Source organism: Prionailurus bengalensis, chromosome B4 (genome assembly GCF_016509475.1).
Source record: "Prionailurus bengalensis isolate Pbe53 chromosome B4, Fcat_Pben_1.1_paternal_pri, whole genome shotgun sequence".
NCBI lineage: Eukaryota > Metazoa > Chordata > Mammalia > Carnivora > Felidae > Prionailurus > Prionailurus bengalensis.
Genome location: NC_057358.1, coordinates 78,619,032 through 78,688,335, shown reverse-complemented (window position 1 = coordinate 78,688,335; position 69,304 = coordinate 78,619,032). Strand labels below are relative to the sequence as shown.

The 69,304-nt window shown below is 51.7% G+C and overlaps 4 protein-coding genes across 4 annotated transcripts; all 4 read left to right on the top strand.

Moving 5' to 3' along the window:
* Positions 1-10,681: 10,681 nt before the first annotated feature.
* LOC122473426 (keratin, type II cytoskeletal 75) lies at positions 10,682-21,292 on the top strand. Its single transcript, XM_043563989.1, has 9 exons — positions 10,682-11,278; positions 11,793-12,007; positions 13,131-13,191; positions 13,547-13,642; positions 14,489-14,653; positions 16,540-16,665; positions 16,808-17,028; positions 18,377-18,411; positions 20,584-21,292. Exons 1-9 carry the CDS (start codon positions 10,781-10,783, stop codon positions 20,820-20,822), a joined length of 1,656 nt encoding a protein of 551 aa, XP_043419924.1. The 5' UTR covers positions 10,682-10,780; the 3' UTR covers positions 20,823-21,292.
* Positions 21,293-22,796: 1,504 nt separating this feature from the next.
* On the top strand, positions 22,797-36,271 carry LOC122473439 (keratin, type II cytoskeletal 5-like). Its single transcript, XM_043564005.1, is given in 10 exon segments — positions 22,797-23,088; positions 23,091-23,425; positions 25,231-25,439; positions 28,160-28,220; positions 29,294-29,389; positions 31,422-31,586; positions 32,360-32,485; positions 33,165-33,385; positions 33,955-33,989; positions 35,270-36,271. Coding segments are annotated over 10 exon segments (1,593 nt in total). The 5' UTR covers positions 22,797-22,946; the 3' UTR covers positions 35,473-36,271.
* A 2,864-nt stretch (positions 36,272-39,135) lies between these two features.
* KRT82 (keratin 82) lies at positions 39,136-51,091 on the top strand. Its single transcript, XM_043563996.1, has 9 exons — positions 39,136-39,577; positions 41,555-41,763; positions 44,052-44,112; positions 44,794-44,889; positions 45,247-45,411; positions 47,174-47,299; positions 48,833-49,053; positions 49,276-49,307; positions 49,856-51,091. Exons 1-9 carry the CDS (start codon positions 39,173-39,175, stop codon positions 50,095-50,097), a joined length of 1,557 nt encoding a protein of 518 aa, XP_043419931.1. The 5' UTR covers positions 39,136-39,172; the 3' UTR covers positions 50,098-51,091.
* Positions 51,092-59,391: 8,300 nt separating this feature from the next.
* Positions 59,392-67,496, top strand: KRT84 (keratin 84). Its single transcript, XM_043564000.1, has 10 exons — positions 59,392-59,618; positions 59,754-59,968; positions 61,149-61,357; positions 61,962-62,022; positions 62,507-62,602; positions 63,525-63,689; positions 63,858-63,983; positions 64,089-64,309; positions 64,764-64,795; positions 66,450-67,496. The coding sequence occupies exons 1-10, from the start codon at positions 59,417-59,419 to the stop codon at positions 66,791-66,793; spliced, it is 1,671 nt and encodes a 556-aa protein (XP_043419935.1). The 5' UTR covers positions 59,392-59,416; the 3' UTR covers positions 66,794-67,496.
* Positions 67,497-69,304: the final 1,808 nt, after the last annotated feature.

Below are 69,304 nucleotides of genomic sequence, written 5' to 3'. Positions count from 1 at the left end.
CCATGGCAGAGACCCATCCCCCTGGGTCATGAATCAAATGGCAGTCTAGCCTTATTTCATGGTTGTCCACAGGTGGGCAATGGTCTGGCTGCTGAACATGTTGTTAGGCAGAAGTTTTGTAACTGGGGGAGGCTTCTGAATATCAGTTACCTCCCTACCACTCTATTATGCAGCTCTAGAGTTTGAGGACAAGGACATGGTGGAAGAAAAGCTTAGCAACTGCCATGCTACAGTTCCTGCAAAATCCCAAAAGCTGACAGGGAAACTTCCCAATGAGCCAGGCTCAGACTCTGGTTCTCCCTCCCCACGTGAGAAGTTCCAGGACAGCAGTTACCTACAGGCCTCCTTCACACCCTTGAGTAAAGACCAGATGAGTCCCCGGTTCTATAGAGGCCAACTATATGCTAGCAGGCATTGTTATTCCAGTCGCCTATGAGTGGGCCACGCAGACAAAATACGCAATATACAGTTAAATTTTAATTTCATGTAAACCAAATAAAAAATTTAGTATAGGGTGGCTGAGTCGATTGAACTTCTGACTCTTGATTTCAGCTCAGGTCATGATCTCATGGTTTGTGAGACTGAGCCCTGCATCGGGCCCTGTGCTGACAGCATGGAGCCTGCTTGGGATTCTCTCTCCCCTCTCTCTCTCTCTGCCCCTCTCCTGCTCATGTGTTCGCTCACGCTCTATCTCAAAATAAATAAAATAAACGTTAAAAAATGTTATAATTATGTCTCAAATATTACATGGAACATACTTATGCTAAAAAATTGTTTGTCATTTATTTAAAATTCAAATTGAACTGCACATCATGTGTTTTTATTTGCTAAATCTGGCAACCTTACCTGTGAAGTAGATCTGTCATTATTATTGAACTATAGACAAGGGCACTCACTAGTGGATGGGTTGCTGTTCTGAATTTCTACTGTAAAAGGGGAGACAGTAGGCGAGAACCAAACTTAAGGCCTTTCCCTCCACCCTACCCTCTCCTTGCCACCTCAGGCTTGGGCTCCAGGCTGCAACTACCCACCTGCCCCTATAATCAGCTCAAGTAACTTCGGACCCTCCCTGGGCTTTCTCACAGTTTTTGCAATTGTCATTGGTAGTTCTTAGTATCCATGCCTTCCATGTGTTTCTATAATTTCTTAGATTGATCCTGAGGGAGAGAGACAAACCAGGACCAGCTGGTTGGCCATCTTAGCAGGAACTTGAGTCATGAATTGTTTTTAAAGGACACTGCGTTTATTTATTATGTATATGATTTATTAAAATATGTTAACACGAAGGGCACCTGGGTGGCCCCAGTTGGTTAAGCATCCGACACTTGATTTTAGCTTAGGTCACGATCTCATGGTTCATGAGATCGAGCTCCGCATCGGGCTCTGTGCTGACAGCACAGAGCCTGCTTCGGATTCTCTTTCCTCCTCTCTCTGCCTCTCCCCCCACTCTCTGCCTCTCCCCCCACTCTCTCTCTGTCTCTCAAAATAAATAAAACACATTAAAAAAAGATGTTAATGTGGAAAAAAGGATGAAAGCAAGTAAGTTAAAATAATAATAGTGATCGATTCTAAAAAGTGGGAATTTGGTAGTTGCTCTTTTCCTTTTTGTACTTTTCTGCTACGTGAAGATAAACATCCTCATTCCCACTCACGCATAAAAGTGAAAAATACCATTTTTATTAGATGCTGAATTCATACATTTTCTCTTCTGGTCATTGGTCTCTTTGTATGACCACACCACTGTAATTACTAATGCTTCCTATTCCATGATGCTTTCTAACCCAGCAATTTCTACTCTTTGTGTATTGTTTGCTTTTAATGTTTTCTGGTTATTCTTGAGCATTTTGTTGTATTGTAACTGTTACTGTCAGGTAGCCCTAGGTACCTCCGAGTTTTTGTTATGAATGAGAACCCTTTCTTTTCTGTCATATTTTCTAATTACTGAAAGGCAGGGCATGAGAATTACTGATTGCTGTACCCACTTACATCACTAAACTTTATCCTGGTTATAGTGATGAGGTTAAATGAGTAAGAAGTAGAACCAACATCCAAGGACCAACCTGCCCCCTTTCAGAACCTGTCTCTTCGCTGGTGTTAGGAAGGTACGTGCAGTCTTGCCCAGGACTCCAGCTCCATCAGTTCCCCCTCTGGCCACAGGGCCAAGTGCAGGAAAGGAGGAACCGACCTGGCATTCCCCCACCACTGCAGCCCTTCCTTGCTTTGCTCGCCCTCTGGTGGGGGTGCCACTACCCTGGGGTGCTGCCTCACCTAGTTGGGGCATCTGTCCCCATCTACCATATGATGACATCAGCTAGTGACATACTCACACGCTGAGGGTAAACACCAAGCAGTGCTGCCCTTGAGCTTGAGAATCCCAGCCCACACTGGAAGGAAGAGGAATGACTGCTTTTGCCCAAGCTGGCAAGCTTACTGGTCTCTCCTCCCCCAGCTCTGGACTCCATCCAAGCTTTATTTTGCCTTGCCTTTTCCTGAGAGCCCTTACGAGTCTCTAAAGCATTATGCCCTCTACTCAGACTTTTCATTCATTCTTTAGTGATGAGGGAGTGATGAGTGGAATGTGACTGTCTTTAGCCAGTGCTACCCTTGCCTCAGAAAGTGTCTTCCAAACCGTATATATGTCCCATGTGACTCAGCAACCCAGCAAAGTTACCCAGCAATACAGTTTAAGATGATCTGTGGCATAGCTGGGTTGTAGACACTGCAAATAATTTTTTAAAAGGCGGATACACTATTAAGTTCATGTTGGATTCAATGGAATTGTGTGCTTACCTTTCAAAAAAGCCCCTCTTACTCATAAGAGAGAGAACACCTCCCCACACACACACACACGTGCACACATGCACACATACACACACACAAACCAGAAGGCAAGGACAATGTGTGCAAAGTATGAAGGTGTGTGAGCCATGGCAGATCCACTTTGGAGAGGCCAAGTGGAGGTCAGTTCCTTCAAGGGGGAATTTTTAAAGATGTAGGAAAATCATATTTTAAAACTAAATCCTTAAATACCATGATGTCTAAAGAACCTTATCAGGGTACAGAGTATAGGTACTTATCTTATAGAAACATAAAATGCTTCGAAAACTAAACAAAACAAACAAAATTCCATTTGTTGCAGAATCACACCTTCTAAATCATTCCAGAAAGAATCTACAGAAACCTCACCCCTTCTCTGGAGAGAGGATTTCCCTGTTTACCATCAAAGCACAGAGGCCCTTTGATTCTGAGTTGAATTCTTCTCACTGAGGTTTAAGTGTATTCACTGGTGGCTCCAACAACAACCAAGAAACTGACTGGTCTCCTACCCTAATGTCCTTCCCTGCTCCCCACACCTCCCATTTCCCAATTCCCTGCTCATATTCATTAGACTCTGGGCTCACTCCAAGTTGGTCAACTCTTGCTTAATAAACCAATCCTCACGGGGGAAGGGGAGGAGGGAATGAAAAGCACTTTGACACATTCCTTTAAAGGAGTTAGTGTCTCTCATTGGCCCCATGGGAGCATATCCAGAATACCTACTGGAGGAAATCACTTGGAGGCCGCTGAGACAACTGCCTGTGAGGTCACACCCCTTTTCAGTCCTTTTCCAGGAAGGGAGGTGACAGCAGTGTCCTGGCTGCATCACACACGGTGCTGGCCCGTTCAGTGGAACCTGCTTCATCCCATTGGATTCCAGAAATCTGCCTGGTTTTGCACCCGAGAAGCCCCTCTGCAAAGCTACGTATCAATCCATTGCTCTTTGAGTGCACACAAAGAGAGCCAGCTAATTCAGAGTCCTCCGCTGAGTGGCTCCTCAAAGAGATTAATTCTTTTGTAATAATGAGTCATTAATTGGGCCTAAATTTTCACCCCCTGTCTCTGGGCTTTTGAATGTTTACCCCTCTTAAAACAGAGCACAGAGAGATACCCACTCTCCAGTTTACCTTGAGTCAATCACTCCCAGCTTAATGGCTCTCAGTTTCCCGACATCATCATCATTGTCACTGTCCTCATCATCGGTGTGTGCTCACGTGGGGCCCACAGGTCAGCTGGGTGTCAGGCAGCCCAGCATGACACATGTCATGAGGCAGGGACTCCTAGGCCACAGATGGGTGCACCATGGGCCCAGCCCTCCAGAGGATGGTGGAAAACACAGTCCCATATCCAGAAGCTCCTGCCCATGGAAAGTCCCAGGTAAATGATGCATCAGAGATGTCTCAGACAGGAACACAGCTTTACAGACAAGGTGGGTGTGTGTTCAACAGATAAATGCAATCCCACCTTAAGTATCCATGGATGGATTCACTCTGTGATTTATCCATGAGAAATGTTAAACCAAGCCAGTTCCCCCAGCCTCTCCCTTCGTGCTCAGGCTGTATCCTCATGTGTGTGTGCCAGAAACGTGGCCTTTGGAGCCAACAGGGAGAGTAAGGCACATGTGAAACCCTCAAGGCCCATCCTGCGATCATTCAGGACACTCACTGTCTGGACTGCATTTTTTTAAATATAATTTAATGTCAACTTGGCTAACATACAAAGTGTACACTATACTCTTGGTTTTGGGGGTAGATTCCCGTGATTCATCACTTACATACAACACCCAGTGCTCATCCCAACAAGTGCTCTCCTCAATGCCCATCAGCCATTTTCCCCTCTCCCCTACCCCCCATCAACCCTCAGTTTATTCTCAGTTTTTAAGAGTCTCCTATGGTTTGCTTCCCTCCCTCTCTGTCTGTAACTATTTTTCCCATCCCCTTCCCCCACGGACTGCATATTTTAAGTTCTGTTATATGGCATCTAAGACGACTTTCACTGTGCCATATGTGTCCATCTTACCTTTCTCACAGCCTGAATTAAAATATTGTCTCCTGGTTTTGCAAGTTATCCCAAGAGGTCAAAATTTTATTAAAAAAATATAAACAGAATGAAGATATTGTCTCCTGGTTTTGCAAGTTATCCCAAGAGGCTAAAATTTTATTTAAAAAATATAAACAGATTGAAGATATTGTCTCCTGGTTTTGCAAGTTATTCCAAGAGGCTAAAACTTTATAAAAAAATATAAAAAGAATGATCTTCCTTGAAGCCCAGCAGGCCCCTGGGGGTGAGAAGCATACAGAACAAGGACTGTATGTTTGGCACATAGGGAGCATTGTGGCCCAAGCTCTGTGCGGGGGGACAGGAGGCAACAGTCCCAGCTCCAGCTTTACTCTCAATTCTTTATGGGACTCTGGGCCTCACTCTCCTCATCCAGAAATAGAGAACCTCTTTAAGGTGCACTTCATGAGCTTTTCTGGAGCTGAAGGTGAAGAGCAAGGGCCTGGGGTCTCAACCCCAGATCACACCTGGCCTCTGAGGAAGACGTGTCCCTACCAGGTGTCTCTGAGCCCCCCATGCACATGCTGCACCTACTCATATGCATATGGTAACCCTCTGTCATAATGGTTTATTTCCCTGAAACAGTGCTGATGATGGCGCCTCCTTCACGGTCCTTTTCCAGGACCTCATACATCGTGGGTCCCCATGAAGATTTGTTGAAAGAATAAATGAGCAAATGAACAGATGCATGTTGTATGAAGTCTCCAGTCAGCAGTGCCTCCCAGGGATCACTCGGGGTAAGAGAATGACACTGGAAAGCAAGAAGAAGGGAAGACCTTCTGTAATGTCCAAGTTTATGAGATACAAAGGTGATGCCAAGCCCGGTATGGCTTCTGGCTGCTACTGCCCAGCAGATTACACACACCCCAGACCTCAATGGGCACCCCCGAGCCCTGGAAGGAGCCAGGGGATGGTGTCAACAGCCTCCCACCATGCACCAGTATCACCCAGACCACCCAGCCTATGTCCACAGGCCAAGGCTGCAAGCCATGTCCATCCGGCCGGGGTCTCTATGTATCGAGTTCTCTGTTCACAGAGGCCCAGGAAGAGCTACAGGGGTATTCCTTTTGTCCCTTACTTTCCTCTCACAATAGTGTCCCTGTTTGGAGGCTCCTCTTCAGCACCAGCCAGAGAGACTTGGTGAAGCACCCTGATCCTGGGAACAAATGAAGCCATTAAAGTGGTCGGAGGCAGCTGGCCAAGACACACCTGAAGCCGTTCTTGTCTAAATCCCTTCACCTGCTTTCTGCAGGGGCCCACGGCGGGGGGGCCCTTGAGACGCTGGCATCACCCCACCCCCTCCCTCCAGGAGGGGCCCCGAGTATGCTTCCCAGGCAACAGGTGCTTTTTGCACTGGCTATGATGTGAGGGAAGCTCCAGGCAAATGTGAGCGTCCAAAGGAATCAGAATTTCAGCCTGGGTACCAAATGGCTGCATGGCTTTTGACAGTTCTTGCCCTGGGTTTCCTTCCTCATCTCTAAGGTTCCTTCAGGCCCCAAATGCCTGACTCTGCCCCTTCATGTCACTTCTCTACCCAGATGCACCCAACTGCCGCCATGTTGCATCTAGACCATTGTTTTGTGAATGTTCTTAAGACATGTGTGTCCAAGTGTCCATGCTTTGCATGTCTGTTGGATGTGCCTGAAGAACTTGATTGTGGAGGGAAGGGGACTGATCCATCTTCTCTCAGCCACAAGCTTGAATGAAAAGAACACCCCATTTTCTTGCTAAAATTGACAGAAGGGGACTTGAGGGCTGCCTGCCCACCAGCACAAGGCTATGCATCTGCCCATCAAACCACAGCCTGGTTATGTTGGCAGAAGGGAGCAGGTCAAACGAGGTTTTGTCCCAAGTGGATGTCCCAAGTCGTGAATCTTGGTGATTTCTTAAGATTGACTGCCACATGCAGTGCCCTTTGGAGAGCAATTATTGCCACTGAATGCAGGAGCAAAGGGAGCCGTGGGGTGGAGGGTCCAACCCCCTTAGAGGCAGGTCAGGTGGTGCCTCTTAGAGGTACCAAACATGAAGGAAGTCAGCTGCCCTGGCATGCATGAATAGCCAAGGTGGGAAAGTGTTCCCGCTTGCTTTGTCTCAGGCACTGCGACAACAGAATTATCTTCTCTCCTCTCAGCCCCTGGGGGCTGTAACTGGCAGAGCCACCTGTGACTGCCCCTGCAGCCTCAGCTCCCCTCTCTGCCTCAGTGTATACTCCAGGAAGAAGCGATTGTGTCTGCTTTGTTCACTGATGTACCTCCCATGCATCTGGCACATAGTAGGTACAGGGAGCATCTGGCACATGGTAGGGACTAATAAATAGTCATTAACTAAAGGTGGGACTCCCCAAGATAGTGGGAGTGGTCCATCCCAGTGTATTGAGCCATGGGGGCTGGGTGGCTTGGGGCCTGGGTCCTCTGATACTGTACGCAGGGACTTGGCTCTGTGCATCAAAACAGTCTGACCTAAGGAATGACTTAATCCTCTCTGTCCCCATGCAGCCTGCCCTTCTCTGACCTTGGCCTGGTTGGAAGCCAAAGCTCCTTGGGGTGCCCCTCTCCCCACTCCTTTGGCCTTGGGAGGCGTGCCTCCATGCCTTCCTCTCCTTCTCTACCCAACTCCACAGCCCAGGTTGCCACCCCAGCCCAGTCTCCTTGAAATTCACCACAGCCAAGGGCCTCCGTGTCACCCAGGGGATGGGAGAGACCACCCTGAGCAGGATGGGCAGGGAATAGGGAAATCAAAGAGTTTGGCCTCCCAACCTGGGGCACCAGAGCACACACCATAGTTCTTGATCCAGCACTCCCCAAAACTTCAAGAAAATTCCTCCAGACAGACCCAGTAACATTGAGTTGGAGAGACCCTGGAGAATCGCAGAACAGAGACAAATATGTAGCTCTTCTCTAAACTAGAGAACCTAGGGGAGCCTGGGTAGTTCAGCGTCCGACTCTTGATTTCGGCTCAGGTCATAGTCTCATGGTCATGAGATCAAGCCCTGTGTCGGGCTCTGTGCTGACAGAGTGGAGCCTGCTTGGGATTCTCTCTACCCACCCCCCTCAAAATAAACTTTAAAAAATAAAAATAAAAAACTAGACAACCTAGCTTGGGTGAACTTCTGCCACATTCCATTTAGGGTGCTAGGAGGCAAGTTGGGGAGAAAGAAAAATACCCTTAACCCTCAGAGGTAAACCAGCCCCCAGATCACCAGAAAACCATAGTGGTGGAAAAATACACTGACCTGCAAGCCAAGCACAGAAGGTCTCGGGAAACAGGCATAAAGGGGTCAGTACTTGGGTACAGTTTATCTGAGAAGCCTTCTTGGGGGTGAGTTTGGGGTGGAATTATAAACGAAGTGAAAATCAAAACAGAAAACTTCCCTTGGCAGAAAGGAAAGAAGAAGGTATTAATAGTCTCAAGTTCTGAGGCTTTAAAGGGGACTGTGACGCAGGCCGTCAGGGAGTCCGGGGTGTCCTAGGTATTCATGTCAATGTTGTTCACTTGGGAAAAATGTCATACTGAAGGTCAAAGGTCATAGACAAGGGAGTGAACCAGGAAGAGAAGTGAAAGACTTATCCATTTCCTTCTATGTCACCAAAGTCAGTGAGCGAGACAGTCCAGCTCTGGAAACAACAGTCCAAGTAGAAAAATTAGAGAGAGGAGGAAGAGAAAGAAGTGGGCAGCCCTGGATGAGAGGCAAACGGAAACAAAACGTGTGGGCAATGCCTGGGAATAGGGCTCCCAGGAGAGGCCATGGGGAAGAAAGGAATGATCCAGGAAGGAAGGCAGATAGGAGTCAGCTCCCACACAGGAAGCATGATGGGAAAAAGCAGTGGTGGGACCCGTTCCCATGGGCATGGGCTAGGCACTCTCTAAGCCCTGACCCTCCACTGGCCTTTGTTCCATGGAGAGCTCTGAAGGGCTTACTCAGCACAGGTCAGGAAACAAATGCCTCTTCTCTGGGAGAAAAATTATCATGCAATGAATACAGAAAACAAAGACAATTATTTTTTCCGCCCCAGATGCGTGCACCACCCGGCTGGGACCTAGGCACACTGGCAACCTGGTGAGAGAGCGCCTATGCTCCTCTTGCCCTGTATCAACAAAAGCTATGATTCATAGGTTCCCTGTGGAAACTGAGACTCTCAAACAATCTCTCGATGGAGGCGAGCCTCCCCCCCACCCCTCCCGCCTCAGCCCCAAGGAGGAAATAGCTCAGAGAACAGAGAACCACCGCTCCAAGTGCCAAGCTGCCATTCCAGGCAGGTGAGAGTCTGCCAAGCCATCATCACATGTGTGTCTCTGGAAGGACACCTGTGTGGGAAGATCATGGAATCTGGATCTGCTTCTCCATAGCTAGGCACCACAGGTTCTGCTCGATTTACCATTCAGGGGCTCAGTTTCAAGCAGACTGAATGCATTTCGGTTCCTCTCTCGCTATGCTATCTCTCAAAACCACTTCAAGTAGTAAGAAGCCAGCCAGATCAAAGAAAATCGAACAGTTTCTCTGTCTGGCTTCCCCCTGCGGTAGAGGCAGGGAAATGAGGCACAGGAAAGGAGGAGATAAGGAGCTGGGAGACTTCCTATTGGTTTAGACTGACGGGGAGGTGCAGTTCAGTCAACAAGATGAACAGGGGAAACAACACAGGTGTCTTGGGCCCCCTCCACGCTGCAACCACTGGAGCTCTTCTGGTGAAGATTGAGTGCCAGGGAGCAGGGGCCAGTCTGGGAGGCTTCTGGAATAAGGCGGCCTCAGACAGAGCTGGGGGGGGCGGGTAGAGCTTTATAAACACTTTTATTGAAAAAGCACCTTTTTATACATTAATGTGCTTCAGTTCTGTCTTCCCAGCAGGACCACGGGCCTGTTACTAAAGAAAAAGAATGTATATTGTGTTCCTTTTGAATCCCCACCAGAATTGCCATGGGATGGGCTCTCCTCTCATCTGTGCTTGATGGTCCCAGAGGGAGAGAAGACTCACCAAGCATTCACTCAGCATTTGCACGCCCCTAGGCCTTGCAGAAGCTGTTTTCGCACATGAATCCTCATCACAGACCCCACTTCACAGATACCAGCACTGAGGCTCGGAGGAGGTTCGTGACTGGCCCAGGGTGCCACAACTAGTAAGTGGCGGGCCGGGATTCAAACCTATCTCGGTCCACCCACAACCTTCCCCAGCAGACAGAGGGTCTGTTCCCCAGAGCACCATAGGGGAACAGACAGGACGTACGTGTGCGTGCACGCACAAGCTTCTGCTCCAGAAGGTCAGGTGTGACCTGCACAACGGAGAGGGCAGCTTCTGAGGAAAAGAAAGGGGCAATCAAAACCGGGTGCTTTCCCAAGAAAGATGTGTGCAGCGGGCCTTTCAGGACCTGGAAGGCCAGCTGCAGGAGGGGGCGCAGGCAGTAATTCCCGAGGAAACGCTCAGGAACAGGATGCCGGGCCAAGGAAGAAGGCCTGGGAAACGGGGAAGGGGAATCGCAGTCACTTGTTTTGACACACAATGTTTGCACAGGAGGGAGTGGGTCCCAGGCCTAAGAAAGCGGTTTAGAAATGAGGTGGTGTTTTTAAAGCCCATTAGGAGATGCATGATTAGGACATGACTGAAAGCAATTAGCGTGCCTCTCATTCGTCTGCTGATCAAGTTGCGACTGGAAAGCAGTTTCCACGTGGGTGAGGGATGCCAGGGGAACCAACCAGTGGCCTTGCCGGTGTTTCCGAGGGGCGCTGAGGGTGAGCTCAGGGTTGGCGAATGCCTGGGGGATGCCATCAGAGGCCTCCATCAGCAGTGCCCGCCCCTCCCCGAGACCCATAAAAGCCCTGGCGGCCCAGGGCGCCCCAGATGCCCGGTCTCTTCCATCCCCCTTCACGCGCACCCGTGTCGGGAGCTGTCGTTGCCAGCCTCGCTCAGCCACCATGTCCAGGCAGTCCAGCATCACCTTCCAGACCGGCAGCCGCAGGGGCTTCAGCACAGCCTCGGCCACCACCCCTGCCACCGGCCGCTCCCGCTTCAGCTCGGTCTCCGTGGCCCGCTCCACGGGAGGCAGCGCGGGGCTGGGAAGAATGAGCAGCGCTGGGGCAGGCTTCGGGAGCCGCAGCCTCTACAACCTGGGGGGCACCAGGCGGGTCTCCATCGGGGGGTGCGGCGGCAGCTTCCGGAGTGGCTTTGGCGGCAGGGCTGGCAGCGGGTTTGGGGTCGCCAGTGGATTTGGCAATGGGGGCGGAGCCGGAGGAGGCTATGGGGCCTCAGGCTTCCCTGTCTGCCCCCCTGGAGGCATCCAAGAGGTCACCGTCAACCAGAGCCTCCTGACTCCCCTCAACCTACAAATCGACCCCTCCATCCAGCGGGTGCGGAAAGAGGAGCGGGAGCAGATCAAGACCCTCAACAACAAGTTCGCCTCCTTCATCGACAAGGTGAGGCGGGGGCTGCATCTGTGCCATTGGGTCCGGGTAGCAGGAACTCTTGGACAGGCCCCCACCAGGACACCCTATGGAAGAGCCGTCCCCTGGACAGGTCCCTTGCGAGTGGGGCCAGATCACCCCACAGGTCCTTGTGGAAATTTCCCTCATCCTCCCTGGGAGCCACCAGGCTGGTTCAGCCAACTCTGAAGGAAGAGTTAACTTGTTCTCCACAGAAAGTTTCCACTGAGCAAACTAACCTAACCCAGAACAAGTGTTGTCCAGACCCTCAACCCAAGAGTAGAGTCTCCCCAAAGAGACCTCTGAGCTGAGCACACCAGTTCTATGGAAGCCCCAGAGAACTGTGGGGGTAGCTTCAAGGGCTCTCTCATTTCCATTTGGAGATGTCAATTATGTAGCTGACAGATGGGTATCAGGTAAAAAGCATATTTTTCTTCTCCCCCTTATTAACTGGAGGGTCTGGCTCTGCCTCCCCAGTTTCTCAAGATTTCCTGCTCCCTCCCTGCAGGTGCGGTTCCTGGAGCAGCAGAACAAGGTCTTGGAGACCAAGTGGGAGCTCCTCCAAGAGCAGGGCTCCAAGACGGTGAGGCAAAACCTGGAGCCCTTCTTCGAGGCCTACATCAATGACCTCCGCCGGCAGCTGGACAGCGTCACCACTGAGAGGGGCAGGCTGGACGCTGAACTGAGGAATATGCAGGATATTGTGGAAGATTTCAAAGTCAGGTAAGTGGGAGATGGGCTCCTGGTCACACACAGTCATGCCAGGGCTCCTATTTATAAAGACCAGCTGGGTGCAAAGGAGCCAATGCCAGTGCCAGCAGGGTGATTTGGAACCTGCAGTCAATATCCCGTGAGATGAAGACAGCATGGTGTGGGATAACAAACGGACTCCCATCTCATGCATCACTATTAACAAGAAGTCTATTTTAATCTGTCCACATGACCTCAAAGGGATGTGTGCATCATCAAACACAACATTGCTACTCTGGAAAGCATAATACTATTTCACAGCCAGCATATTCTTTAGTTCTGCTGGATGTGGGCTCTACTATTGAAATGGTGCATTTCCAGGACAAATGCTTTTGAGTGTAAACAAGGTGATCCTCCTGGGGGAGGCAAAATTTCACTGGCCATCATCCAGGCTGCAGTACTTGAGGTATCCAACAAAAAGGGATGATCCTCCCTAACCCTTTAGCTGGCTTACCCTTGGCTTCTGAGGTGGAGCTACTACTCTACTTACTAAAAGCATACTACTTATACAGCTGCTCTGAGGTTTGGTGAAAATTCATCAGAATATTCCAGAACAGTTTCCTGAACAGACAAATTTTACCTCATAAAATTAATTTTTTTTCTTTCAGAGAGAGAACAAGCAGGGAAGGGGGCAAAGGGAGAGAGGAGAGAGAATCTTAAGCCCGACGCGGGGCTCCATCCCACAACCCTGGGATCGTGATCTGAACTGAAATCAAGAGTCAGATGCTCAACTGACTAAGCCACTCAGGCACCCCTACCCAACAAAATTTTTTTAAATATTGGAATTGTGCATCTCTAAGATGATGGAGTTGCATAAGTACACATTTCTATTCCTATAAGTTTCATGCTCCCCTTCTAGTCTTACAAAAGAAAGAAGAAAAAAAACTTCTGGCAGAAGAAATGATTTCCCCTTTTATAGAAGGAGAAATAGAGGTTAAGTGAATCACCCGAAGTCACACACAGGTCAGTGGAAGAGCTGGAAAGGCTTTGAGGTCTCTGAACTCTTGCTACACCAGAAGCAAGGGAAGATTTCAGCCTGGAAGAATTCAACCGAACACTTGCTCAACATCACGCCTCCTCTTCTCTGTGCTTACAGGTACGAGGATGAAATTAACAAGCGCACCACTGCTGAGAATGAGTTTGTGGCCCTGAAGAAGGTAGGTGGAAAAGTCTCTCAAAGGAGAAGATTCGAAACTGAATCTTGGAGTGTGGGGTGACTCAACCCTTGGGACTCCCAAGAAATGTCCCATAACCCTTGACAGTATCTGGAGAGCTCAAACCTGCCAAAAGGCTCCCTCTGTATTTATGGTCCCACTGACCCTGCTTGGGTTTCTGTGAGCTCAGGGAACTCAAGCTCCCATTCTCTGCAGTCGCCCACCCCAACCCCAAACCCCAGACTCAGAGTTTGCTAAAATCTAACCTGGGAGGGCCAGGGAGGAGTCCGTCCAACTTCTTCTGGACTCACTGCTTGGGGCTGTGGTGTCAGAGAAGGATCTTGTGCTGTTGTTCTAGGACGTGGACTCAGCCTACATGAACAAGGTAGAACTGGAGGCCAAGGTCAATTCTCTGACAGATGAGATCAACTTCTTACGGATGCTCTTTGAGGCGGTAAGAGCCTGAAAATTTTTTGTCCCTCCTAGGTCTGGATCCTGGAAAGAAAAAGATGCTGCAGACAATGTTATCTATATAGGGACTCCACCCAACATCTTGCCCAGATACTCTAAGATGGGGCTGGGGTGATCATGGGGACCTGGGAGAACTGCTTGAAATCTTGCCACCTTAAACCCTACTCCAGCTCCAAGGCTTCAAACCTCCACCCCATAGCATAGCAAGGAGGGAGTGCCAATTCTCGAATCCCAAGTCCCTGGGTAGCATTCCCACAGAATTAAGACCACCTCTCCCTCTCCCCTCCCAAAAAAGTTCAAAAATGCCAACTGCCCCTCAGCTCATTGGTCAGGGTGCTTCTTGCCCTCTGAATATGCCTCATTCTCAGCACTGCCACTGTGAAGGCAGAGACCTGGGTCTTTAAAAGGGGAGAGAGAAGTAGAGAGTGATGAAGTCACATTGTATGGGGGGCAACAGGGTCCTAAACCTCACTCTATCCTAAAGAAACATTTTATGCTGGCATATCAATCAACATGTCATATTCAGCTTAGTATAATTTGGACCAGAGAACACTGAGCCACCCTTCATGCCCAAGGAAAACACACAGGTAGGGGTCTTGGGAAGCTATGCTGGGGGACACACCCCCATCACACTGATCTGTGACCCAGAAGCTTCTCAGCAATTGGCATAGGAGTCCATAAATAGCTGTGAGTGCCCAGGGAAGGGTTGGAAGAACCCCTGCCAGGGATGCCAAAGAAAGGATTCCTGACCTAGATGGGTAGTCAATTGTGTGATTTCAAGATCCCTCCTTTTCATGCCTTGGTGACGCTGAGTTTACTGGCTCTGCAGGAGCTGTCCCAGATGCAGACCCAGGTCAGTGACACATCTGTGGTCCTGTCCATGGACAACAACCGCAGCCTTGACCTGGACAGCATCATCGCTGAGGTCAAGGCTCAGTATGAGGACATTGCCAACCGCAGCCGGGCCGAGGCTGAGTCCTGGTACCAGACCAAGGTGAGTGTGGGCACCTCTGTGATAGGTTCTGGGACTAGTGTTATCAGAAGCCCCAAATAAGCATGTAACTATTAGCCACAAACCTCGGGAAATACATGAGCATTTCTGTTCATTTCAACATGGCAGATGTGTCTGGTGCTATGCAAAGTCAACCTGAAATGCATATGGAAACCCAACCATACACATTAATATGTGGTCAGGCAATGCTGAGTGCTCAGGACAGCCATCGTCCCCACGTCACTTATGATTTCGTTGGGGCTGGGTGAGACTCCGAAACAACCAAGAAATAGTCATAAAGCTATTTCTAAATGGCTTATTCATTCGACACATGTATGTCAAGTAGGGTTACAGAGTTGTAACTAAATAAACTGCAAACAGTTTATTTTTGGTGTGAGAGACCATGAAGTAAATGGAAGGGGGGGCGTCAAGAAAGGGAAAAGACCATGTTAATAAAAAGCCTCCAAGAAGAGGTGGGTCTTCAGTCCATTTGGAAGCATCCATGGACAATAGCTTACCAAGGACGGAGATGGTATTTAAGGCTGAATAAGCAGTCCTGTGGGGCTAGAAGGCAGAAATGGGCACTTAGCCAAGCAAGAGAGGTTGTATCAGGAAGAGGGGTGTGGGGATGACCATGGAGAGCTACTGTCCAAAGTCACAGATGGCCAGAAGAAGGTTTGGCTTTGGAGGGTGTGGTAGACTGGATAGTCCAATCCATGAGATCAGCTCCCTGACAAATCCAGGCCCCTTTCAGACTCAGGAGCTCACTTGCATGTGGCATTCCATCTTTTGCCACGCTCAGTGCACTCCCTTAGCCCCTATCCCTGCAACGTGGTAGGAAGGAAGGAAGAGGGTGTCAGGTGCCACGTGTGCACAGAGTGGAGGCAGAGACAGACAGTGAGTGGAGGTGGGATGCGCTTAAGCTGAAATTCATAGTAGCTGATTTACAGTGAACAATTCTCTTTGGGGGCGGGGCCTGTTGTTCCCTTTAACCGTGTATATCTAGAAACAGAGCAGCTGGGCCACTCAGCGCTTTCAAAGCCAGACAGATCTTCCTTCCAGCAGGGACTCTTCTTCCTTGGTAAAGGTGTGGGCAAGAGACAGGGGGCGTTTGTTTCTCCTAAATGAGTGCATCCTGGATATGCACCACCAGATGGAGAGCTCCCTCAGACGTGGGATTTTGTTACAAAGTCTTCAGAACTGTGCCCCCCCGCCCGGCTCCATCCAACTCGGATTCCCTGCAGCACACCCCTGCTCCCCCAGCACTGACATCTGGAGGGCTACCAAAATTCATGGTCACATTGGTCTGGATGTATGCCCCTTGACTGAAAGCCCCAAGGACAGTGACCAAGTCACCTTCCCACTCCTACAGTTCACCATGCTCCTTCCTGCTGTAGGGTCTTCACACAGGCTATTTCCTCTCTCTGGAATGTTTTCTCCCCAGCCTGTGACTTAGGTCACCCCTTCCCATCTTTCAACACGCAGCCAGAGCACCTCCATCTTTGGAAGGACTTCCCTGGGCCCATCCCCACAACTTCCATATCTGGGTCAGATTCCTTTGTTACACTCCCCTGTTCACTCCCTAAGGGGAACTTATCCCAATTTGGAAATATCAACTCAATAATATGCTAATTTATTTAAGGTCTATCTCCCCCAATAAACTCTAAGCAAGGGTCTGATTATGCTCTCTTTGATATTCCCAGAGCCTAGCACATGCCTGGCAAGTAGATGTGCCTAAGAAGTAGCACCTCAGTGAATGAGCAAGGGAATGTGTGAATGATCAGTGAATGGGTGGGCCTGCTGGTGGCACTGAGAGCCAGGTTGTGCACACAGGGAGTGCCCAGCCCAGGCGTCTGATGCAGTGACTGAGTCTGCTCTAATTCCATCAGTACGAGGAGCTGCAGGTCACAGCGGGCCGGCACGGGGATGATCTCCGCAACACCAAGCAAGAGATCTCGGAGATGAACCGGATGATCCAGAGGCTGAGAGCTGAGATCGACAGCGTCAAGAAGCAGGTGGAGTTTGGGCAGAGCCGAGAGCTCCTTGCACACTCATTTCTCCTGGGTCATTCTGCCATGCTTCCAGGACCCCTGCCCAAAAAGCGCTGCACCTCCAGGGGCTGTCAGTAAAGCTCACGGCTTCCTCCTTTTCTTATAGTGTTCCAGCCTGCAAACGGCCATTGCTGACGCAGAACAGCGTGGAGAGCTGGCCCTCAAGGATGCGCGAGCCAAGCTAGTAGAGCTGGAGGAGGCCCTGCAGAAGGCCAAGCAGGACATGGCCCGGCTGCTGCGGGAGTACCAGGAGCTCATGAACGTGAAGCTGGCCCTGGATGTGGAGATTGCCACCTACCGCAAGCTGCTGGAGGGCGAGGAATGCAGGTGGGGGGCTATGCACCTGCTCTATTCCAGCTGCTGGAGCATTCCTAGGGGCTCGGGTTGCTGTGGCCCCCTTCTCTCCTGGAAAAGGGAGCAAAATGCAGGTGGAACTGGACTATGAGAAAGAAAAAGAAAACAGGCATAATTTCTTTCCAGGCCAGTAAATCATTATTTGAAGTACAACTGCTTTGGGCAACCCGTAGAAATCTAGGATCTGATCAGGTCCTAGGTAATCAAATTCTATCAAAGGAGAATTTGGGTTATGTGGCAGGTCTGGATATGTGGTATGAAAGGCTCTGGGCTGAGAATAAATTGTCCCGGGATCTGGGCGTACAGACCTACCACAAACTAGCCGCATAACCTTAGGGAAGTCAGTATCCCTTCTCTGGTCCTCAGTTTATTCAGTGATGGAATAAAGAGGCCAAACCATCAGAGCCCCAAAGCTTGGTGGGACCTTTGCGCTCTGCCAATTACCAGCTGTGTGACAGAGGGCAGATTACTTTACCATTCCATTCCTCATCTGTAAAGTGACGATAACCATGGTTTCTATCTCGTACGTTACTCAGAGGGTTGAAACAAGGAAATGCACATAAAGTTCTTGGAACAATGCATGGTACATAGTAAGTGTTGAGAAAATCTTAGCAATCACTCAGTTTAGTGGCTGGAGATACGGGCTTTGGACTCAGATGAGTCTGGCTTCAAAACTGGGCAACTTTGTCAGCTTCTCCGTGCTTCCATTTCCCTATCCATCAAACTGAGATCATAATACCTACTTAATGGGGTCACTGAGAGAATTAAACAGCATAATGTAGGTAACAGGTCCTTTCAATGTTCTAAGTATGTGTTTATGAATGAATGCCAGTTCTGTCCTTAGCATGGTAAAGCAAAATTACTCTAGTTGCTACAATAATAGGCTGATTATTGTTATTGTTATGTTTATGACTCAGACTCTTCTCCACACCTATAATCACCTCAGCACTGCCCAGTGCATGACAACAGTCCATTGTTGAGAGAGAAATCTCCTTGTTCCTTAACAAGCCCTGCCTTTCCAACTGACCCTAGTGTATGATTAGCTTTAATTTTCTCCAGGTGTCTACCTAGTTTGAACCAAAAAAATGTGTCTTTGAGATTACAGGGTTTACTCCTAAGAACCTCAAACTCCACATTATTTCATTCATTAGATTATTGTTTTCAATACTACTAGTATTTAAATAATTTCAAACTCCATTACTTCTGCAATAAAAATAATAAAGGGTTCTTGAATGCACTTAATTGCAGAAATGTTGTTTCAAATGCCCACAAGCTGCTGGACGTAATAGTAACCTTCCTTCTCCCCCTTCCTCCCAACCAGGCTGAGTGGTGAGGGTGTTTCTCCAGTTAACATCTGTGAGTATGACATCCTCTCACGTCATTTGGTGTGCATGTGGTTGGGGACAGGTATCGTGTGGGAGGCTGGAGGGCGTGCATGTGGCATTGGAAGGGAGCCCACGAATCAGGTTCATTTGAGGTCTGAGGTCTTAACTTCTTTAAAATGAGAGCCATATTGGGAGTCTTTTTTTTTTTTTTAAGAGAAAGTGTGTGTGAGCATGCAAGGTGGGGAGGGGAGGAGAGAGCAAGACAGAGGGTCCAAAGTGGGCTCCCCACTGACATCAGAGAGCCCAGTGTGGGGCTGAACTCCAGAACCATGAGTTAATGACCTGAGCTGAAACCAAGAGTCAGATACTTAACGGTCTGAGCCACTCAGGCACCCCTGCAATTTTTTTTTAAGAGAGAATCTTTGATGTCCCAAGTTTAACCTCTTTTCAAGTGAAAGACACCACAGAGAGGGTGATAGGAGGTTTGCTGGAATTCTTCTGCATGGGTTTAGAAAACACACAGCTTCCACCCCCACCTCCCGGGATTCCACACCTTTCTTGCTGGGGGTGCAGGTCTAGCTCAGAGATGAGCATTTAGCACAGACGGGATTTATGAAACCCTGGTCTGCCCTTGGCCCTCAAAGGGAGCCTTTGCACTGGGTCCAAGGTCCTTGCTGTAAGGCAGCCCCTTTCCAGAACAGTGTAGAGAGAAGCCCTACCGCTCAGTTATGCTCTGCAGAGCATAAACGACAGAAGGTTACCAAGGTTTTCCAAGGTAGTGAGAGCACATAAGACAGGGTATTTGGGTGCCACTGCTCAGGAACAAGGAAGGGTGTTGGCAAGCTGGAATGGCCCGGCAGTGTGAAGAACACTCATTCACAGAGCTCAGTGCTGGCATCGTGAGGCTAACAGACATGACTTTCACAGTGTATGAGTGAGTTTGGTTTTCATTAATGCGGGATTCACAAAAGCACTGATTATTGTAACTGATGACTCTAAAAGCCAGAGCCCTCTGAACTACCCAGGTGTCCTCCCTCGCTGATACCCTTGGCTAGTGGCTCCAGAGACCCTCAAAGCCAGTTTTGGGGATGAATGGTATAACCTCTAAAGTTTCTTTTCTCTTGAATGCACCTGAAAGTCTCTGTTTGTTATCTAGGGCAGCAACACAGTACCACAAACTGGGTGGCTTAACACAGAAATGTAGGGTCTCACGGTTCTAGAGACTAGCAATTCAAAGCGGAGGCGTCGACAAGGCCTTGCTCCCTCTGACACTTGGAGGGGACTCCTTCCTCACCTCTTCCTAGCTTCCAGAGGTGGCTATCAACTCTTGGTGTTCCTTGCCCTGCATCATTCTGATTGCTGTCTCTGTGATCACCTGGCCCTTTCTCTATGTGTCTGTCTTCACATGGATGCCTTTCCTCTTCTTAGAAGGACACCAGTCATACTGGGGTAGTGCCCTCCTTAATGATTTTCTCTTAACTTGATTCTGTCTGCAAGGTCCCATTTCCATATAAGGTTTCATTCACAGCCATGTGTTAAGATTTCAACACATTTTTTTGGAAGACACAACTCATTCTATAACAGAGTCCATTTTTATTTTAGTTTCCCTTCTGAAGAGCCCCAGATAGGGTACTGAATATTGAAGGTGATTGGGTGGTTATAAAAGTTAGGAAAAGACAGGTTGGGGGTAGAATGGGAGCAGAGTTGGCCAGCCAATGGGTCATCTGTCCCTCAGTCTATCAAGATGACTCCAGCCCCACTCTGGGATTCAGGGTGTGGGGGCTGGGGACACTAAGGGAGGCATGTACATGCCGTTGAGAAGGAAAGGAGACACCAGAGCCAGGCCCACGGAGAGAGACGAGGACAGAGCCACAGGCGAGTGTGATGGGATAGCGGCCTGGAGGACAGAAGTCTCCATTAAGTTCTGGAAGGAAGCGAGGCACCAAGTAGCAGAGGGGAGGCAGGAAGACATTCCAGACTGGGAAGCGCCTGGCATTACAGCCCAGGGAAAACGAGGCTGAGCACAGGACAGAGATCTCAACAAGTGGGCAGGGAATAAAGCAGCCGCCTGACCAGACAACCCTATCCCCACCCCCACCCCCACCCCCACCCCCCACCCACAGACTTAAGGGCACAGGCCCTGACACCCTAGGTGTCTTCTCTCCTGCCCTTGATTCTGACTATGTCTCCTCTCCTCTGGCAGCTGTGGTCACCTCCACTGTTTCCAGCGGCTACGGCGGTGGTAGCAGCACTGGAGGTGGAAGCCTGGGTCTAGGTGGGGGCAGCGGCTACTCCTTCACCACCAGCACCGGGCACAACCTGGGTGCAGGCCTGGGTGGCTCCAGCTTCAGTGCCAGTAGCAGCCGGGGCCTCGGGGGCAGTGGCTCCAGTGTCAAGTTTGTCTCCACCACATCCTCCAGCCGGAAGAGCTACAAGCATTAAGTGCGGCCACCTCGCTTCCTCACCCCTGCCCTGAAGCCTGCCTGCTTGCAGACCTGGCCTGCCTGCACTCGCAGACAGGATACCTGGGTCCTTCTCCTTCTTCTCCCCTTCCACAAGGCCTGCCCGTGCTGCTGGGAAGGAAGCCTGGTGCCCTGGCTAAACCCCATTCCCCAACTTAAGCCAGCCTCTGCCCTCCTGGCAGTCCCCACAGTGCTCCTGTCCCCTCCCTGTGCCACTGCCCGCCCTCCTTCAAGATTCACATTCAGCTTATCGTGCAGAGACCTCCCCTGCTTCAGCTCCTCCTTCTTTCTCCCCACTTTCCAGTTGCAGAGTTAGGGAGTCAGTGTTTTCCAGGCCATCTCAATGCCAGGCTGTCAGCCCCACCTGTCTCATGGTGCTTATGAGCTGCCTGCTGGGAGTGAGACACATTCCCTCCCTGGAATGTGTCTATTAAATGCATGTGGAATGTGTTCGGTGTCCAGCCCTCTGTTTGGAATGGGGATGCAGTCCCCAGTGCACATCAGACCCTCCCCATTTCCCTCAGAACGGAGAATGCTGGACTTGGGAGATGGGAGGGATGGAGGGGGCACCAACTGCTGGCTAGATTCCTTCCTGGTCTTTCTGCCCATTTCCTCTGGCCTCATGCTGGGATGCCTTCCTTGAGAAGCCCAAGCCCCTGGGCAGAAGCTGTGTCCATCCTCCCTACTCTGTATGTCATTCAAGGCGATACCATCCCCTCCCAAAACCAGACTGTTTTCTGAGGACACTGACGTAGGGTGGGCGGCCCAGCCCTCCTCCAGCAAAGGGGCTGATTGTTCCCTGACAGCTTCAAACTTGCAGACCTGAGCAGAGAAATAACAGGCCAGGAGAGGAGTTAAAAGTCAGCCCTGGGGGCAATGCTTTCACCAAGCAGGGGAGCCATTTAGGCCCATAATTGCAGGCAGCAGTGAGACATCCAGGATGTCTAACCCACATTCCTGAGTTTAGTCTGCTGAACCCCTCCCATAAGGCCTGAGCCCGGCATCACCTAGACTAGGGACAGCCCATGTGGGCTCAGAGGAAGTGGGCTCCAGGCTCAGGACCACGCTAAGGACTGGTGGGAGCTAGGAACTGGGACTCTGAACCACAAGCAATGAGGGTGCTGTGCAAGAAGCTAAGTGGCAGAGGGGAGAGGCCATGAACCAAGATAAGAGAAGACGAGTCTAAAACCAGGGGCTAAAATCAGGAAGGGCTGGGAGGGATGGCAGGAAGAAGAGAAATGACTCTGAGGGCAATTGTTAAATGTCCCTGGTCCTCACAGACGAGAGAAGACGAGGGGACAGGAATGTGGCAAGAAATCCTGTGCCTGCCACCCTCAGATAAGCCATCTCTCTTCCACCAGTGTCAGGTGCAAAGATCCAGAGTAACCTGCTGTCAGACCACTGCGCCCTAACATCGGCTCAGCAGGCATGAGCCACGTGACCTCAGCCAAGTTTCTCAATGACTCTCTGCCTCAGTAGCTTCATGAGCAAAACAAGAATAATAACGGCTACCCCTGGTGCTTCATGGTGATTAAATGAGAAGACAGGTGTAAAGCAGCCACCTCTAGCAGCTGCTCAATACACATTGGCAATTATTATTGTCTTCCACACTCACAAGGTTATTATGAGAATCAAGTGACATAACACTGGCAATAACCAACCACATGGCCTGGCACAAATGGAATCCTCAGTAAAGGAGGTTTCTTTTCCTTTCCCGGTGACAGGAAGGGCCTAATCAAGTTCAGAGTCTAAGACCTGGGAATCCAAAGAGAGGAGCAGCTGGGAAAGAGTGGGAGTGTCTGCAGCATGAGCCTGAGAACCTGGGTGGGTGGGGGGCTCAGGACTTGGTCCTGAGCAGGACCTGGACCAGGCCTGGTCCTGCCCTGGGTAGGGTGTTCCCCATGATGATTAGGGGGCAGGAAGATGGGCTGTGACCAGACATGCCATTGAGATGAACTCAACAGAGTGGTCTTTGATGTTCTCCGGCCAAGCCCAGTTCTCGAAAGGCATAAAAGTGAAGGAGAGCCTGGGACAGCTAGACTTGGAAGGCTCCTCGTTCCTTTGATACTTTCGCTCCTCTGCCTCTTTGGCACCAGCTCCCACCATGACCCAACGATCTTCTGTCACCATCAAGTCAGGAGGCACTCGGAACTTCAGTGCTTCCTCGGCCAGCCTCCTCCCAGGCTGCCGGCCCAGCTTCAGCTCTGTCTCCGTCTCCCAGGGTGGAAAGAGCTTTGGGGGTGGCTTTGGGGTGGCTTCGGGACCAGGAGCCTCCACAACTTTGGAGGCAGCAAGAGAATCTCCATCAGTGGAGGCTACCGCTCCAACCGGGCCAGCGGTGGGGGCGCTGGCTATGGGCTGGGTCTCGGAGGCATGGGCTACAGGGTTGGGGGAGCCTTCGGTGGGTATGGATTTGGAGCCGGGATGATGCCTGGCTCTGGGGGCATCCAGGAGGTCACCGTCAACCAAAGCCTCCTGACCCCCCTCCACCTGGAGATAGATCCCTCTCTCCAGCGGGTACGAAAGGAGGAGAGGGAACAGATCAAGACCCTCAACAACAAGTTTGCCTCCTTCATTGACAAGGTGAGAGGCAAGTGGTCCCCACTGGGAAAGTTGCTGGTGCCCAGGGTATGTGTCTTTTCTGTGCTTTTCTGAGGTCTACTGTGACTTGCCCAGGGCCTGTGATCCTGGGGACTGGGGAGACTGCCGGCCAGATGAAGGAGGGAGTGATTTCCCACCCTGTTGTGGTGGGAGCAGAAAAATGTTCATCTCTACACTCTAGAGCTGTCTGACCTACTGCAAGGACATTGTTCTTTTGATGGATAATGAATGTGTACTTGGCTTAAAATTAGACAGCAAAAATGGATCGTTTTGAAGGGAAAAGGACAAAGGAAAGAAAGGTTATGAGTTCAGTTCATGGAAGTGGGCTGGGGTCACTTTATCCTGTGCAGTTAATAGAGGCAGTTCCTCCTGTGGTGGCCTCCCTGGTGATTTGGGTATGTCTGTGACTGGCGAGGGGCCGGCTTTCCCACTTTTCTTCTGGTGAGAGCTAAGCTGTGATGTCAGCCCTGAGTGCACCCTGCTGGATGCCTGGACTCTTAGGGGTTTCCCCAGGTCCAGGGAAAGAAGCTACTTTGTTTTGCACCACCACAGGTTTACATCTGAGCTGGTTGCTTTTGTTTGGGAAGAAGCTGTTCAAGGGTCTGGAAAGAAGAGTGCCAGACTTTTCCAGCCCAGGCTCTACTGCTAGGAGAACGTTCCCTAACTTCTTGGGCCTTGGTTGGGTTGGACAGACAGACTCCAAGGTGACTGTGCATGTCTAACAGGCTATGAAATGCTTCATCATATGGTCCCATATCTAACCAAAGGGACTGTTGAAGCAGTGCTTCTTGAGTTTTATCACCCATGCCAGCCCACTTGGCCTGGGGTTTGCACCAACAGATGTGAGATTTCCAGGAGGCCGGCTCTGAGGGGAACCGTAGGCCCTCCTTTTCTTGGTTTATCTGGAGGATAGTGGAGAAAAGGGGATGTGCTATGGAGGGACTTGAAGTCAGGATTGCCCTCCGGCCTGTGACAAAGGAAGAGAAAGGTGGGAAGGGGAAGTAGGGTGTTTGTTAGAGGCTCTCTGTAGGCACACTGCCATCTTCTCTGTTTGGGAGGCTCCTCTGTTCCTTCATTCTGAGACTGCGTGTCATTCCAGCTGCTCCCAAAGGAAGGACTTTGTTTAGCGAGAAAGTATTCACGTATTCACAGGACTGCCTCCCAGACAAAGGAGCAGATGAGTGCAACTTAAGAAAACCAAATAAGTAGCACAAGACCACAAGGGACCTGGGTGCAGAGGGGGCTTGGCAAGGCCACACAGTTGGCTGTCAACATGGCTGGGATTGTGCCCAGTTCCCCTCAACGCGACGTTAGAGTGACCCATTTCAGCATTCTTGGACTGTATGGGCAACTGAGTTCAGATTCTAGATCCAGATAAATCACGTAAGAAAGGAAGTGGACAGATTACATTTTCTGCCAAGAGCCTCCTGCCCATTTAAGGGGAATCAAAATCCCACCCAGGAACATGGTGGTGGAGTGTTCTTTCCTTCAGCTACCACACATCAGCATGATTTGGTGTTTATGGATGATTTCTAGCCTCTCTGGTCCTGGTCTTACTTCTCCCATCTCCAAACCAAGCCACCACCTGCCTCCCAGGCCATTGCACCAACATTTGGGTGGCTCTTGACATTCCAGTCTCCTTCCAGGATGAGGAAGAGGAGCCTGCTACCTGGACTCCAAGGTCTTTCAGGGCCTCTCTGCACTGTTGGGGGGTCCTGTAGCCCACAGCCCTCTGGGGAGGCTGCACAGGGCAGCCCTCACAGTTTCTCTCCTCTGGCTGGGGACAGGTGCGGTTCCTGGAGCAGCAGAACAAGGTCCTGGAGACCAAATGGAGCCTCCTGCAGGAGCATAAAACCACCAGGGCCAATATCGAGCCCATGTTTGAAGCCTACATCAGCAACCTGAGGCGGCAGCTGGACTGCCTGGGTGGAGAGCGGGCACGGCTAGAGACGGAGCTCAAGAACATGCAGGATGTGGTGGAAGACTTCAAGAACAAGTGAGTGGACCCTCCACCAGCTTCTGGGAGGTCCCTGCCCTGAGGCTCCTGGGAGGCCCTGCTCTCTAGAAGTGTCCAGTCCAGCGGAGAAAGGGGACACAGGCTCAGGGCAGTGAGATGGAATCAGAAAAAGCAAGGGGACCCTGTGGTCAAGATTGTTGAGGCTCTGGGGAGGGGTGGGGCTATAGAGGGTGGTAACTGACATGGTCACAAACAGCAGGATTTGAACAACAATCTGGTAAAGTCTGCAGACAGGAAAGTAAGGCTCTGAGATAGCAACTATTTTATCCAATGTGATACAAGTGGCAACTCATGAGTTAGGACTTAAACCTCTAGAATCTCACCATCACATTTGTTCCACTCAGTCCCACGGCTAACTTGCACAATGTTTGGGCATCCACCCCAACCCTGGCCAAGGCCAGGATCAAAGCAAGAGGAGACCTATCTTCTGCCTCCTCCACGGAACCACACACACACACACACACACACACACACCACTAAACGTGATGGCATGCTCATGCCTGTACATTCAAGCAGCTCCTTATTTTTATTGATTTCATTTATTTCTGATGTTCTTGGTCCAAACAAAATAAGTAATTTCATAAGCAGTTTTGGTTATGCTTTGTGTAATGTAATGAGAGTTCAGGTCTGAACTGAGTTGAAATGGTAGCCACTACCCGCATGTAGCTATTTTAATTTAAATTAATTAAAATTAAATAAAATTTGAATTTAGCTCCTCAGTCACACTAGCCACATCTCAAGTGCTCAGTTGCCACACGTGGCTAACGGGCCCCGTAGCCGATGCAGATATAGAGCATCTCTATCGTCGCAGAAAGTTCTACTGGACGGCACTATAGACTCTAGAGTCAGTGGATTTAGAATCTTGGCTCAACTGCTTACTAACTGAATGACCTCAGACTCTCTGAACCCAGGTTCTTTGTCTGTTAAAGGGTATATTAATAGTGCCCACGTCATAGGAATTGAGAATATTATATCAAAACTTGCATATGAAATACTTGGTAGGGTGACCAGTGCCTGGCACATAGTGAGTGTTAACTATTTTTATTATAGAGATGATTAGGTATGTAATGATGCAGACATAGGCAAGAGAAGCAATTGCAGATGGCTAATTTATAACATGTATGCAAACACGAGGTAACCGTGTTTCAGTCCAAGAAGGCTTCCCGGAGGAGGAGATAGAAAGGTGGAGAAGGAAAGAGACACAGGGGAGAACTACTGGGGCGGGCGGGCTGGGGATCTGTTGAAGAGAATGCTCCCGGCTGATGGACAGCCATGTTCCTGTGGCAGGTATCTAAGAGGCCTATGAAGGGAGAGTGACTGTGAGCTGGAAAACACAGAAGACAAGGACAGTTGCATGGAGTTAGGTGAAGAAAACATGTTCAGGAGCACCTGGGTGGTTCAGTCGGTTGGGCAACTGACCTCGGCTCAGGTCATGATCTCACAGTTTGTGGGTTGGAGCCCCATGTCGGGCTCTGTGCTGACAGCTCAGAACCTGGAGACTGCTTTGGATTCTGTGTCTCCCTCTCTGCCCCTCCCCTGCTCATTCTCTGTCTCTCAAAAATAAATAAATGTTAAAAAATAAAAAAAAAAAGAAAACATGTTCAGATTTAATTAAAAGGCAGCACGAGGAAGCAATAAGGAAAACCACAACAGTTCTCCCAGAGGACTTGGGAGAAGGCATAGTATTGGAAATTCAATGGCAGGAAAGAGCTTCCCTCAGATCCTACTGGACAGCTGAGGCAACATCAAAGTGGGGAGATTCTGGTTATATACATAAGGCAGGATAGTGCTTGGTGGTTTTAAAAAAAATAAGGACAAGTCATTCAAAGATGAGAAAAAGCCTCTGAGAGGTTAAGTGACCTGCCCCTGGTGACTCAGCTGGTAGGTGGAGGAGATAAAGCCCCAACCCCAGCTGCCCAGAGCTGCTAAAAAGGGTGGGGTTCACTGATGCTCAGGAGGGTTGGGAGGAAAAGGATCACCTAGAGCAGAAGCGGACCTTCCTTCCCAGAGGCCAGTGTCCCCTAGGGGGTGGGGCGAGTAGGGCTGCTCTCGAGGGCCAAACTGAAGAATGAGAAACCTGGGCAGCTGCTGGTGGGAGGGACTGCTTCCTCTCCATGGTTCAGTGCAACTAAGAACAGAGCGGCAAGGCCACATGAGGGCAACACAGGCCGCAGGAGCCAGCCAAGGCCTGGGACTGTCTGCCCTGGGTCAGACCATCCTCTCTGTTCTTCTCTTCTGTTTGGCTTGGGGCGATACCAAGGGGGTGAAAAAGGAGGCATGCTGGCCCCTTTATGCAGCCTCAGCCCTCTAAAGATCAGAGCCCTGAGAAATGCAATCTCAGGAGGAATGAGGGGGTGACTTTGCTTCATTGTTGTTTGGGGTTTGAGTTTTGTTTGGGCAGAGGTGGTTGTGTGATTGATTTGGGATGGGAGTGGGGCATGTGTAACAGGGGAGCTATGCTCCAGTAGCACGTTCTCCATGTCCGTTCTGGAGACCCACACTATCTACCCACCTACAGCCCCCACTGTTTGACCTCACTCCCAGAACCCTGCTCCTAACACCAATCCACTTTTTTAAAATTGATTTATAATTAGCATACAATATTATATTAGTTTCAGGTATACAACATGTTAATTCCATATTTTTATATGTTACAAAATGGTCACCGTTGACAACCCACTTCTTGATCCTTCCCACAGGTACGAAGAAGAAATCAACAGGCGCACGGTAGCAGAGAACGAGTTTGTGGTGCTCAAGAAGGTAAGGGGACAGGGTTTCTCCCTCCTGACGCTGAAGCCCAGGTAGCCCCTTCTGGGAGTGACAGCTGCCACTGAAGCCAGTGGCCTTACAAGTTTAATCTGTGCAACTAATTTTTGAAGCAGGTTTTACTTCATTTTTTAATGTTTTTTAAAGAGAGGGAGAGATTGTGTGTGGTGTGCACACTCATGGTTGCATGTGCACGCACGTGCACGTGTGGGTGAGGGAGAGACAGAGAGAAAGGGAAAGAGATCTCAAACAGGCTCCATGCTGTCAGCGCAGAGCCAGATGTAGGGATCAATCCAACCAACTGTGAGATCATGACCCGAGCCAAAATTAAGAGCCAGACCCTTAACCAACTGAGCCACCCAGGGGCCTCAAAGCAGGTCTTACTTTAGAAGTGAGAAAACTCAGGCTCAGGCAGGTTAAGTAAATTGCCCAAGTTTACCCAGATCATCAGCAGTGAGTCAGGATCTGGGACTCCGAAGTCCTAGCTGTAAATCATGACACCAGATCCTCCCCATGTGGAGTCCCTGTGGGGAGAAACAAGCAAAATGGACCCTGTGCTGAGCTGAGTCTCCAGGACATCAAGTCAGCCTCAGGAGGACAGGGGCAGGACAGGGATCAGCTCCATGGAGTTATGGATCTTTCTGCTCAGCGGGGGCAGGCAGAGGGAAGGGATACCAGCCAGAGCGGGGAGAATGGAGCAGCGGTGTGTAAGGTGCAGGGAGCTGCTGAGAGTGTGAGGAAGGGGGGAGGCCACGGAAGGTGTGGGGAGAGGCTGAGAGAGCCCAGAGGCAGCAGAGGCCCAAGGAGCCAGGATGGGGTTGACCTGATCACATGCAGGTGACAAAAGACATCTGTTCATGTGGCACCAGCTGATGAGTGAGTGGGCATTCCCCAAGAGCCCTGGTCCCCACAGAGTATGGGCCCTCCTGCAAGTTCCACTCCATATCCTGGAACAAAGAAACACCCTCATCCCCGGGAGATGAACTTCTCCAGCCTAACTCCCAGTCAGAGAGGCTAGCTGACCCACGAAGGATGGGATTCAGAGTGACAGCATGTTCTGTGCCCAGGACGTGGATGCTGCCTACATGAACAAGGTGGAGTTGGAGGCCAAGGTGGATGCCTTAATGGATGAAATCAACTTCCTGAGAGCTTTCTATGATGCGGTAAGCAGTGCCAGGTGCTCTCCCCACAAGCGTTGGAGGCTGGGGTCCTGGGCTGGGCACAGAGACTGACAACTCCTTCCTTCATCTTCTCTCTGCCCTCCACCCCATCCCTGGGCTGGAATTCATGGAACGGATGCTGCCTTCCCTACTAAGGAACAAAATGAGGTTCCCTAGGGCAGCTGGGGGCTCAGATGAGGTGAGAAATTCCACCTTGACCATTTGGACCAAACATGTCTGTTGGTCAGACAAAAAAATCCCTATCATTGAATTATACGTGATTTCCACAGACATATCTGAGCAGCCAGGCTCACCCAGTCCAGCTCAGACTTATCAGCTACTCTTCCTAGAGAGGCTGTAGGGTGATGCAATTTCACAAACCAGGTCGCAATTAATGAGCCCTTGGGTGCTTCTAGAAGCATACAGCACAACTGCCTGGTTCTTCTGAAGACACATGTTGTCATGCACTGCTGTATGCCAGATACTGTTCTAGGGGCTACAGGGGCAGTGCTGAGCAGACACAACAAGGCGCCTACATTTTTGGAGCTTCTGTTACAGTAAGAGAGACAGGCAGCATGGAGAGGATCGAAAACTATACCATTTAAGGCATAGCAGGGGCAATGGAAAGAAACAACAAGGAACTGTAGCAGGTAGGAGGTGGGTGATAGTTGAAGAGAAACTGAAGAACTGAGGATCAAAGAATGCCAAGAGGAGGCCATGGTGGCTGGAGGAGAGTGAGTGAGGTAGAGTGGTAGAGATGGGGTCAGTGATGTCAAGGCAGGGGTGCAGGGCCTTGTGTGCCTCCAAGTGGGCCTGGTAAGGACCCGTGATATGCCTGTGCATTGCATATGTTTGGTGCCCAACAGAAGTTGGTCATGTTCTGGGAGCAGAAGCATGGGCTCCATGTAGTTGGACAGGCTCAATGACCACCCTGCAGCCCACATGAGGCACAAAGGCATCATTTTTCTCTTTTTTTTACTCACTTCAATGCTGACAGCTGCAAGCATGTGGGCTGAGACCCCCTGAGCTAGGTCAGCTATCAGAAAACTACTTGGGAAAAACAGATTGTGAAACAACAATGAAATAATAATTTCTTAAAGCAGGAAATACATGAGCGGGGAGAATGGAGCAGCGGCGCTGTTGAATAAACAAAGGAAAGGAATAGTTTCACTTAGATTTCTGCTTTGGGCCGATGACTCTCAGGTTTCAAAGTGTGTCAGAATCTTCTAGACATCTTGTTAAAACACCAGTTCTGATTCAGTAAGCCTAGGGTGGGACCCAAAATGTTGCACTTCGAGCAAGTTCCCAGGTGATGCTGCTGCTGCTGCTGCTGCTGCTGGTCTGAGGATCCCATTTTGGGAACCACCACCTTAGATGATCCTGGAAAGTGATCATTAACAAACTGATTGTGGTTTACCTTTTCAAAAATTGTGTTATGTGGATATGAGTTGATTTAATCCTCACGGAAAGCATATGAAGCAATTCTAGGATGAGCCCCTCTGAGACTCAGAGAAGCCATCTAACCTGCTTGGCAGACCTGAGACTCGAATGTGTTGTTCCGGTGCCCTTTCAGCTGTCTCGAGCTGATTTCCATTTCCCATCCCTGAAGGGAGGAAGGAGCCAAGTTGGGAAACAGGATTGAGATGCAGCAGAGTTTCTGGATCCTCCTGACTCAGTGTTCTGTCATGAGAGGATTTCTTTTTCTGGTGTGAAAGGCTGTGTTTTCTCAGAACATGAGACATCCTGGCACTGACAGGTCACAGCAAGGTGCACTCCCTTGATAGTGGGAGTGACTTCTGGAGGATGCTGGCTAGAGTTACTGTGAGGCTGCTCTCTGCCTGCAGATGAGGTGATGATAAGGCTATGGCATAAACTCAGCCATCTTCCTAATGTCCCTCCCATCCCTTCAGGCCTAAACAAGGTGCTGCACCCCAACAGTGCAAGTGAGGTCCTTGATGCCGGGGTCTGTTCCCCTGGCCACCATCTCCCAACACACACACCCTGCTTCAGCTCTTTATTTTGGCCCCCAACACAGGAACTGGCTCAGCTTCAGGCCCAGATCTCAGAAACCTCCGTGGTGCTGTCCATGGACAACAACCGCAAGCTGGACCTGGACAGCATCATCTCTGAGGTCAAGGCCCAGTATGAGGACATCGCCAACCGCAGCCGGGCCGAGGCCGAGTCCTGGTACCAGATCAAGGTGAGGGGTCAAGGCCAAGTCCATGAAATAATCTTAGAGAACTGGGATTTCAAAGGCAAATTAAGTCAACAGCCTTGTCCTCTCAGGTGTCCCAGTCTGATGGGGTCAAAGGGATATGCGTTCAGCCTAGGGCTGTCCCTCCATCGGGAGCACCCCTTGGGCAGCACTGTCAGGACCTGAGGGAACAGCCAGATGCAGGCAGGAGGCGGTCAGTCCTCTTCCAGGGAGGAGGATAGACACACCTCCAATGCCCTGTGGAGGACAGCAAGGGACAGCTGGATGGTACCACCCATCAGTGCCAGCAGGAGCAAGACAGGCAAGGTGAAAACAAGAGCAAGGCCTAGTCTCCTGGATCCAGAGAAGAGAGGTTCAGCTGGCAGTGGCTGAGGGATGGAAGCAAAGGCTGGACATGGGCTACACAATAAGATCTTCCAGGTTAGAGCTGGGTGGGGGTCACAAATGTGAAAAAAGCTTTAAAATCAGAGAGTGACACGTACGCCTGTATGCTGCTGAGCTTCTGAGGATAAGACCCCTGATGTGGAGGGACTTCCAGGCACAGACAGGAAGGGTCCAGCTGTGGGCTGGAGCCCGCGGACATGGAGAGTGAAGGGCAGAGCCAAGAGACCATGCAGATGGAATTAGATGGAAAGTAGCAGTGGGGGCAAAGGGAGGCACCGCCAAGCAGCGCGCTGGACGCCTGTTGGGCCCTGAGAAGCCACGGCCATCCTTTCTCTGGCCTGACGGCCCCTGCCTCTTGACTCCCCTGCCCCCAGTATGAGGAGCTGCAGCGGTCTGCTGGCCGCCACGGGGACGACCTCCGCACCACCAAGATGGAGATCTCCGAGCTGAACCGTGTGATGCAGAGGCTGCGCTCTGAGATTGATAACCTGAAGAAACAGGTAAAGCTGAGCTCCCAGAGGACAGTCTATCCATGTACCTGCCCACCGGCAGACCTGGGCCTGGTCCCAATTCAGCCCATGCACAGAGAAGCCTCCCCAGATACGTGACTGCCCAGGAATGTAACTGTGCAGTCTTCCACCACTCCAGGGACATTGGGCCCCCCTCTAGGGAAGAGTCTGTCCTCTGGGGGCATAAAAGACAAAACTATCCAGAGAAGTGTGGCATTGGAAAGGACCCCCCCCAAATCATTTTATCCATTATAGCTAAGTCTCAGATTATCCAAGGAGGACAGAGATTGCTCTCATTTTTATTTTTTATTTTAATTTTTTAATGTTTATTTATTTTTGAAAGAGAGAGATAGAGCATGAGTGGGGGAGGGGAAGAGAGAGAGAGAGAGAGAGACACAGAATCCAAAGCAGGTTCCAGGCTCTGAGCTGTCAGTACAGAGCCCAACACGGGGCTCGAACTCACAAACCACAAGATCATGATCTGAGCCAAAGTCGGACGCTCAACCGACTGAGCCACCCAGATGCCCCCATTATTTTTAAAGATGATGAGGCTCCCACCTCCTTTGCATGAAATCCATTTCAGGAAATCCTCCCATATTTTTAACCTAAAACGCACATCTTACTGCACTGTCTGTGGGCGAGCTCACAAACCCCTGTGTGCTCCTGGCAGTGTACCACACTCCAGAACGCAATCGCTGATGCCGAGCAGCGCGGGGAGCTGGCCCTCAAGGACGCCAAGCACAAGCTGGCTGAGCTGGAGGATGCCCTTCAAAAGGCCAAGCAGGACATGGCCCGGCAGCTGCGGGAGTACCAGGAGCTCATGAACGTCAAGCTGGCCCTGGACATCGAGATCGCCACCTACCGCAAGCTGCTGGAGGGCGAGGAGTGCAGGTGAGAGGCTCAAACAGATGCCACTAGGGCAACAAACACCACAGACACCAAGAGCCCTACAGTGTCGGCCCCAGACAGAAAGTACAAGGGCAGAAACGAGGCTAAAACGCAGCTGCTCCCCAGAGGCACCCTGCAGTCTCAGCCATTCCTATAGTTCCTTTTGGACCCACGGCAGAGGGTCAAGGAGACAGGTGTCGGGGAGAGGTGGCCCACGACTACCTAGAAGGCCATAAGCAGAGCTGTTCCAGCCCACACCCATGACAAATGACGCCACATAGTCGTTGAACCTCAGGGGCTCTGTGTTTGCCCAGAGATACCTACAATCTGACTGCCCCTTTCTAGTGAACACATGTCCTTCCCCATTTCTCTATGCACTTTCCCTTGGTCTGTCTTCTAGATTTCCCTCACGGATTCATATTAGCTAGATGAACAAAAGGCTTGCTAAGCTTGTATGCCAGGGCCTGGCATACAGAAAGCACTCCGTGCTGACAGCTATAAATGCAAAGAGCCCAGGGCTCATCAGCTTCTCAGCAAATTAAAATCTCTCTCTCTCTTCCCCCCTGCAACAGACTCACAGGGGAAGGTGTCGGACCTGTGAACATCTGTAAGTAAATGTCTTGGGATAATAGAAAAGTGGGAGTCAAAACAGAAAGCAATAGCATCACTACCAGGGATTTGGTGATAGATGTGGGCAGGGATGCCTTTAAGATCCTCTCAAGGGCTCTGTGAAGACCCCTTTCTTCTTTGGCCTTTCCTTTCTGGGGGGTCAAGAGAGACCTGTGGTGATACCTCACCCCCCAGGGCCTGTCCCAGTGTGGTCACGTGTCCACAGGAAGGACTCTACTGTGGTCTCAGAGGACCTGAGCTACAGGACAGGACAGACAACTCGCAGAGTGATGGCTTAGCTAGTTCTGGCAGGAAATCAAACGCACCCAGCTAACAAGAGGCTACCAAGCTGGTTAAATGGAAGGAGGCATATCTAGAATTGAAGCAAATTCACCAAACAAGTAGAGCAGTGACTGACCCGGCTCGGCCTCGGCTCGCAGAGGGGAGAGCAGGAAAAATCATCTCACGGAATAGTCCAGCAGGATGAGGGGACATTCAGGGAGCACTGAGTCCTGGGCACGAGAATTAGAGTCTCCTTGGGCCCCGTGTGGCTCAGACCACCAAGGGAGGCCAGAAAGCCAGGCTGGGGAGAGCTCAAACCCAGCTGATAACAGGGACGGGTTTGCTTCACCTGGAGAAATGGACACACAGAGGGGAGGTCAAAGAGGCATCTTCAAATGTTTGACAGGCGGTGGGGAGCCACATCCCAAGGTAGTGAGCTCCCCATCACTGAACATATTTGAGCAGGTACTACAAACCATTGACTTTCAGTGATGTGGCATAGGTGATTCCAACTGGGGGAGGTTCATCTGGATGGCCTTTGGGTCTGTTCCAGTGGGGAGCTTAGGATCCCACCTAGGAGAGGAGAACTCGTGCTCCATCCAATAGGAGAGGCCCATGGAGAGGAGGAAGGAGCACAGAGCAGGTGTGACCCTGGGCAGGCTGCCTGATGTCTCTGTGCCTCCGTTTTTCCTCTGTGGCACGGAGGCGATGGGAGTAATAGTGTCCTCTCGGGCATGTTGAGATCAACGTGCTCACAGCTGTGAAGGTGCTCTGAAAACTGAGCAGTCCCTCAATTGGAATGCTCAGTGTGGAGCAGTGGGTGACGGGGACAGCGAGTCCGTGCCCACCCTCTCTGACCCCTGCCCCAGGTCCGAGGAGACTCCTGTTCCCTAAGAAAGCACCGCAGGAGGGAGCCCACCTAGGCTGAGAGCCAGGGAGGGGGGTCTTGGGGACCCAGAGGAGAGTGCCAGCGTGCCCTGTGCCTTCTCTCCACAGCCGTGGTCTCCTCCACCGGAGGCACAGGCTACAGTGCAGGTGGCGGTGGCCTCTGTGTGGCCGGAGGCGGCTACAGCAGCAGCCTGGGCTATGGCGGGGGCGGCGGCTTTAGCTCCACCAGTGGCCGCAGCATGAGTGGCAGCAGCTCCAGCATGCGTATCATCTCCAAGACGTCATCCACCAAGAAGAGTTACAGGAGCTAAAGGGCCCCGCCAGCCTCGGCTGCCCCCTCAAGGTCCCCAATGCCCAACCCTAAGGCCTGCCGCTTTGCTGATGCTCCATGCACACAATCAACAGCCAGAGGCGAGGGGAGTGGTCTGTGAGTTCTAAGGTCACCTTGCCCATCCCTCTGTCTCAAGGAGGTACCCCCCTTGCTCCTCATCCCAGAGCCCTCCAAAGTCCCCAGGCATCCAGTCCAACTAACGCTGACTCAACTGCTCTGTGCCAAGACCCAGGCTAGGACTTTGCCCGTCGGTGGCTTCCAGAGCAAGGGTGAAGAAGTAGGGTCTTCCTCTCCCATCCGAGCCGAGTCCACTGCACCCATACTCCTTTATGGGGGAGGGGTGAGCTTGGGATTGACCTTGGTACCCCCAAAGAAGTTGAGTGTAATCTCGGCCAGAGTTCACACGTGTGTGCTCTCTCACTGCACACAGAACCATCTCCTACATGCCCCCCTCACACCAGGGAATGTTGCCAAACTGGCCGGCATATTGTGTCCTCACCTCCTGCCTTCTTGTCCCCACCCAGCCACCAGCCACTTCCCCTGACAACTCCCACCATCAGAATATTGGAATAAGAAATCAACACCACACAAAGCATTACCAACTCAATTATTCATGCTAAAATAGAATAATTTTATCAAGAACCCAAAAGTTCTCCATGGCCTAGGACTATGTTCCATGATCGTTCATAGCCAAACGCCTTCAAATCAGCCTCATTGAAGCCAATATTAGAATTACTGCCCCACACAGAACCGCCCTGCTGCTGAGTGGGAGGGAGGCAGGCTCACGCCAGGCTGTGGGAAGGCAGCGAGGCAGAAGGTGTACCAAGTAAGGGAGTCCAGTTGGCCTGTGTTAGAACTGCCCTGGGAGAATCTCCCTGCAGAATAATCCTCCGGGCTCAGGAGTCTTTCTCCATCCTCTGTGGTAACCATGTCCCTTTTCTGGAAAGTTCTCTTTCCTGCTTACTTTTCTCTTTCCACCTTCTCATCCACCCTCCCTCCTTATTCTCCTCCTCCTCCCCCACCATATGTGATTCCTCTCCCGATCCCTCCTCTCCGCCCCTTTATTTCTTTTCTCCCTCTCCCATTCATCCATTTGGCAATAGATCTCCTGCTCCCTCTCTCCTGACCTTTCTTTCTCTATCTCCCTGTCTCTGAAATATCTACAGTGTGGATTTTCCTGTCCCCAGCCTTGGCTACAACCACAACTCTTAAGGCAATCCACCAAACCCCCTGCCCCACAGGGAAGACCTAAGAGGGCAGACACGGGAGAGGGGCAGTCCTCCCCCTGTGTCTTTCCTCGCTCTCAGAGGATGCTTGCTCGGCCTGTGAAGGAAGCAGAGGTAGGGGAACAGTGGAAGAGGGGAGCCACGTAGGCACAGAGATCTTTCCCTACTTGAGGAACTGTGAGCCTTCCCAATACCTGCCACGTATTCAAGACCAAAATGCATTCCAAAAGCAGGCAGGGACTGGCTGCCAGCTGTAGACATGAAGACAGGAGAGAAAAAAGTCACCCCGCTCTGATCGTCTCAAACCCTTCTGAACTGCCTGCTCCCCATGCCTGCCTATTTCCTAAAATCGCTTCAATAAAGTGTCACCGAGCTCTCTAGGTCTTGGTGGAGTCTGCGTCCTATCTCACATTCTGGGCAACATTGGACCTGGTGTTATCCTGGAGCACTTGCCTTCCACCCACAACAAATCCAGGGAAGCATCCTACTCTCTGTTCCCAAGCTCTGGTCCTGGGCTCCAGGGAACCCAATGCATCATGGCAACATACTCTGGTCTACCTAGGGGTGGAGGGGGAAGGCTCTCCAGCCTGGCTTCTTGGTGTCTCCAGCACTGTCTCCTGGGCCCACCTCTGGGACTCTTACCCGAGGGTGGAATGGGAATCCCCTTTTTCTGACATCATGCAACAAGACCCTCTCCACCCCACCTCTGCCTCCCACCATTGCCCACAGCCCCTTGTTATACCCCTGACATCCCCAAGCCCTGCTTGCCCTCCGCAGCACTCTAGGACCCAAAGTTAAGACTATGAAAAAAGGAACTGTATGAAATGTCACAGTTAAACCAAAACTGTGGGGTCCCAATCTCCTAATTTACAGGTGGAACCAGGAAGTCATAAGCATATTGGCAGGAGCCTCCATTCTTTTTTTAAATGTTTATTTATTGTGAGAGAGAGAGCACATGTGGGGAAGAGACACAGAGAGAAGGAGAGAGAAAATCCCAAGCAGACTCCATGCTGTCAACACAGAGCCCCCATGAGGGGCTTGAACTCACAAACTGAGATCATGACCTGAACCGAAATCAAGAGTGGGACACTTAATTGACTGAGCCACCCAGGTGCCCCAGGAGACCTCCATTCTTAACCAGGCTTCTCTCCACCAGAGCAGCAGAGCATGGTGATGTCAGAAAGAATAGGATCGAATCCCAGCTTACCACAGATAAGCTGTGTGGTTTGGGGTACTTTAATTAAGTCCTTTAATCACTCGGCTCCTTACTTTCGTCATCAGTAAGGCAGAAACTGCTTCACGACGTCATCATACAATTAAATGAGATAATGGATGTAAGGCTTATGGTGGTCCCAGCACACAGGAAGCACCCAATAAGTTGCTATTATTATTATTGGCTTGATTTTGACCTGGAGAACAGCCAGTGAGGGAGGGAAAGACAGCTGGCCCCAGCGGAGGTCTCACTGATGGAACTGACAGAAAGGGAGGAAGGAAGAGAATCGGGGGGCATTTCAAACATCTCCAAAGAGCTGTGACCTGGGTGCTGGGGAGAAAGCCTGTATCCCGCATACACCTGAACAATTCCTGAGGGCAACAAATGTCCCCAGAAATGTCCTCAGGCCAGAGCAGACTCCGTCTACCTCAGGGAGGCCAGGGACGGGGTGAGGAGAAAAGGCAAAAGAGTAGTGACACAATAGTATTGATCTGATGGTTGACCACAATGCGTCCTTGAGGGCCCAGAGATTCTTGGGGAGAGATCCCTTCCTCTCCCCTCCTCAAACACAAAGCATCTCCTCTGGAGTCCCCTGTAGGCTTTTTTTTTTTTTTTTTAACTAAATGAGCCCAAAGACAAGAGTCAATGTCAGGAGCCCTCGTGGCACTGAGTCGGAACCAGTACCCGCCTGGCCTGAGCCTGTTTGTGGAGGCTTCTCCCACCCCAAATCCTCCCTCCCAGAAAGCCTCTAGGATCACCTAGGAGCCCATGATGAGCCTTGCACATCAGCAGAGAAGCAGAAAAGCAGCCTTGGAGAAATAGAGCATCCCCAAACATAGTTAATTTGGCCTCTAGTCCTGGGACAACCGGAGGGTATAATTCATCCCCCACATATACCATGAAGTGACGTAAAGTCCCAACTCTCCCTTTCCTTGAGGCTGAGCCACCCAATATGCCCACCATCTGGCTGGCTGGCCCCTTTCATCACCCCCATAAACGAGGAAAGGGGACACCAGCACTGCCCACTGGCTCCCTCCCTTTGCTCTCTGCTACCCTAATTATCCACCTTGGTACTTAGCTGCTGCCAACAGCCCAAGCTTATAAACCTGTTAATGGTGGTTTGGGCTTTGACCCTGCCCAGCCCTCCATCTCCCACCAAATAAAAGGGCAGAAGCTGGGCTGACTTGGTAACTCGCACCACCCGCTCTCCGGGCCAGCCACCTCTCTGCCTCTGTCCCGCCATGTCGTGCCGCTCCTTCCAGCAGGGCTCCAGGTGTGGCAGCCGGAGCTTCAGCTCGTGCTCAGCTGTCCTTCCCCGGATGGTCACCCACTACGCAGTGAGCCAGGGGCCGTGCCGGCCCGGGGGTGGGGGGGGCCTCCGTGCCCTGGGCTGCCTGGGCTCCCGGAGTCTGTGCAACGTGGGCTTCGGGAGGCCCCGGGTCGCCTCCAGGTGTGGCCTGCCTGGCTTCGGCTACCGCACGGGGGCCGCCTGTGGGCCCTCAGCCTGCATCGCCCCCGTCACCATCAACGAGAGCCTGCTGGTCCCGCTCGAGCTGGAGATCGACCCGGCCGTGCAGAGGGTGAAGAGGGATGAGAAGGAGCAGATCAAGTGCCTGAATAGCCGCTTTGCATCCTTCATCAACAAGGTAATAGGCAGGCCCCACACTCTGGGGCTGTGGGATGCAGAGAGCACCTTGTGTCGGGTCCAGGCAGGCAGGGACAGACCAGTGATGGAGAATCCACAGTTGATTGATTGGCTCTCCTGAACTGTATGACCGCTAATCGTTGAAAGCTGCTTACATCAGGCTCAGCACTAGACATCTCTGCCTGCTCGCTCGTTCTTTTTTCACGATGTCATTTCTCTCTCTGAATATTATCTGGTAACATCACCAAGGCTGCCTGAGGTCAGACTACAAGAGGAACTTCCAAACAATACAGATACTGAAAAGAAAAACCAAGGAGGTAGATGAGGCTTTAACAATAGAGCCACCTTCTGGGGCACGTGGGTGGCCCAGTCGGTTAGCCATCTGACTTCGCCTTAGGGCATGATCTCCCAGTTCATGGGTTCAAGCCCCGTCTTGGGCTCTGTGCTGACAGCTCCGAGCCTGGAGCCTGCTTTGGATTCTGTGTCTCACTCTCTTTCTGTCCCTCCCCTGCTCACACTCTGTGTGTGTGTGTCTCTCTCTCTCTCACACTCTCTCTTAAAAATAAATAAACATAAAATTTACGAAAAATACAAGAGAGCTGTCCTCTGAGTGCCTGAGCTGGCACGAGACCCTTGGGCCTGGATTTACCACCAGCAAAGGCCCAGGGTTGAGGAGAAGACGGAGAAGTCAGAGCTGGGAACACAGGGAGCTAGCTGTCACCAAAGCCTTGTCTCTTTCGTCCTCAAAGCCACAGCTCTAGAAGACTACAGGGAATAATGGTGTGCTGCCTTTGAAAGGCACTGAACTGACCAAGTGGAAGTTCATGCAGCTGCCTCCGTACCTGTCCGCATACCCCAGGGAGGCTCTCGGGATGAAGATACATGCCAGGGGCTGAGCCAGCATTTCTGCTGACCCCAACGTGTAGGGCAAAGAATCCTGGGTCAGCAGTTGGGAGGCCAGGGCCCTGGTGTCGGCCCTACTCCCGCCTGACCCCAAGGCCCCGTGCAAACCTCTCACTTCCCAGCCTCAGGGCCCTTGCTGCCCAGCAGGGAAGGGGGCCATGATGGTGGAGAATCAAAGGTGGTAATACACATAAAAGTGCTCCAAAAAGAAACTTATTTCAGTAAATGGGAACTGTTACACTTACAGTTTTATCTTTAAAGCTCCTTAGGTTCTGGGCTCTGAGCTTCAGCAACATCACTCTACCTTCTGTAGGTCCGGTGACCAGAAGTAGGGCAACATTTCTTCCTCTGCAGGTTTCTTTTGAGGATTGGATGTCGTGTGCCCTCTGCCAACGGCTAATGGGGTGGCAGTGATCAGCTCACCCAGCTCCTACTAATCTTGGTTTCCAAGCCACCGAAAGGGAGAAGCTGGGCCAGCAGATCTCCCCATTGCTGTGACAAGGATACTTTTTGGATGCAGCCACGCAGGGTGCAGCAGAGTCGGGGAAAAGAGCTTAGAGCCCTAGAACGAAGCCTTTAATCTGACCTCCCTGAGTGCCCCTGGGCTGTGACCAAAGAAAGCCTGAACTCCGAAGCATAATGTCACCAGCGGACATTAGTAGGAAGATTTCTGAAGTGCTTCCCATATACAATACCAAGCAGGAAGCTTAGGGCCAGGATGTCTCGGCCAAGGTTACCAGGCTAGTGGGAGATAGGCAGGCAGGGCTGGAAGGGGGAGCTGTCCCAGGCCTCTTGAGACAGTAGCCCTCCCATGACAATATGCAACCCCTGGGTGGAAGGTGGGGGGAGGGGGTCCCATAAGCTCCCCGAGGCAGGGGAGAGATGGAGATATGCTGTGGTGCCAGTCTACACGGGGAGCCTCATCTGGAAATGTTAGCACACTGGCAGCAGTGTGTTGGGAGTAAGAGCACACGCTGATCCCACCGCCCTTCCACCCCACCACCACCGTTTACTGTCTCCCGGCCATGGTCCCCAGGCTCCCTGCTCTCCAGTGACAGCCTGTTCTTGGCGACAGGTGCGATTCCTGGAGCAGAAGAACAAGCTGCTGGAGACCAAGTGGAACTTCATGCAGCAACAGAGGTGCTGCCAGAGCAACATAGAGCCCATCTTCGAGAACTACATCAGTGCCCTGCGGAGGCAGCTGGACTTTGTGGCGGGGGACCGGGCCAGGTTAGAGTCAGAGCTCGGCAGCCTGCAGGACGCGCTGGAAAGCTACAAGAAAAAGTGAGTATGGCCCACTTTCACCCTGCCAGGGGACCTGGAGCAAGCTACATAAACCACCTGGGCCTCAGTTTCCCCATCTACAAGATGAGAAGCCTAAAGCTTAGTTGATTAGGTGGAGGAACAGTGCAGTGGATAAGACAGGCAGGACATTTAGACACGGCAGAAGCTCTGAAATGGTGTTTGCCTTCACCACCCTTCCCGCCACCTTCCCTCAGTTAGGCCCTCCTCACGTCTATGTGATACAAGCTCTTTCTCCTGCCTTCTTCCCGCGTTTCAGGGCTCTGTTCTACCACTCGTCCTGCCTTATCTTCCATCAGTCCCCGTTCAGATCCGGAACTACTTCTTATTCCCCGAACAGGCCCCCAAACCCTCTTCCCTCCAAACTTTTCCTCCCGCTGTCCCTTCCCCCTGATAGGCCCCTCTCGGCATCTCTTCGGACCACATCCAAGCTAACGCAGCCCACAGTTCCTCTCGCTCCCTGACGCTCAGCTCCCGGACTTCCTGCCCAGAGCTGGAAGCCACCACCCATTGGGGCTCCACGTCCCCAGTTCTTGTGGTCAAGGTTATGTAGACCTGCTACACTTGCCCTCCCTGAGGGCAGCTCCTGGCCTGACTCACAGGAGAAGGCAGCTGAGAAGCAGATGTTAATTAAGGGTTTGCAGGCTACTAGGTCCAATGCCCGCAAGAGGCTTGAGGCCCAGATAAACTGCCTCACGGGTCCTAGGTGGGTCTATCCAGGTCCAGGGTCCCATGGGACCACATGTTGGCGGGGGGGGGGGGGGGGTGGGGTTTGAGAGAGACACATTTCCATAGACAAGAGGCAGTGAAAATACGCTCAGAGCAATGGTTCCTAAGGGATGTGGATCAGTGGAACGGAGCCACATGGGGGACACTTGTGCTACAAGTGTCAGTCATATGCTTACTTGGTGCCAGACACTGTGCTGAGCTGGCTCCTTCCCTCACGATACCCCAGTCCGGCACAGACCCCCATGCACCCCCACCCACAGCAACAACAGGGTACAGGGCAGAAAGAGAGAGGAATACCCAGAGAGTGAGAGAGCAGGCAGGGCCCAGGGAAGCTTCCCGGAGAAGGTGCCATTTGCTTGGGGCCTTGATGAAGTTTCATTCCAGTTGGGTCTTCCAAAAGGGGAGTCCAAAGTAGACCCTAGGGAAGGGGAAGGGACAGGAGCAGGTGACAGGAGGGCCAGAGTGTGCCAAGTGACACAGGACAACTCAAGCAGACTGTGACAGGTGGGACATGGCAAGGCCAGCCCTCTCAGCAAGAGCAGTGCCTTTCTCGGTGGGTAAGACACAAGATGGTCAGGAGACATGGTTTGCATCACAGGATGAAGACTTTGGATTGGGAAGGTGGGGAAGCATAGGAGGAGTTAAATGGTGTTAACTCACAGCAGCTCTATGAAGCCGCACAAGTGTTCCTCTCTTGCTGTACATGATGAATGCGAGGCACCAAGAGGCCAAGTCCCTTACCCCAAATCACATGACTAGCACCTGACTGAGCTGGGGCTCACACCCAGGCAGCAGGCTCCAGCTTCCGGTGGCCCTGCTAAGGCCGAGCTCTGCCACCAAAAGGAAGGATGGGCGTCAGGAAGCAATGTGAAGCTTTTAATGGATCAATGTCGCTCATCAGACTGAGTCATTCCAGCCAGACTGAACCTAACCCTGATTCCACTGCCCAGGGGAGCACTGAGTGGGCGAGGAGCTCCCTGGGAACCTAGAGGAAAAGGTCAGGCTGTCTCTCCAGCTCTGGTAAGTGGGTCATTGCTACCTCTGCAAATGAGCTGCAGGTAGAGGCAAGGCTCCGAACTCTCCTGGAGGGGAGGGGCCCCGGGTCGGCTGCGATTTCAGTGACTGTAGCCAACCCTCAGAACAACTCAGAGAGGACAGCAGAACCAGCAGCAGACAGCCCACTCTGCACCACCTTCCCAGAGGAAACAACTCTGGGACGAAGTGGGCTTCCTTAGCAGCAAGATAGAATGCAGGTAGCCTTAAGAAGGACTTCCCAGAAGATGACTGATCATAGGAACAGGCTACTGGGGAGCAGGGAAGGAAGTAAACATGCAAAGTGGCTAAAAAGAGGCTATGATGACAACCATCTGTCCTGAGTGGCTGGAAGAGCCAGAGGTGTCCAGTGACGGGGACTGGACCTGGCAGTTCCTTAGGGGATTAAGCCAGTGAGAGGCAGATCTGTCCCAAAGGCCCCCTCCCTCAGGCTGGATGCCCAGGAGGCTTCCGAACGGCCCCAAGACAGACTAAAACATTTCTTCCAGGTACGAAGAGGAGCTCTCCTTGCGGCCTTGTGCTGAGAACGAGTTTGTCGCCTTGAAGAAGGTGAGGAAGGGCGGCACAGGGAGAGAGAAGGCCCCCGGAGCTGGCCCAGCCGGCCTTGCCACACTTGGCCCCTGACCATGTCCAAACATGCCTGCAGCCCACCCACCCACCCCCAACAGGGTCTCTCATCCCTCAGCCCCTGGGGGCCATCCCCATTGACCCTGGGAAAGAGGAAGGCCAGCCCCCGCCCACTTCTTACAGAAGGGCAGCGATTGACCTGGCCTCCACCTCCCAACTCATGGGGGTCCAACCTGGTTAAGGGTTGTGTCTACACCTGCCCAAGAAGCTGGAGATATGGCGAATGCCAAATCAAATGCAAAACAAGAACTCTGCCTCTAACCACAAAAGATAAAAACAATAGCAATGGTTTTTCAGACAGATGCCTAGGTACTTTATGGCCCATGCCCTGCACGGTGGGCTTTGAGAAGCTGCATTCAGGGCTCCTTCAAAATGCACTCCCTCAAATCCTTCACCCTCAGGGTGCCGGGCCCAGGCATGGGGTTCTGGGACTGGGGCCCCTCCCCCTATCCTTGGCTCTGTCACCTTTTCACTTCCACGTGGGCCTACACATGGATCCCACAATGCCACCAGCTTGCCTGGGAGGTGGCCCAGTCGGTGGAGGGGGTGGCCTTCCCATGTTCCCCCGGCCCCAGGTTATGGCTATCACTGCTCTGGCCGCAGGACGTGGACACAGCCTTCCTGATAAAGGCTGATCTGGAGACCAACGTGGAGGCTCTGCTCCAGGAGATCGACTTCCTGAAAGGCCTGTATGAAGAGGTACCCGCAGCCCCGCTGCCCGCAGGTGCTCAGTCAGGGCCAGTTCCGTGGGCAGGACAGAGTAGGGGAGCTCCAGCAGGGACGGCCCCGGGCTAGCTGACTCCAAAGTAAGATGGGGAGAAATCAAGCAGACAGCTTGTGAGACCCCCAGAAGACACAGGGCTCAGACCTTGGCTCTTGGGTCTACGTAACTAGAAGGGGGACAAGGAACAGGTCGGTGATAGAAGGCTTGGGACAGCCTTTCAAAGGGCTGTGCAAATCTGCTATGGGAGGATCAGAGTTGCTTCCACCTTTCCCCCGCCCCCACCTTTATCCTCAAAACGCTCACACACTCCCATCTGGGGACCCCACCCCCAGGAGATCTACCTGCTGCAGTCTCAGATCTCAGAGACCTCCGTCACCGTGAAGATGGACAACAGCCGGGAGCTGGATGTGGATGGCATCGTGGCCGAGATCAAGGCCCAGTATGATGACATCGCCAGCCGCAGCAAAGCCGAAGCCGAGGCCTGGTACCAGAGCCGGGTGAGGCCCGGGCAGGGCGAGGCCGGGGGGTGGGGCTGGGGGACCCCAGACCCCCTCTCCCCCAGGAAGTGAGTGAGGAGATAATGAAGGCAGAGGGAACCCCATAAACCCAGTTCCTGTTGTTCCTGCCAGGCCCCAGGCCAGGGCCCTGCAGAACGCGTGGGAGGGGACCCCACAGACAGCCCAGGCCTGTCATCAGGTGTCAGCGCACCCCAGCTTTACCCACCCACGGACCTACTGCAATGTTCCTCTAAGCAGCATTCAAGAAACGCTAATTGGCAATGACTGCAAAGAGGGGCTGTGGGCACTAATGGCAGGGCAGGAGCCATCATTAAGGCAGCCCCAGACTTAGGGAATTAGGGGCTGGCTGGGAGGGAAGGGGATGCTCCCAAGGGCAACTTGACTTCACAAATATTTTCATGTCTGTCTCACCTGCCCTGTCTGAGAAAGGCACCACACACTCATTCACTCATTTATTCATCCAGTAACTTCATTGCCACGCACTGTTCTAGATGCTGGATTCCAGCAGAAAACAGAATAGACAGCAATCCCTGCCTTCATGTCACATTCATCCCAGAGGCAGGGGCGGGGTGGCAGGTGCAGACAAGAAATGAGGTGAATAAGTACAGTGGATGTATGTTAGATGGTGACGTGTGCCATGGCGTTACTGAGGCATGTGGCACCAGGATGATGCTAAGAGTCACACCATCCCTGTCCTCAAAGAGGTTACAGAAATAGACCATCCATAGGTGACACGGGGGCTCTATGTTGCCATCAGGGACACAAGCTCCTTCTAGCTTTTTATGCTGCCACCCTTAACATGGCTTTAATCCTCATGGTTGCCTCATGTCCCAAGAAGGCTGCTGTAGTGCTAACTTCACATGTTCATTCCAAGGAGGAAAAAGCACACAGGGCAAAAGAAGCATGCTGAATGAGTCATCTCCCACTTTAAACAGCTTTCCTGGAAGTATTACCCATAGAATTCATTATGAAAGGGCCAAGAAATATTCTCTTATCTGGGCTCACTGCCACCCCAAACAAAAGGAGAGTTCTTCCTGAAGAAGAGGAGAGTGGATATTTTTTAGACAGCTGCGGGCTTTGTCACAACAGCCAAACAACAAAAGAGCCAAAGGAGAGTGATATGTGCTTATCACTTGTTTTGCCTTCTCTATGCAAAATGCTCCCATCCATTATGTGCAGACAATCTAAAGTTGGCTGCTTTTTTAATCTATAGATGTAGTTGATAAGACATTATTCAGAAATTGAACTCAGAGTTGCATAGGTTTAAAAAAAAAATGTTAAGCCAAAGTAGGAAGTAATATTGCATTTCGTCTTCAATTGTTTTGAAGGAGAATAGACAAAGGTACTCACCCTGGTGGTCTGTCCTCACTCCCAGATGTGTTAGGCATCCCAGGCTGAGCACAGAAACCCCTTCTCAGGTCCAGAGGGAAATCTAATAGGGAAGGAGCCCTCAGCAGACCCCCAGGGCGGGGGGAAGATGAGCCACAGAACAGCTAAAGAGAGAAAAGGAGAGCTTGGAGAAGCATTTAATAAGGCTGAAGGTCCAGGGCTGGGGAAGGAAATAAGGAGAAGCCCAGAAAAGGGCCAGAAATGGAAAAAGGAATGGGGGAGAGAGCAAGCATAAGAATCCAGAGAGCCCTGAGCTAGGAAACCACTGGAGAGACTCAGGACAGTGAGAAGGGGGGCTGTGAGGCGCTACAGGGTGGGCGTTGTGGCGTTCTGACCTCCCCGGTCCCGGCAGTATGAGGAGCTGCGGCTGACAGCGGGGACCCACTGTGACAATCTCCGCAACCGTAAGAACGAGATCCTGGAAATGAACAAGCTGATCCAGCGGCTTCAGCAAGAAACTGAGACCGTGAAAGCCCAGGTGAGGCCAGAAAGATCTTGTTTCGAGAACCCCATTAGAGGCTGCCCTGCCGGCTGGTCGGTTGGGGGGGGGGGTCCGCTCTCCCTGGGAGCATCTCAAAGAGGCCATGAACTTGTGCTGCCCTCGCTTAAGAGGGAACAAGCCCTTTCCACGAAAGCTGACCGACAGCAGGAACAGCCTCGGGAAAGAGCGAGATCCCAGCATAGGCTAGGCAGCCTTCGGTCACAGATGAAATAGCAAGGGTGCTTCACTAGATGGGGGCTTAGAAGAGATGCTCGCCATGGCCCCTCCCTACCCAAAGGCTCCAGTCCTAGGATCCTACAATTCATGACTCCCAGGAGTCCATACACGTGGCCCCACTCCATTCTCCTAGGCTGGTGAAGACCAGCCAGACACTCCAAATCTATTAGCCTCTAAGAATTTTCTCGGATCTCCTTGAGGTGTTATAGATGGAACTGGCCTCAGTTCTCTGGAGTTCAGCTGTCACAATCCTAAGACGAAACGCACAGCAGCTATGAATCTGGCACATCACCATGACTGAGAAGGAAACCTCCCTCCTCCTCCTGTGTGTCCCTTTTACTGTCACATTACTCCCACATGCATGAAGTTGCTCTCACAGCCAATTCAGCCACCCCAGCTGGTGCCCAACAGTTCCATTCAACTCTGACACTACCTACCTGGAGAGAGGGTCAGATCCCACAGGGTTAGGGCTCAGTCCCACACAGCTGCCCTTGTTTCAGATGCCAATCGTGGGTCCAGGTGGTCCCCTGTGCTTCTGATCCATCAGCTGTAACTCGGAGGTTCCCATGACCCCCTCTTCAGGTTCCATGCATTTGCTAGAGTGGCTCACAGAACTCAAGAAAACAGCTTGCTTATGTTTAGCAGTTGGTATAAAAGGATATGATAAAGAATACAGATGAGCATCCAGAGGGAAGAGACACACAGGGCAAGGGAGGGAGGCGGGAAGGATCCAGAGCTTCCGTGCCCCTCTCTGGGCACGTGATGCTCCCTATACCTCCTCATGTACACCAACCTGGAAGCTGCGTGAACCCCATACTTCGGGGACTTTTATGGAAGCCTCCTCTCGTAAGCATGATCCATTATTAACTGCATTTCCAGCCCCTCTCCCTTCTCCAGTGAAGGCAGGGGGGAGTGGGGCTGGAAATTCTAAGCGTCTAATCATGGCTTGGTCTTTCTGGTGACCAACCCCCTATCTAGGAGCCATCCAGGACCCACCCAGAGTCACCTCATTAGAACAAAAGACATTGCTCTCATCCAGGAATTCCAAGGGACTCGGGAATTCTGTGTCAGAACCAAGGGTCAAAGACCAAGTATTAGAACAAAAGATGTTCCTAATGCTCTTATCACGTGGGAAATTGCGAGGATTTAGGAGTTTTGCACCAGGAACTGGGGCAGAGACCAATACACATATGTTTTATTATCTCACAATGGCCATGTTCTCCCTGTCCTTCTGAGAGTCAGCCTCAGGCTCCAGGGGCCCCCAGTAATGCCTTTCTGTGCCCGTTCCCCCAGCGCTGCAAGCTGGAGGCCGCGGTGACCCAGGCAGAGCAGCAGGGCGAGGCGGCCCTCAGTGACGCCAAGTGCAAGCTGGCAGGGCTGGAGGAGGCCTTGCAGAAGGCCAAGCAGGATATGGCCTGCCTGCTCAAGGAGTACCAGGAGGTGATGAACTCCAAGCTGGGCCTGGACATCGAGATCGCCACCTACAGGCGGCTGCTGGAGGGAGAGGAGCACAGGTTAGTCAAGGCGAAGCACCGAGGACGACGTGTTCCCTGCCCTCTGGTCGCTGGGCCTACGATTGCGCGTCCTGCTAGTCAGGGAACATCCGAGACAGTGCATAATCCACAGGCCCTCCTCCTTAACATTGTCCACAGTGGGGGCAGGAGAAGGGTGCCCCACATTCATTGACCTTGTTCTCTGTGATGCAGTGACCTTGTGCCTTCTTCTTTCCACTCCAGGCTGTGTGAAGGCATTGGGCCGGTGAATATCTGTGAGTAGACCAGCACTCCCGTGGGGCTCTGGGGTTGTAGGGGCTGATCAACCCAACAAGGACAGACCACTGTCCTGCCCAGACTTCAGCATGCCTCCCCCACCCCCAAGGAAGGGCTCTGTCTGCCAGGAGCTCCTGGGCGGACGGAGAAGCTCTACTTCAGGGCTGTCCAAGTCTTCGGGAGTCAGAAGTAGGAGCTGATATGCAGCAGGGCCTCGGTGCTTTGGGGCCCAGACTCTGCCAGGAACCATCATGACAAGGAGACGCCTCTATGGAGGAAATAGTTCTGAAGCAGGCTCAGACAAGTAGAAACTGACAGCATGAAGTGGAGGCCAAGGTTTTGGGAAACGAGGAGAGGCAGAAGGGGGGGCAGAAGGGGAAGAGGCAGAAGGCTAAGCACTTTTTATGGCTAGAGTGGGAAGTCAGTGGCTGGCACGGGGGTGTCCTTATTGGTGAGTGGCAGCAGGTGGGGGGCGTGGCCTGGTCTAAGGCAACGCCCTTCCAGCCGCCCAGTGTAGGACCCTGAGCATCCCTCTCTGTTCCCACAGCCGTGAGCAGCTCCAAAGGTGCAGTCCTCTACGAGCCGTGTGTGGTCAACACACCCGTGCTGAGGACCGAATACTGCCCGGGGGGCACCAGTGTCTTCAAGAGCAGTGGGGGCTGCAGCGTCGTGGGCACCGGTGAACTCTACATCCCCTGCGAGCCCCAGGGGCTACTGGGCTGTGTGATCGGGAGGAGTTCTGGCATGAAGCTGGGGGCTGGGTGTGGCTCCTCCCGCCACAAGTGTTAGCATTGCCCCAGAAGCTGCAAGCCCAGTGACAGGGCGCTAGCCCCCAGCCTGGATGTTGTCCACCGATCAGCTGAAGACAAGGATATTCCTAAACCCTTTCCTGTATTGACCACACGTTTCCCTCCTGTTTTCACACTGGGAGCCGCCCCTCGGGTATCTTTAAGAGTCACCTTTCACTTGGCTATGTGCAGACCCTGAGCTAGGCCTTGGGGGTGGACACATTAAAGTTCTGCTTTGTGGACTATCCCCTGGAAGATTCCCTACAAAGCCAGTCTCCCACCCCCTACCCCTGGAACTTCCCCACCTCCCTTACCTCTGGCTCTCACGCACTTAAGAAAAGAGAACTTCTTTTAACCCCCAGCTAACACATGCACTATGGCAATTATCAAAAAGAGGCACCCCCAATCTCCCATTCTGAATTCCAAAGCCAAGTGCCAGCATTTCAGGATCACTCCAGACCTGTCAACAGTTCTCTCTGGTACACAGAATCAAGAGGGGGTTCTTTAGGGCAGTAGATTTACCTGCCTGTGTGTGCTAAACTCACACTATGAAAATACATTTTTTCCTGAACCGCATCGGCAGCTGATGGGTGGGGAAATGTCTAGAACAAGGGCAAGGGAACAAGGAATACTTACTAGACGGAGAGAGTCAAGACCTCTTGACTTGACAAGAGTCAAGGACAAGCCCTTCCCCCACCTTCTGTATATAGCCCTCCCCCCCACCACCCCATCTACCTCTAGTCCTGCTCCTTCTCCCCTTAGGTCCTCTTGCTTTGGGTCTGTTATAAATGGGTTTTCCTGGCTACAGTGATGTGGGGCTGCCCAGAAACTTGGAGGCTTTGGCTCAGGGGCTGTCACAAGGGGTTGTGCTGACCCCCTCTCCCCAGAGGCCCCTAGTGCTGCATCGGGCAGTAGCATCACCCATCTAGGGAGCCACCACCTCTGCCATGAGCCTCTGGGTTTGTCTGTTCCCAATAAATGGACTGTTCACAGGCGGCAGGAATCAGGATTATTCCCCTTGCCTTGTGGGGTACGAGAAGGCTGAAGGGGAACCAATGAGCAGCCTTTGGGGTCTGGGTGCTGGGAGGCTTGGGAGTGGAAACCAAGGCTATTATACAAACGGAAAAGCTACCTATGAATAATTTGTGAGTAGCCTGTGGAATAAAGGTGGATCCACACAAATCACATTTAAAACCGGCATATCCCACCCTTATAGACTGTGAGTCACTTGCCTTGTTGAAAACCATGGCCTTATGCAGATAGGCTTCCTCACCACATGGTCACCTGCACACCTCCTAGAGAAAGCCTGTGGGCCCCCTATCACAGCTACACTCAGTGGCCTCCAAGCCTTGGGCTGTGTGCCCCGCCCCATCCTGGACCAGTCTCTGTGCAGATCAAGTGATGGCCTGGGGACAGCAGTGCGGATGGGCAGTAGCCCACCCAGTGGGGAGGACCCCCTAGTCTCCTCTCCCTCCTAGGGAGCCCTAAGACCTGGAGCTGAGGCTTGGTGGTAGCATTTCCACCCTCTGTGGGGCCCCCAAACCTTTCCTGCTGCCTCACTCATGTCCTGTAACAATCCCCCCACCACAATCCCCTCTCCTGAGTGTTAGGGTGCAGCTCCCTTTTCCCCACAGCCCCATGCAGAGCATCTATTCTGTGCCAACCCCTGCATTAGAAGCTGGTGATACAGAGGTGACTAAGACACTCTCTTAACCCTGGAGGGACTCTTGACCTCACCGAGGAGTCATAGATAATGAGAGACAGCGAGCATGGAAACAACAAGAAAAGACAACTAATGATCATGCCCAGAAAGGGAGTCAAGAGAGATGCTCACAGAGAAGATTGTAAGGATAGAGCCTGGGTGAAAGCGTAGAGCAGCATATTCAAGAGAACCCGTTCATTCACTTTTTCATTCCTTCAATACACACTTAGGAATCACCTGCTAGGGGTCAGGCCACCCAGGGGTGCTGGTGACATGGTGATGAGCAAGACAGCTCCAGTCAGGGTTGACTTACTCAGCAGACAGGGTAGATACAGTTCCTAGAGCCCACAGAAGGGCCTGTAAAATGGTGCAGGCACTTTGGAAAACAGTCTGGTGGTTTCTCCAAATGGCAAATACAGACCTGCCATTCGACCCAGCAATTCCACTCCGAGGTATATACCAAGGAGCAATGAAAACATGCATCCACACAAAAACTTATATGTGAACACTCATAGAAGCGTTATTCACAACAACCAGAAGGTGGAAACAACCCAAACGTCCATCAATGGACAAACAGATCATCAAAATGTAGCGTATCCACACAATGGAGTATTATTTGGTCATGAAAAGGCATGAAGTACTGATCCATGCTACCACACGGATGATCCTTGAAAACATCATAGTGAGTAAAAGAAGCAAGACACAAAGACCACGTGTTCCATTACTCCATTTCTATGAAAGTCCAGAATAGGGAAATCTATAGAGACAGAAAGCCAACTAGTGGTTGCTTAGGGCTGGAGGGAGGAGAAGATGGGGGTGGGGGTGATAGCTAAATGCTTCCTTTTGAGGTGGTGAAAATGTTCCAAATTTGGCAATGGTGACAGTTTCGTGAGTCTGAGCATATACATCCACACTGTGTATTTTTAAGTGAGTGGATTCCATGGTATGTGAATTATATCTCCATTGAGCTCTTTGGTTTTTTTAATGAGGCCCTGGCCCCAGTCCGTGCCTCCCAGGGCGTACAGCCTAGCAGGGCATAGAGACCTGGAACGGGAGATTACACATGTGAGAACTGCTCTGGAGGGGGTCATAACTGAGGGTCCCGCCCAGCCCTAGGCTTCTGGATGGTCCCCAGGAGGAGGGCAAGCAAACTGGACCCTGAAGGGAAGTAGGACTCAGGGGAAGAAAGCCCGCTGGCAGTTCCAGGCCAAGGGCCTGGCAACTGTGAGCCAGAGCACACCGTGTGTGAGCCGGTGAGAGTCAGGAGAGCGGGACATTAGCACAGGGGGCAGGCAGGCGGGCACGCAAGAGCAAGGCCTCCCAGCATCCGTTCCCACTTGCAGCCCCGTCACTCTGGGCCTGGCCCTAGAGCCCTGCTAAGAAGCAACTTGCTGATGAATATGCAAAGCTCTGAAAACTACAGGGGTGCTTTGGCCTGGAGTCAGCAAAAACAGAGATTCCAATAGACCACCCACCTCCAGCTCACAGATGGCTCCCTGAGGCCCAGGAAACACCCCACCGGAATAAAGGAGGGGACGGGTTCCCCACCCTCACTGTGAGGTGGGCTCCCACATGCCTACTGTCCCTTTGGGATTTCCCTTTCAGAGGGCAGAGGCCCAGGGAGAGAGGAGGCTATCTGAACAGTCCACGAGGCAAAACTGGCCCCAGTGGTGAGAGACCCAAGCTCTGTCCTGGAAGGGAGCCCAGAGGCGTGGGCCATCCCCCTCCAGACTGTCCAGCATGCAGGCCCCCTCAGTGTTGTGCAGCACCACCCCCATTCTTCCTCCCTCCCCCCACTAGGAGCTGACTCAAGGCAGATGGGACAAAAGTGCCTCCTGGTGGTGGCCCGGTGGTTCACATTCCATTCACCTAGGCACCTGCACCCAGGGCCAGCCCTGTGCAGGGAGGGTGCTGGGATACAGACGGAGAGGATCTGTGAGACCATCGTCTGCCTGTCTGAGTTTCACTGCATCCCTCTGGGCCTCAGGAATCCAAATCCTGGCCTTTTCCAGAGCACCCCTGTGAAGACAGGACAAGAACAGCCCAAAGGGGCCTGGGGACAGTGGAAGTACCCAGAATGAAGCTCCTTGTTTCCGTGTCTGTCTCCCCAGAATGTCTCCCATTTCTTTGTCCCTCTCCTCACCAGGACCTCTCTTCTCCCCACGAGGCCCTTCCCAGCCCCACCTCCTCCTCCCTCAGGTCCTCTCTGCCCTGCCCCGACGGCCCCTTGTCTGGCCAGGATCCCTTCCTCACCCCAGTCCTCTCAGTGGCCCCAGTGCACCCGCCACTGCTGCTCTCCACCAGGGCTTGGACTGGGGGAAAATGGCCTCCGAAGCAGCCCTGCGAACAGACCAGGGAACAGGATCGCTGTGTCTGCTGGAAGGCACCCAGCTGGGCCCCAGCCATCCCAGCAGCTAAACGCGGTGCCGGGCACACAGCAGTGCCCAGCAAGGCTGTAGAAGCGCCTTGACCGGTGCACCTTCCAGGAGCGGCATTTTCACACTGGTCAGGTGACAGCTGCCTGGGCAACGTAAGGAATTGGGATTACACCTGAGAAAAATCCTCCTGCCTGGAAGAGTGGGGATCCCCAAACAAGAGGGGTGCTCTGTTTCTCCGGGGGAGGTGTTTAAATTCCATCCAAGTGTCATTAGTCTGAGAGGGTAGAGGAGTGGAAGGCCTAAGCAGGGGTGGGCTCAGCCTCTCCCCACCACTCCCCTCTTTCTGCTGGGGGACTCCCAAGCTTCCCTTCCCACAGGGGGGGTTGCAGGTCCTAGCATGAACACCTCCCAGGGAGTGTCTTTTTCCAGCACAAACTTGTCTCGGGGCAAAACGGAAACATTTGGAAGAAGGCGGCTTTAAGCAAAGCCTCTCAGCCTCTGGGATTTCCCTGTCCTTCCCTCCCACACGCGCACACAGCCACAGCACGCCCAGGGTTCCCAGACCCAGGACAGGGCCTCTCCCCATGCTTCAGGGGCTCTGCCTCCCCCCACGGCACAGAGGGCAGATCGCTGGCACCCGTCCCACAGCCATCCTGGGAGGAGCCGTGGCGGGGCTCAGCCCCCAGATCTGGGGATTGCACCCAGACTGACTGACAGCAGCAGGAAGGAACTGTCAGGGCAGTAAAAGCTCCCGCCAGCCCAGAGTTTCCAGGGCACCTGCTGCCTACGTGCCACCCCCCTACCCTGAAGAACCTGCTGAGGGTTGTGTTCTGCATCATCTGGTGGAATGACACCTCAGAACTATAAACTGCTGATGGTGATAGCTCATTCCAGAACCGGAGTTATGCCTGACTGGTCCCACCCGCCCCGCCTGGTCAGGCCCGCAGGAAGCAGAAGCCAAGGACAGCCCCAGAATGGCTGGGCTGGCGGGTGATGAAAGTGAAGTGTGACTGTGGTGCGGGAAGAGGCGGTTGCTGGATAGGAACAGGGGTGGCCGTCTAGCAGGGAGGGGAGGCTTGTGCAAAAGAGATGGGAGGGGCAGAGAGAGGGAGGGAGGGAGGAGAGCGAGGGGGAGAGATGGACGGCAGTGACCACACCAGCTGCCACAGCGTTGCCCCAGACATTTTCACATGTATCCCCACAATACTGTGAAGGAAAAGAAGGTGTCAGTCCATTTTACGGATGAAAAAACTGAGGCTTAGAGAGGTTAAAGGACTTCCCCCAGGTCACCGGTATACCCCAGAGGGGGCATGTTTGCTGCCCAACACTGTTCGAAACGACCAGTGAGCAGTGATAGTAACAAGCAGACTGACATGCAGTCGGTTGTATTATAGTTTTGAAGTTCTCTACAGACAAGAACCCGCAGCAGAGCCCTGTTCCCCATCTGCCCTCGGTGCACCACCGTCCAAGGTCACTCTGCTGGCAGGTGGCAAAACTGGGAATGAACCCAGGTCCATCTGACTCCAAGAACTGTGTCAAGTCCCTGTCATTGGCCTGGCACACTCACCGGTGTTCTCAACGCCTCTTTCCCACTTTCACATCCCCAGGGGTCCTCCATTCTCCTTCCCAACCACCTAGATCCTCTTACTCACAGCCCCAGAGGCCAGACCTGGAGGGCAAACTGGGTTGGGTCCCCAATAAGCACTTGAGATTCTACCCCACCATCATCCTCAGGGCCATGCCTGTCCATTTTGGAGCCCAGAGTCTCCTCTTCATGAAATATCTCCAAAATTAAATGCTCAAATTCCTCTTCTTCCTACTTCCTGCTCCTTTCTCCCCCTTGTCCTGCTTTGAATCTTTGAGGTGTATTCATGCATTCTACAAAACTAGGCATTCCCATCATGTGCCTCACTCTACTAGGCCTTGGGGACACAGAGTGCACAAAATGCACAAGTGCCTGCATCCTGCAACTTGCATTCCAGCCAGGGAAGGCAGAAGACCAGCAAGTAGACCCATACAGGAGAGGCCCCCTGACGGCAACAGTGAGAGGAGGGATCAGGAAAGCTTGGGGAGGGGACTTTAGGGGATGACCTATGAGCAAGGACCTTGAAGAGCTGAGGGACTGGGCCACGAAGCTATTTGAGGAAAAGAAGTTCCCAGTGGAGAAACAGCAAGTGGGAAAGTGTCTGAGGCAGGACTTTTCCTGTCTGTTTCATGGACAACCAGGAGGTCAGGGTGGCTGGAGCCTGTTAAGCACCCAGATGGATAGAGGGAAATGAGGTCAGTGAAAGGGGGCCATAGACTTCTGCATGCCATTTACTCAGTGGGATGGGAAACCAGGAGGGCATAGAAATGACATGATCTAACAGGTTTTTAAAGGATCACTCTGTGCTGTTAAGAAAGACTGAGGGGGAGGGGCGCCTGGGTGGCGCAGTCGGTTAAGCGTCCGACTTCAGCCAGGTCACGATCTCGCGGTCCGTGAGTTCGAGCCCCGCGTCAGGCTCTGGGCTGATGGCTCGGAGCCTGGAGCCTGTTTCCGATTCTGTGTCTCCCTCTCTCTCTGCCCCTCCCCCGTTCATGCTCTGTCTCTCTCTGTCCCAAAAATAAATAAATAAACATTGAAAAAAAAATTAAAAAAAAAAAAAAAAGACTGAGGGGGAAAGGGAGACTAGCCGGAGGGCACACCAATGGGCCCTGTGAGAAGTGATGGGCTTGGGCAACATGGTAGCAGTGGGATGGTGAGAGGGAGTAGGAATCCTGGAGTAGGATTAGCCAATGAATTGAATGTGGGCTATGAAAGCAAAGCAGAGGAACAAGGATGATGCTCAGATTTTTGGCCTGAGCTACTAAAGGGATAGTGAGCTTGGCAAGTAGAATGTATTTAGTGGGAATGGTATTGGGAAAACAGTGTTGGATACATTAGATTGAGACACCTATTTGATATCCAAATAAAGATGTTGATTATTAAAATGTAAGTGTGAAGGACAGAAAGGATGTTCACCATAGCGATATGTCTTGGTAGTCATCAGTGAATAGACAGTTTTAAAGACATGAGACTTGGGATGCCTAGGTGGCTCAGTGGGTTAAGTGTCTGACTTCAGCTCAGGTCATGATCTTGCGGTCCATGAGTTTGAGCCCCGCGTCGGGCTCTGTGCTGACAACTCAGAAGCTGGAGCCTGCTTCCGTTTCTGTGTCTTCTCTCTCTCTCTCTCAAAAGTAAATAAACATTAAAAAAAATTTTAAGACATGAGACTGTATGATGTCACCAAGGGAATGCATGTAGATAAAAATGTGAACAGGTACGAAGCTTGGGCCCAAGGATGCTGCAGTGTGTGGAGGTTGGGGATACGATAAGAAACTGGCAACTGAAAAGAAGCTGTCAGTAATATGGCAAGACAATCAGGATAGCATGGTGTCTGGAAACCAAAAGAAGAAAGGATTTCAAGGCAAGGGGAATGATCAACGACGGCAAATATAGCTGAGAAGGTAAGTGAGGGCTGAGGACAGACCACTGAAGTTAGCAACATGGAGATCACCAGTAATCTTCACAAAAAGAATTCTCTCGTTATTACTTTCCTGCTTCTCTCTTTACTCATGCACCTGATAGCTGGGTCTATGGAATGGAGTAGTAAACTAGGAACAGAGGGAAACTTTCTCAATTTGATTTTTAAAAAATCTACAAAAACCTACAACTAACATCATACTTCATGATGAGAAACTTGAAGCTTTCCCACTAAAATTAAAAATAAGGCAAAGATGCCACCTTTTACCCCTGCTTACTGGAAGTCCTAGCTAATGCAGTAAGACAAAAGGAAATAAATGCTGTAGAGCTTGGAAAGGAAGAAAACAGTGAAGCCTCAAGCTGGATAGCTCAGGGCAAAAGCACACACCTCCCTCCAAGTAGAGCCCCAAGCATCCTAAAGGATCCCAAGCATCCAGTCAAGCACAACAACCACCAGGCACAGGGCAAGTAGAATGAACCGTGTGTCACACTACGATAGAAAAGGCAAACACTTGTCTTTGGATCCTGAAAGAGCTGCAATATTGATAACAATTATAATATCCAGTTGCTTATAACTTTCATTTTCTGTCCAGATGCTTATTCTTTGTCTCCCATCCAAGTACTAACCAGACCTGAACCGGCTTAGCTTCTGAGAGCTGATGAGATCAGGTGTATTCAGAGTGGTATGGCCATAGGCCAGACACTTATAGCTTTGGATCTCTCCAGCCTAACCAAAGATTCATCAATAATGCAAGAAACCTGCACACAAGACTATAGGTCAGCCCTAATGTGTATTTGGGGGGTTCAAAATCATGTGGTTAACTTTCCACACAGGTACATGGCCAAACCATTGGCATGCTTTGGCCTCAAATTATGCCATGGAAGTATTGACTAGTGGAAGTCCTTAAGCTAAATCTTCCCCCACCATTGAGACTGTCTATCTGTGTTCCCTCAGCATCACGCACATTGCCTGGGACAGAGTAGGCAACTGATAATTTTTAAATGAACTAAAAATTAGTGAATTAATCTCTTCTGAATATCTCAAATCAGACATGCGTCTGTACTAACCCAAATGAGCTTTCCTGAAGGTTCAACTCTTACATAGGCAGCCAGACTGGAGCATGGAGAACAGATAAGGCAGTACAAAAGGTTTTTGGTCTATTTAATCCATCTATAGAGATGCAATAAACCATATTCTTGCCATACCATTTGTTACTGGGAACTGTGCAGACCCTGTCTTTTCTGTACACCCCCATCTATTCAGGAGTTTATATCTGTATGGATGCATCCTTTTGAACCTCTTGCTGGAGTTGTTACCAACCTAACTTTCTGGTGGTTAGCCACAGTAACAGTGAAAAAGTCTATTGGATTTATGACCAAGGCAAATTAATGTCCCCATAATGGCAATTGTGGTGGACTTGTGGGAAAAAAATAAGACCATAATGTTTGTGTTTATGTGTTTTTAATGTTTATAGGTTTGATGTTGTAGCCCTGATCTTGAGAATAGGTGTGTCTGAGATTAGCTCATTATTAATAAACTTACAGGCATGAAGAGTTTCTGCTAACTACCCAAGCTCATAAATGTGTCCAAATGGATTTTTTTTGTTTTTATGGGGCCAATCCTCAGATCCCCAGACACATAAAAGGGGAAAGAGGGATCCTCTAGCCTCAGAGGGACTCCCAGCTCAAGCTTGCCCCACTCTGCGATCCCTGCTCTGTCTTCACCCAGGAAGTCATCATGTCTTGCCGCTCCTACAGAGTCAGCTCTGGTCGCCGCATGGGCAACTTCAGCTCTTGCTCAGCAGTGACCCCCCAGAACCTGAACCGCTTCCGGGCCAGCTCTGTCTCCTGCAGGAGTGGGCCCGGCTTCCGGGGTCTTGGCAGCTTTGGTAGTCGGAGTGTCATCGCTTTTGGATCGTGCTCACCCCGGATGGCAGCAGTATGCCCTCGTCCCATCCGCTGTGGAGTTGGCTTTGGTGCTGGCAGTGGGATGCCCTTTGGCTTTGGTGATGGGAGTGGTGCTGGTCTGGGCTTTGGGGCCAGCGGTTGTGTTGGTCTGGGATTTGGAGCCAACAGTGGCCTTGGTTATGGCTTTGGCGGCCCTGGCTTTGGCTACAGAGTTGGAGGAGTTGGAGTCCCAGCAGCCCCATCTATCACAGCAGTGACTGTTAACCAGAGCCTGTTGACCCCCCTCAACCTGGAGATTGATCCCAATGCCCAGAGGGTGAAGAAGGATGAGAAGGAGCAAATCAAGACCCTCAACAACAAATTTGCCTCCTTCATTGACAAGGTACTTATAACAGCTCAGTCTCTGGGTCTGGGATGGTGAGAGCTAAAATGCATTGGGGTGTCCTCTCCCTTAAGAAGAAACAGCCCAGGCCTGGGGAATCAACCTTGACCCAGAACCTTCAGGCACCACAGTATGATTTCTGGGTCACTCTGCTGCAAAACAAGGACAAACTTGAGGAAATGCTGCAAGGTGGAATAGACTAAGACAGAGGTTGTGTCTTCTTGAGGAGAGAGGAGCATCCAGCCAAATCTGAGGGAATCTGGACAAACTAAGACCTACCATCTAGTCACTTAGAAATATCTCCCAAATAAGCTAGAAATTAGGACTTTGGCCAGATGTTGGCTACATGTTTAAAAGGTTTTATCCTTTGAGATCTTGGTGCCCTTTTTGAGATTGTCATAGCTTCTGAGGCTGTGTGACCACATCTGTTCAGGCTCAGGAAAGTGGAGTATGGAGTAATTTTTGCACAAAACAAATAACGTATACTCCCCATGTGGGGTACCCAGGTTCAGCTGAGTTGCCTAGATTGAGAGAAATAGTAGGGAACTACCAGAGGAAGTCATGACAGTCAGACTCATGAGAGAAACAATGATGTGGAACTGACATCCCGCAAACCATGTCTCCATGGAGCAGGAATGCTCTGTGTATGAGAATAGAAACTCACCTCTGTGAGCTTCAGGTTCCTCATCTCTGAAACAAAGTGTTGGAGCAAATGATCTCCAAGTTCTCCTCCAGCTGATGGAGGTCTTCAATTCTCAGCTGATGGAGTATCCGGGATGGTGGGTATGACTTATGACCTGAGAATTCCTACCTCCTAATGCTTTATCCCACCTCAATATACTTTACTTTGCTCCTCATTCCCTGTGAGAGATGGCCAATATCAGTTTTTAGATACAGGTAAATCCCTGCTCCCCTTTCTTGGAGGGTAGAGGCAAAATGGTACTGTGGTGCTTTGGTTCGAAAGTTTCTGTTTAGCTGAGCCTGGCTGAGCATGAGGAGGGGGTCACAGACCTACTCTTCCAGCTTTTACTGAGCTATAGGATGAATTAAAAGCCAACAGGCAAGAGGACAATGTCAACATGGGGCTGAGAGTCATCTATGGCCACCTGAAAAGCCGGTCAACGTGTAAGCGACTCTATCAAGCTCTTCAGGTGCCATTTCTTTGACTCTGTGGATTTAGGTGCGGTTCCTGGAACAGCAGAATAAGCTCCTAGAGACCAAGTGGAATTTCCTCCAAGAGCAGAAATGTGCCAGGAGCAACCTGGAGCCCCTCTTTGAGAACTATATCACCAACCTGCGGAGGCAGCTGGACGTAGTGAACAGTGACCGGGCCCGGTTCGAGGCTGAGAGAAACCACATGCAGGATGTCCTTGAGGGTTTCAAGAAGAAGTAAGTGGCATCTGGACTGCATAGACCAAGGATAGGCAGGGTTTGGTCCCCAAAGCAGCTGCCAAGTTCAGATAATAGCAGCTGGACAGATCAGAGTTGAATGCTGGTTTCAATACTCAGCTTAGAGATAGCAGTGGGGGAAATGATATGTAAGACAGGAGGGGGATGCCCTCTGTGGTTCCTGAGTAAAAACTAATCTTGGTATTGGGCATGATTTGTCCCTAGTCTTGCCTGTGGGAATGGGTCTGTTGACTCCAGAAAAATAGTACTCAGGTCCAACAATGAGTTGGGTCCTACATCCTCTATGTTCAAGTGCAGTGACTCCAAGTCTTTTCTAGCAGAAGAACATAGCAATGGTCCACATTTTCAGACCCCAAATCTAATTTGAGAAAGTAAAAAGAATTTGGAAAAACTGAGGGTCACAGGCTCATAAAAGGTCTTAAAGATGAGACAAAGATGAGATGTGAACATGTAGGTGCCAACAAGGACCCGTGCTCCTGGATGCAGCAGAGATGTTTTAATAGGCTCACTGGGGAGAGGAGAGTAACTGGCTCTCAGTTCAGAATGAGAATGAGAATTCACCCTCTCCATCCTTACCATCCAGGTACGAAGAGGAGGTAGGATTCCGGGCCAACGCTGAGAATGAGTTTGTGGCTCTGAAGAAGGTAAGAGAGAGCCATAGGTCCAAGCAAACTTCTCCTCCAGACAGCAGAATGTTCCAAAGACACCTTTTGCCCTGGAAACTGCCCAGGAAGCCCTGTGGAGTCTGGGACCACTCGCACAGAGTGGGACCTCTAAGGTCATAACAGGTTCCCTTTGGAGTTTCTATTTGGCCTCAGATTATTTAGGACTGGGTCTTCACGAGAGCAGAGGTCTGCAGAGATGACCTTTTAAGAGTCTTAGATTACCCAGATTCTCCTTGCCTCTAAATAAGCATCAGAAAATGTCTACAGCCCCCAGGGGAGTTTTCATGTTGTAGTAGGGAGAAGAACAATGGTCACTAAGCTGCATTCCAAGGATTCCACCATCCATTGCAAAGCTGGCCTGGCCCAGTAGGGACTGGCCTGATTTTTCCACCCATCTCCAGACCCTGCAAAGCTTAAACGGTGTACAAGTAATGGCTATTTTATCCTTCTCTCTTTTATGTAGGATGTGGATACATCTTTCTTAAATAAGTCTGATCTAGAGGCCAACGCAGATACCCTAACTCAGGAAATCGACTTTCTCAAAGCCTTATACATGGCGGTAAGCATTCATCCCCTTCTGAGCTAAACAAGGAGATCAGTGCTTGGCCTGAACTCCCAGGAGGAGGTGGGGGGAGGGTTCATCTGGACTGACATAATTTCTAACATTTGGTGTTACACATCTTCCTCTCATTCAAATCTATATCCTCTATATGTTGATGTGTCTACAAATGGATAAGGGAAGGTAAGCAGGCAGGCTTCTTGGCCGCCTGACTCAGCTCTATGATAAATTCCTTGGATCTATGATCCAACTCCTTATTGGCCAATCCAAAGACTGGGGTCTACAGTTTCACTTCCTCTCTACTGGTCAAAAGACTCTGGAAAACTGATTTGCTAGGAGGTGTAAGAAAAATTGTGGTTGACCTACTTAGCTGGATGAATTAGTTACGTTTTGCTTTGCAAGTGGTCTGTTTGGTCGGGTACAGAGCCACCCAGTGCTAATGTCTGGCTCCGAGTGGAAAGGCTGAAGAAAGCTCCCTCTGGAGCCCTTATAGTCCAAGCCCCTGGTTCTATTAACAACTTGGGATATAGGAATTCCTAGACCACCATGTTCTAGAATATTATCAACTCTCAATGATCCATGAGCAGCACAGCCACTTTGTGGATATGCCAAGGAGAAGTTTCAGCCCTAGCACGGCTCTCACTCCCCTCCACTGAGCTCCTAGGCACCGTGTATTCACCTAAGCAAATGAAGTGTGAAAGGGAGTCTTCAAGTATATAATGAGGGTTTAAATTCAAACTGAAATGGTTTGCAGTTCATGTCCTTTCCTTTGCCCTCGGTTTGGATGGTCCACTCCGTTGCTTTGATCTGAAAAAAGGAGCAATGCTCTCTGCTCCTAAAGCCACTCCTGGGGCCCCTGGGGCAGAGTCCCGGCCACTGATGGGATGCTGAGCCCATCTGTCTCACTGATCTCCCAACACAGGAAATCCAATTGCTGCAGTCACACATCTCGGAGACATCGGTCATCGTGAAGATGGACAACAGCCGGGACCTGAACTTTGATGGAATCATCGACGAAATCAAGGCGCAGTATGAAGAGGTTGCCAGGCGCAGTCGGGCTGATGCTGAGGCGTGGTACCAGACCAAGGTGGGTGGTGGAATGGGGGGGGCACTGAGGAAGAGGTGTGGGCAGCCTCAGAGTAAGACTCATGTACAATGGAGTGGACGCAGCGGAGGTCTAAGGCCCCCATCTCAGCTGGGGCTGTGGTCTTGACTCAGACTTTGGATCCTCATAACATCCCTCGCTTGCCCCCAGTACGAGGAGATGCGGGTGACAGCCGGCCAGCACTGTGACAACCTGCGCAACACACGGGATGAGATCAATGAGCTGACCCGCCTGATCCAGAGACTGAAGGCAGAGATTGAGCACTCCAAGGCTCAGGTGGGCAAAGGAGAGGGGAGGAGACGGAGGGGGCAGTGTTTCTAGCCCCACCTGGGGATCTGCTAGTCCCTGCCAAAGCCCACCTGCACGCTGCCCTTCCTGCAGCGGGCCAAGCTGGAGGCTGCGGTGGCCGAGGCAGAGCAGCAGGGCGAGGCGGCCCTCAATGACGCCAAGTGCAAGCTGGCGGATCTGGAGGGCGCCCTGCAGCAGGCCAAGCAGGACATGGCCCGGCAGCTGCGAGAGTATCAAGAACTGATGAACGTCAAGCTGGGCCTGGACATCGAGATCGCCACCTACAGGCGCCTGCTGGAGGGCGAGGAGATCCGGTGAGAGCTCTCTGCTGGAGTGAGGTCAGACTTAGGCATCTAGAAAGACTCAGTGGGGGAGGGGACCAGGTGAAGAACTGCTAACTTGAAGTTAACAGTCGCTTCTCTGCAAACATTAGTCCCTTTGCCCTCACCAAGGAGTTAGAAGATCGTTCTAGATTTTCGCCCCCCAAATGAGAGTTTGTAGACAGGCTGCACCGGAATCACAGGGAGTTCTGCTTCACTGATTATCTGTTTAAAAACAATAATAATAACACATTTCCTCAAATATTTTGATTCAGTGGTTTTGGGGCAGAGTCTAGGAATGTGTATGTTTTTTCAAAGTTCCCGGGATGCTTGTACAGCTAGGGGTAAGAACCACCGGTCCACTCTGCCAAGAAAGCCCTTCGGAGAGCAAGCGGGTTTTCAGGGAATAGCACTGCTTGTGAGCTGACTTATTCCTTTCCATCCCCAGGATCTGCGAAGGTGTTGGACCAGTAAACATATGTAAGAACCTTAAATCTTTTCCTCTTCACATTTCTCTCCTGGGGCTCTGCAAATTTCCTTTCAACCCAGGCCCACGTTGGGATCAGGAGCCCATGGCTGGGCTGGCCATGACAGTCAGGGAAGCAAGGACCAGCAAGCCCCTGGACTGGGGACATCGCCTTAGCTGAGGTCCAAGATCTCCCCAGAGCCTTCCTTCCCCAGGGTTAAGCAATCACAAAGGTTTGCAGGGCCTAACAGATAGGAGAGCGTTCTGGAAGAGAGTCCGCCTTTTTCCTTTGAGTGGTCTTGCCCTTCAGGGACAAAGGCCAGAGACAGAATGAAAAGATCTGTGCCAACGAGTTGCCCCATGCCCATGGCTGGGGATGGGACAAGAATGAGTGGATGTCTCCCTGTTGCTGCTGCTGCTGCTGCTGCTGCCGCCAAAGTGTTGTTTGTGGCCGAGCGTACAGGGGGTTATGCTGGGCACTGCAGGGTGGGGGCACAAAGACCAGAAAAGACCAGCCCCTGCTCTCTAAAATTACAATCTTCTTCGGAAGACGAGCCCTCTCCACTGTCCACCTAACCCTCAAAGCCCTGAGGAGATGAATAGGCATTAGTACCTCTTTTTTATTCACTTAGAGAAAATATGTGGTTTGCCAGAAGCCACAAAGCTAGATTTCTGATCCAAAGGTTTAAATCTACACAGGTCCATGGTGGAGCTGAATGCTATCTTGGGTGGGTCAGGTAGTCACAGCTACTTGTCCTCGGATGTCCCTGCCGTCAGAGAGGGGGAGGCAGCAAGGAGTGGCTTTCTGCAAGAGGTCAAGCTTGAGTGAAGGTCACAGATGGTAGGAAGGATTCTGGTAAAAGGAGAGGAAAGGAGGGGCGCCTGGGTGGCTCAGTCGACTCAGCATCCGACTCTTGATTTCGGCTCAGGTCATGATCTCATGGTTCATGGGATCGAGCCCCGTGTCGGGCTCTATGTTGACAGAACAAAGGCTGCTTGGGATTCTCTCTCCACCCCTCCATATCTCTCTCTCTGTCTCTCTGTCTCTCTCTCTCTCTCAAAAATAAATAAACATTAAAAGAAAAAAGGAGAGGAAAGGACTGGGAGCCCTCTCCACAGATGGGACTGAGCTAAGGAAGCTTTAGTTGGATTGGCATCCTGGGGTACAGAGGCAGGCCCAGGGGATACCAGAAGGCTACAGAGCAGAGCCATCAGTGGGTGGGAAGAGAACTGACTAGCGACTCCTGTTGGAGGGACAATGTGGGGACCAACAAGGGGCATGATATAATCAGGAGAGAGAAGCCCCAAGCTTTATAGGAGCTACTGCTCCGGTATCTGGATAATCCAGCTCATGCCCAACCTGACTTCAGCCATATATAAATGACAGCCAATTTATGGCTATATGCAACCTGGGGGATTGGCTGAATTCTTCCATTTTAATCTGAATGTTCAACTTCAGTTGAGTCATGGCCTTTGAGTCACCCAGACAAGAGAAGGGAAAAATGGGTGTCATCTGTGTGGACGATAGGGACCACTCGCCCAGGCCACTTCCCCTGATGTCACCAGTCCTGTCCCCTCCTCCGCCCCCCTCAGTGGGGAGACCACTGGAGGACTGGGCCCCAGGAGTGGGCAGCCCACCTCGCTGACAGTTTCCCCTCTCTCCTACAGCCGTGAGCAGCTCCCGGGGTGCCGTGGTGTGCGGGCCTGAACCCCTGGTCGCCAGCTCCACCCTCTCCCGTGGTGGGGTCACTTTCTCGGGCAGCAGCGGCATCCGGTCCAGCAGTGCCTGTGGCTCCAGCCTGGGTGGGACCCGGATCGTCACAGCCGGCGGGGACCTGCTGAATGTGGGCTCCCGGGGTGGCTCCGTGCTCACGGGCGAGGCCTGCGTCCCCAGCGTCCCCTGCCCGCTGCCCACCGAAGGGGGCTTCAGCAGCTGCAGCGGGGGCCGCGGCAGCCGCAGCTCCAGCATCCGCTTCGTGTCCACCACCACCTCCCGCCGGACCAAGTACTGAGAGGCCAGTGCCAGCCAGCCACTGCCCAGGGAAGAGCCATCTCAATGTCACCTGCTTCTGTCCCCAGAGGCGTCTGGACCCCTCCTGCCAGGAGGCCGACACTGCCCTCCCCAGGGATTGATCCGCCCAGCCCCTGTCCTCTGGGGGGATTTTCTCACTACCTAGACGCTCTGTCCGCAGCCCCAGTACACTGGCTTCTCCCTGACTCCCCATTCCTGTCCTTTGAATCACTCTCCACCATTGAACAGCCTGAAGAAATGCGCATTCAATACAGTCACACAAATCAGTGCGCCCGGGAGAAAAGGAACCGTCCAAAGCCAAAAAGAATGTGCTTGGGTAGCATAGCCACCCATGCCTTGGACTAATTTGGAGAATGGAGAGTTGGCTGTCCACACTGCAGGCGTCTTTAGCCCACTGTTCTTTGCTTCCTTCTTCTTCCTTTCCCTGGCAGGAGAAGGTTCTTTCCTTCTCTTCCTCCCCCAGAAGGACTCCCAGTCCTTCATGGCCCGAGGATCTCTAAGTCCCCTGAGATGGTTCTTCTCCAAGTGGCAGATGTCCTAGCTGCTTCTCTCCCAGGGTCATTGGTTTAATTCCAGCATGTGAGTGCACGAGGTGGGTGGGGTGCAGATGGGGAGGTGGGCTCTGCTGTGTTGCATGTGCCCCGTCCCTGTGGGTGGTGTGAAGGAGGCCCAGCCCTGTCCGCTGTAGCGGGGTTTATGTCTACAAGCTCCAGGGAGGGCCTGGGTGGGGGGACAAGGTGCCTGTTTATACTTTTCTTTGCCTTGCTGGGTTTTCAATAAACTTGCCAAGCTAACATCACCAGGACTCTGGCCTCTCCTTCCAGATCACACTGCTGATGGGGGGAGACTGCCTCCTAGACTCCACCAGCCCAGCCCCCTGGGGACTTGCCAAGGACAGAGGCTGCTGTCATGGGCACAGAGGAGGCACAGAGGAAAGAGGGCTCGGGACCCTCCCGGGAGGACCTCGCAGCTCAGGGAGGGAGAGGAAAAATGCAGCAAAGGCCCTGAGAACAAGTGCCCAGCAGCCCACTTCTCTCCCGGAGAGAAGTGCCTTGTACCTCATGACCAACACGAACCCTTCTACCTGTTCCCCAGCCTCCCCAGCCCCACTTCTTCTGGGATCATTACAAGACCCTCATCCTTCTGTCCTCACTCTTGTCTCCAACCGGCTCACTCACCATGACGCTGTTAGGAAAGCCTTACTCACATAGAAAACTGATCATGGCTCTCCCCTACTTATAGCCCTCAGTGGCTCCCCATTGTCTTCTAGTGAAAGCCCAAACTCTTTAACATGGTGGAACATGAGCGTTCTGCGCATATACTTCCTCCCTCGCCATCCGTTCCATGCCCCCCACGCTGGCTCTCCTCTTTTATTCATTCATCCACCAGACTTTTGATAAACGCTTAATACACGTCAGACACAATGCTGAGAAAACAGCAGTGAAGAAGACTTCGTCCCTGCCCTCAAAGAGCTTATAGTACAGGCTGACAGATGGACCGGTAAACAAGCACTTATGACTTGATATGCTAAGCGCTGGGTTAAGAGTGGAATCCATGCTGTGATGCACGGAGGAGAGGCCCGACTTAGACCAGGAGCATTATTAAAAGCTTCCTGGAAGATGTCATGTCAGAGCAGAGATGTGAAGGATGATGAATTAGCCGTACTGACAAGGAGGAAGTACTCCAATCAGAGGAAACAAGGTGTGCAAAACCCAGGAGGTCGCAGAAAGCACGCCCAGTTTGGGGATCTCACTGGGGCTGAATATAGCATAGCCTGCAAGGGACAGCACAGGTGGGGGCAGGAGGCAGCCCAGGTGCGCTCTCACCTTGAGAGTCCTCTTCTCAGAGAGCAGGAAGCACACCCTTCATCTTTATAAATACTGCCTTGCCCACTCCTCAGCCAGCAACCTGAGAACTTGCATGTTGTTCTGCTCACAGCTGAAGGCCTATCTGGCCCTGGACTCACCAGCCACCCACCCTCCTGCTTGCAGGAGCTCCATACCACCTCCACACCGGTAGGCATTTCCAGAGACACTGGAGACACATTGCAGGAGGAGGACTTTCCTTCCATTGAGCTCTCTCAACAGCTTCTCTACTGCCAGATTCCTGCACCCAGACAGCTGCTGTAATGTCAGCCTCCCACAATGCACAGCAGCAGCACCCAGCAGCCAGGAGCTTCCCCAGCACCCTTCGTGGGAAGTTTCATAGCCAGTGCCCCTGCAGAACACCTCTTCCTAAAAAGCTTTCCCCAGCACCCTAGAGGGTAGATTTCTCCTAAGTTCTGGGTGGGAGATTTCCAGCAAGTTCCATTGATGTGGCATCTCAGTGACTTCCCTGGAATACAGTGAGCAGCGGCTGTGCCCTATCCAATGAGACCAGGAGCTCAATAATGGTTTTTCCTTGGGGCCCTAGAGGTAGTGACTGTCCCTTACATCTGTCATTCCATACTCTCTAGAGTTCTCTGGACTTCTTACTAGCCACTCTCTCATGA

Excerpts from the sequence above, each read along its gene's own strand:
- LOC122473426 (XM_043563989.1), top strand. The coding sequence starts at position 10,781 with ATGTCCAGGCAGTCCAGCATCACCTTCCAGACCGGCAGCCGCAGGGGC. Across the intron at positions 12,008-13,130 it reads GTGGAAGATTTCAAAGTCAG|GTACGAGGATGAAATTAACA; the intron begins GTAAGTGGGAGA and ends CTGTGCTTACAG. Across the intron at positions 13,643-14,488 it reads TACGGATGCTCTTTGAGGCG|GAGCTGTCCCAGATGCAGAC; the intron begins GTAAGAGCCTGA and ends CTGGCTCTGCAG.
- KRT82 (XM_043563996.1), top strand. The coding sequence starts at position 39,173 with ATGTCGTGCCGCTCCTTCCAGCAGGGCTCCAGGTGTGGCAGCCGGAGC. Across the intron at positions 41,764-44,051 it reads CTGGAAAGCTACAAGAAAAA|GTACGAAGAGGAGCTCTCCT; the intron begins GTGAGTATGGCC and ends CATTTCTTCCAG. Across the intron at positions 44,113-44,793 it reads AGTTTGTCGCCTTGAAGAAG|GACGTGGACACAGCCTTCCT; the intron begins GTGAGGAAGGGC and ends CTCTGGCCGCAG.
- KRT84 (XM_043564000.1), top strand. The coding sequence starts at position 59,417 with ATGTCTTGCCGCTCCTACAGAGTCAGCTCTGGTCGCCGCATGGGCAAC. Across the intron at positions 63,690-63,857 it reads AGGCGTGGTACCAGACCAAG|TACGAGGAGATGCGGGTGAC; the intron begins GTGGGTGGTGGA and ends GCTTGCCCCCAG. Across the intron at positions 63,984-64,088 it reads TTGAGCACTCCAAGGCTCAG|CGGGCCAAGCTGGAGGCTGC; the intron begins GTGGGCAAAGGA and ends CCCTTCCTGCAG.